Source organism: Callithrix jacchus, chromosome 3 (genome assembly GCF_049354715.1).
Source record: "Callithrix jacchus isolate 240 chromosome 3, calJac240_pri, whole genome shotgun sequence".
Classification (NCBI taxonomy): domain Eukaryota; kingdom Metazoa; phylum Chordata; class Mammalia; order Primates; family Cebidae; genus Callithrix; species Callithrix jacchus.
In genome coordinates, this window is record NC_133504.1 from 178,656,303 (window position 1) to 178,717,250 (window position 60,948).

General features: G+C 39.7%; 1 long non-coding RNA gene across 3 annotated transcripts; it reads right to left on the reverse strand.

The window, feature by feature from the left end:
- Positions 1 to 42,828: 42,828 nt before the first annotated feature.
- Positions 42,829 to 60,609, reverse strand: LOC103792106 (uncharacterized). 3 transcript variants are annotated; one of them, XR_013533190.1, is made up of 5 exons: positions 60,543 to 60,609; positions 47,697 to 47,814; positions 45,358 to 45,538; positions 43,564 to 44,511; positions 42,829 to 43,175 (listed from the first exon to the last, which is right to left on the reverse strand). It is a non-coding gene; the product is annotated as an uncharacterized LOC103792106 (long non-coding RNA). The 3 variants fall into 3 exon arrangements; XR_013533188.1 differs by having other exon boundaries at positions 45,358 to 45,558; XR_013533189.1 differs by having other exon boundaries at positions 45,358 to 45,631.
- Between the last annotated feature and the right edge of the window lie 339 nt (positions 60,610 to 60,948).

Consider the following 60,948-nt stretch of genomic DNA (forward strand, 5'->3'; position numbering starts at 1 on the left):
AATTCTGGACAAGGCCAATGTCCAGAATGATGTTTTCTAGGTTTTCTTCTAGGATTCATATTGTTTGAGGTTTTACATTTAATTATTTAATCCTTCTTGGGTTGATTTTCACATATGTTGAAAGATAAGGGTCTAGTTTCATTCTTCTGCATATTGCTAGCTATCCCAGCACCATTATAGAATCGGGAGCCCTTTCCCCATTGCTTACCTTTGCTGACTTTGTCAAAGAGCAGATGGCTGTAGGTACGCAGCTTTATTTATTCTGTTTGGCCTATGTGTCTGTTTTGTATCAGTACTCTGCTGTTTTGATTCCAGTAGCCGTATAGAATAGTTTGAAGTCAGGTAATGTGATGGCTCTGGCTTTGCTCTTTCTGCTTAGGATTGTTTTGGATATTTGAGTTTTGTTTTTTTAAATTTTGGTTCCATATGAGTTTTAGAATACTTTTTTCCCTATGATGATTGATTTTCAACCTCTTATCTTTTTCTAATAGACTCTAAATTTTCCAGTAAACACAGATATCTATATTCTAAACATTTGGATATATTGCATTTTTCTTACCACTTGCTTGAAAATATTTCAAAATTTTCAGTGGTTTATTCTTTGACTCATGAGTTATTTGAAATTTTATTTATTCACAAATATGAATATTTTCTAGTTATCTTTTTGTTACCAATTTCCAGTTTAATTCTACGATGGTCAGAATACAATCTGTGTGATTGTAATCTTTGCAAATTATTTAGACTTGCTTTTCAAAAAATATTGTTGTGTCCCACTATACATGTTAGTTTGTAAGTTATGTGATTGTTGTGTACAGAGTTCAAAGTAAGTAAATTAGGTTGTCTTAACTGTGTTATCAAATCCTTATATCTGTACTAATTTTTCACTTGTTCTATTGCTTACTGAGAGAGCTGTATTAATCTCCACCATTATGTTTATAAATTTGCATATTTTTCTGTTTAGCTCCATTAATCATTACTGCTTTAGATGTCTTGAGGCCATATTATTTAGGTGCATATACATTTATAAATATAATATCTTCATGATAAAGTGAGCATTTTTATCTGATTACAAAATGACCCTCTAGTAGTGCTTCTTGCCTTGAAGTCTGCTGGATCATACCAATGATTTTTTAAATCTAATTTATTGATATACAATTTTATACAATATAACTCACCCTTTGTATGTGTACAGTTGAATGAGTTTTGACAAATGTGTGTAATCGTGTAAGCACCACTATGAGCAAGATGAATGCTGTTTCCATCCCTTTGTAATACTCATTCCTGCCTCTTCGGTGTCAATGCCGTCTTACTACTGGTCTCAGCTACTCTTTTACTTATTTGCTGCCTTTTAGAAAAAGTGTTATTTCAATCTTCCTCTATACTAGCTTATTATAAACTTCTTACTGTGTTTATAGTTTATGGTGTTATTAATATTCTAATTGGCATGTAAAACATACATAATAAGTTTTACAAAATTGTATAAATTAATGACATTTTATTGGTTACCCTAGAGTTTACAATATGCTGCTTTCCTGACTTATTCAATGTTTTTACGTGTCCCAGTTCATACAAAGATAATAGAATGCTTTGACTCCATTTATCTACTCCTGACATATATGTTATTGTTACTGGTTATTTCACTTATCTTTATATTTCGAATCCTATAAGAATTTTTATTTAACATTGGCAATATTCATGTAGTTTATACATGTTAATTATTTTTCCTTTCATATATCTTTGAGCTTCCATTTGGGACCATTTTTCTTCTCTCAGGTATTCCTTTTTGTCTGCTGGTGACAAATGAGCTCTATTTTTGTCTCTAAGTGTCCATATTTTGCCTTTGTTTTTGAAGAATATTTTCCCTGGGCATAGGGTCTAAGGTAGCAGTAATTTTCTCTAGCATTTTTACAATATCACACTCTGCATTTTTGGCTTCCAGTGTTTCTAGCAGGAGTCAGCTAATGTAACATGTATTTTTAATTCATTATCTTTTGATTATTTTCTCTTTGTTTTTGCTTTTGTTAATCCATTTTATTATGATGTTATGATTGATATTTGTAGTGTTTCTTGAATCTGTGGTTTTAAAAATGTGTTTTCAGTCATTAGGTTTTCAAATATTATTTCTACCACATTAAAAAAAAACTATATCTAGGACTTCCATTACTGGCGTACAGACCTTTCCATTACATTCATATGCCTCATACATTATTTTTGGTACTTTTCCACCCATTGGTGTCTCAGTCTGTATTTCCTTTTGACCTATCTTCTGGGTCACCAGTTTTCTCTTTAGTTGTGTACAATCTGTAATAAGTTTATTCACAAATTTCTTCATTTTAGTTACCGTATTCGTTTAGTTATAGAATTTTTAGTTACTTTTCACAGTATATAGTTTGCCCCAAATTTCATCTTGTCATTTAATTCTCTGAAGATACTAATCATGCCTATTTTAAAATTTGCATCTGATAATTCCATTATTTCTACTCCCTATTGGTTTTTTATTGCTTTTTCTCTTTCTCTTTTTATTTTTTGTCATGTATTATCTTCTCTATGGTTCACTATTTTCAAAGAATCTAAATACTTTGATTTTTAAATTTTGAAGTAATTTTAGATTTACAGATGAGTTGCAAAATAGCATCAAGATTTCCCATATACCCTTCCCCTAATGTTAACATCTTACACTATTATGGTGCATTTATCAAAACTAAATATTTATCAATGATAAAATACTATTGATTAAAACTATAACAATGTGCTCAGGTTTCACCAGTTTTTTCCCACTAGTATTTTTCTCCTCCAGAATTTAATTCTGGGTACCATGTTGCCTTCTCCAATCTGTGACAGATTCTCAGTCTTTTCTTATTTTCTATTACTTTGGTATTTTGAAGCATACTGGCTATATATTTCAGAATTCCCTTCTATTTGGGTTTATCTGATGTTTTCTCATGATTACATGAAGGGTTTTGAATTTTGGCAAGAATATTACAGAACTGGTATGCCATCTTATATCTTCTTATCAGGGGATATCAACATGACTTATTACTGATGATATTAACTTCAGTAATAAGTCATGGTTAAGGTGGCATGTTCTGGGTTTCTCCACTCAAAAGCTATGATTTTTTTCCCTTTCATAGTGGATTCATTAGAAGTGAATCATTAAGTCCAGCCTATACTCAAGGGTTGAGGAATTTGTAGGTATATATTAAAACCATTGCAATACTTAAATAAATATTACAAATAAGAAATCTTGAGGCTATTCAAATAACTTGTTGCTCTTTAAAGTTTCTCCCACTATTTTAGCATTTCTCAGTAGATCATGACAGTAGCAATTATTCCTGTGGTGTGCTCATGATGGTTTTTTTATTTACCATGTTCCTTCATATTTATAATTTGAAATTTTTCTGTTGTAAATATTTGTCAATTCTTCCTCACTTATTTATTTATTTGATTATTTAATTATATTAGCATGAGCTCATGGATTTTTGTTTTATTCTTTGGGTTACAATCCAAGACCATATTTTGTGCTCAAATTATTGCAGCTTTGGCTATTAAAAGCTCCTTTGCATTGGCTTTTGTTTTACATGTTCTCATTGTAATTAAAAAATTAGTGATTCTAACTGATATACAGGTATAGTGTTATCTCATTTTGGGCTTAAATTATGCTTTTCTGAGGACAAATAATGTACATTTTTATATGCTTATTTGCATCTTATTCTTGGCAAAGCATCTTTTTGTATCTCATTTGGTCTACTTTTTAAATTGGGTTGTTTGCTTTATTCTTATTGAGGTGTAAGAGGTCGGGACACAAATCCAGGATCAGACATGTAATTAGCATGATTAGCAAATACTTTCTCTGGGTTAGTGATTTGTCTTTTTTCACTTAACAGTGTCTGCTGAAGAACAAATATTTTTAAGTTTGGTAGTGTTAACTTATCATTTTTTTCTTTTATGGATTATGTTTTTGATATTATATTAAAAAACTTATCAAACCCCAACTCATGCAAATTTTCTCCTATGCAGTGTTTCAGAAGTTTTAATGTTGTACATTTTACCTTTAGGTCTATGATTCATTTTGAGTTAATTGTTGTATAAAGGATAAAGTGTGTGTTGAGATTTATTACTTTATATGAATATTAAGTTGTTCTAGCACCATTTGTTGAAACGAGTATCCTTTCTTCATTGATTTGCTTTTGTCACTTTACCAGAATTCAGTTTAGGACATTTGTGTGGGTCTATTTTTGGGCTCTCTATTCTGCTTTATTGATCTATGCGGTTATCTTTTTACTAACACCTCACCGTCTTTTTTATGATAGCTTTATAATAAGTGTTAAAACTGAATAATATGAGTCCTCCAACTCAGTTCTTTTTGCAAATTGTTTTTGGCTAATCGATTTCTTTTTTTTTTCCATGTAAATTTTGGAGTTAGCTCAAATTTTTTAGATTTATCCTTTTAAAAAAATCCTGAGAATTTTATTGTGATTGCATTCAATTTATAGATCAAATTTGGAAAAATTGACCTCTTAACAATATTGAGTCTTCAAATCTATGAAAACCAGGTAACTTTCCACTTATTTATATCTTCTATGATTTCTTTTATCAGTGCATTGTAGTTTTCATCATACAAGATCCTGCATATATTTTGTTAGGTTTATACCTAATTGCTTTATATTTTTGATGGTATTGCACATAGCACTTATTATCTTATTTCAAATTCCATTTGCTAATTGTTGGTAGAGAGGAATATAATTGATTTTGTACATTGCCATTATTTTGTGCAACCTTCCAAACTAGGAGGTTTTTGTAGATTTGTGGGAAATTTTCTACATAGTCAATCATTCATCTGAAAATATATACTGTTTTATTTCTTCTTTTTGATATGGATTAAATATTTTGTTCTTTGACATGCCTGATTGCACTGGCTGGTACTTCCAGTGTGATATTGAACTATGAATGGAGAGAAAAATTATCCATTTTTTGTTTCTGATCTTATAGGCAAAGTATTCAGTATCTCACTATTCCACAGTCTCTCTCTCCAAATATATGTGTGTGTGTATGTAAATATGTGTGTGTGTGTGTGTGTGTGTGTGTGTGTGTGTGTGTGTGTGTGTATGTAGAGAGAGAGAGAGAGGATTTTTGGTTAAGAAAATTATCTACTTTGCTGAGATTTAAATTTTGTCAAATAATTATTGTGCATTGAGATGATTATATAGCTTTACTCATTTAGTCTGTTACTGTGGCAAGTAACATAATTTTCAAATATTAAAACACCCTTGGCCGGGCGCAGTGGCTCACGCCTGTAATCCCAGCCCTTTGGGAGGCCGAGGTGGGTGGATCACAAGGTCAACAGATCGAGACCATCCTGGTCAACATGGTGAAACTCCGTCTCTATTAAAAATACAAAAAATTAGCTGGGCATGGTGGTGCGTGCCTGTAATCCCAGCTACTCAGGAGGCTGAGGCAGGAGAATTGCCTGAACCCAGGAGGTGGAGGTTGCAGTGAGCCAAGATCGCACCATTGCACTCCGGCCTGGGTAACAAGAGCCGAACTCCGTCTCAAAAAAAAAAAGAAAATAAATAATAATAATAAAATAAAACCCCCTTGTATTTTTGCAGTATACCCAGTTGCTAATGATGTATTATCCATTCCATTTACTGCTGCATTCAATTTATTAATATTCTGCTGCAATTTTTATGACTGTGTTTCGGAAGAATGTATAGTTTTCTTTCCTTTTAATGTTGTCATTGATACTACTTTTTCTTCTCCTTATATAATCTCTGTTTCCTCCACTTTTTTTCCTCCTTGATTGTTTTCTTGGGTGTGCCATTTATATTGGATAATTTTCCAAATATCTGATGATTCTTAGTTGTCCACACACATTTAAGATTTGAGGACTAAAATTCTCTGTGCTTGTGGGTCTTGTTTCCTGTGGACTTCACCAATGGGCTACCTAGTTAAGCATTTTCCTTGAAGAATTTCAAATTTCTGTCTCTTTTGTCTCACTCTTTCTCTCTTTATTTTGAGCTGATCAAATTCCTTTGAAAAAATGTTTCAATCTTTTAGTCTGGAAAGCGCAAGCTTCACTGAGGATCTCAATATTTGGTGTAAACACTTTTATTTTATGCCCCAGTTTTTATTATGGTATTCTGTTTTGCTGGTGTCATAGATTCTCCCTGGTACCTCCTTCAGAGACTCCTCCACTATGAGGAGGAGTTCTTTGACTATTAGATGACAAAGGAAGGGATGTGGGAGTTCTTTAAAATCTTCAATTAGTCCTGTTTTCAGCCCACTTTTCCCTTGCTTCTAGAAGGACATGGCAATGTAAATTCCTGGAGCTTTCTGGCAACTCCTATTTTCCATAATGTAAACTTGGTTCACTCACCTTTTCTTTCTTCACTTTCTTAAGAGTCTTTTGAGCCAGTAATCCAATCTTTTTTCTTTCTATCTTCCGAAATATTATCGTGGTGCCTTATCTTCCCCCTTTCATTCTCTTTGTCCCTGCAGGCTTATGAGCTCCAAAAATGCAGTTATTCTCTTTTTATTAGGATTTCAAAGGGGAACATAGGCTAATACAGGTTTGAGTGCATTCAGCCAACCATTTTTAACCAGGGAATACTATCACACTGTACTAGTCCCCTCTAGTCACACTTAGGTAAGGGTTTTAGTCTCCACATTTAAGTCTAACATAAATTTCATGAGGATACTGGCAGGTAGAAAAACAAATGAGATTATTTACTTTAAAGGAAATGAGACGATTTATTTTGAAGGAAATGGGAAAATGGATAGTTTTCTTTATGTTTTTGTTGATATGTTTTTTCTTCTACTGTAGAATCTCTATTTCCTCCAAGTTTTCCCCTACCTGATTGTTCACTTGGGTGTGTCTTTCATGTTGGATGAAATGAAGTGGTCCTTATATGTGCCTAACAGAAGACTAAAAACCTTTAATAGAGATACATTTGCTTGTTTCTTTTGTTAACAGTCTAATTCTCTATCTTTCCGCCCCCACTTAAAGTTTTCTTGGCATGAAGATCCTAAAGGCATTTTCTTCAGAATTGAACCAGAGGTGATTGGTCTCTGTAGGGGACCACAGCAAACTGCTTCAAGAGAAGCTTCAGAAGCTGCCTCTGTCTTTCTATAACACCTACTCTAACAAGACTGGTATTTCTTAACAAGCCCTGCCTCTGCATCCCTGCCTCCAAAACCCTGCCCCTCTGCTGGCCCCTGTGACATGCTCCCCCAACCTTAATTAATTCTTCCTACTGCATTCAAAAAGACATTGCCACAGGGAAAGGAGACATTTATATAATTATTTTTCTTGTACTGTTGGTGCTTAGCCAATTACCAGGCACTGGACAGGTAACCTATGAATGTCTCTCGAATCTGTTGAATCACAAGTGTCATCAAAAAGACACAAATCAACTCAGCTCAGCCCACTGATGGTCTCTGTTGTGTGATCCTATAAAAATATCACCATTTCCTCACTTCCGAGTTGTCCACATGAGATAATGTGGTTAGAGGAAAGCCTTTTTATTAAAAATGATCAGGGTGAATAGCTGGTTATTTAAGCAAATAAAATCTGTTAATGTAAGGATTCACACACAAAAAAATGTATTTGTCCCTTACTCATTTAATTTAACCTGAAGTATATAAATATAAGTTCATTTGCCAATCTTTCTAGGTAGGGCTAACCCCTTTTCTTTGAACACGGCAAAGTCTACAAAGGAGTAGTGTCAACTTGCCTGCACCACGTGGTGCCCAGATAAAACATTATTTCTGGGTGTATCTCTGAGGGTGTTTCCAGATGAGATCAGCATTTGAATCAGTAGACCCAGTAAAGTAGATCACCCTCTGCAATGTAGGTGGACATCATCCAGTGCTCTGATGTCCTCAATAGAACAGAAAGTAAAGGAAGGAGGAATTTTCCCTTTTCACTTCCTCCTTGCCTGCTTGAGCTAGACATTTCATCTCTTCTTCTCTGGCCCTCCAATGGGAATTTACACCACTGGCTTCCCTGGTTCTCAGGCTTTCAGACTCTGACTGAATTACATTACCAGTTTTCCAGGGTTTTTACCCTGTAGAGTAGCAGATTGCAGGATTTCTCAGCTTCCCTAATTTTATGAGTCAGTTTCTCGTAACTTGTAATAAATCGTATACATAAACATATATATATATATATATAATATATATATATACACACACACACAGATATACATAATACATCTATATACTAATATATATGTATATATGTGTGTGTGCATATATATATATGTATTATTCAATTTCTGCACTGCTATAAGGAAATATCTGAGACTGGTAATTTTTAAAGAAAAAAATGTTTAATTGGGTCACAGTTCCACAGACTGTACAGGAAGTGTGGTGCTATCATCTGTTCACCTTCTGGGAGGCCTCAGGAAACTTACAAGCATGGCAGAAAACAGGCGCATCTTACATGGACAGACCCAGGAGCAAGAGAGGTAGTGGGAAGGTGCTACACAATTTTAAACAACCAGATCTCGCGATAACTCACTCATTCACTCTCAGAAGAACAGCACCAAGGAGATGGCAGTAAACCATTCATGAAGAACCGCCTCCACGATCCAATCACCTCCCACCAGGCCCCACCTCCAACACTCAGGATTACAATTTGACATGAGATTTGCACAGGGACACAAATCCAAACCATATTGATTGATTATGTGTGTGTATGTGTGTGTGTGTGTGTGTGTGTGTGTGTGTGTATTCTCCTATTGGTATATATGGATATATCTATATAGATATATATCCTATTGGCTCAATTTCTCTTGATCACTCTGACAAATACAATAAATCATATCCATAATGCACCATGAATGACTTTCAGTTTTGTCTCTTTAGACGCTGATGCTGGTAAAATAAGTTTAGTGAAGACATGTTAGTTTTTATGTTTCTTTCCACCATTAATTTAAAATATATATTGCCATGCCTAATATAGAAGCAAATAGTTAATTTGATTTCACTTGTTTTCAAGCTTTTCCAAACATTCCACTTAGTTCTTATGGAAAAAAAATCCTCTTTTAGTTCTGTATTGTTGCAATAACAAATTACCACAAATTTAGTGGCTTGAAACAACACACAGTTATTATGTTACCAATCTGTGGGTTAAAAGTCCAACACAATTCTCACTGGGATAAAATGAAGGTTGGGCTAGGTTACGTTCAGGAAGCTCTAGGGGAGAATACATTTCCTTGCTGTCAGCTTTCTTTGGCTTAAAACTGACTTCCTCCATCCTTAAAGCTGGCAAAATCAGGCTGATCCCTTCTCATGCTGCCACCACTCTAGTTCTTTAGCTACCTTCCAGCCTCTTCCACTTTTAAGGGTGCTTGCAATTGCATTGACTCACCAAAATAATTTGAGATAATATTCCTATTCTAAAAGCAAAGAATTAGCAACCTTAATTCTGTCTGCAAACTTAATTTCCCTTTGTTGTGTAATCTAACATATTCACTGTTACCAAGGATGAAGATGTGGTCATCTTTGGGAGACTATTACTCTGCCTGCCAGAGAGCCCATACTTGTTTTACCTTGATGCACATTCTCTTGAGCAAATTGCATGACTGCTAGTGTAAATCATGTTTGGAAGCTGCTGTGAGTGAATGTGTGTGTCCCACTCAAAATTCATGTGTTGGAATCCTAATTCCCAGAGTGGCTGCATTTGGAGATGGAGCCTTTAGTGAATTAATCATTGTTAAATTAAAGGTGGGGCACTAATCCAATAGGGGTTAGTTTCCTTATAAGAAGAAACATCAGAGTCTGTGCTCTCTGTCTGTGCTTACACATACACCAAGTAAAAGCCATGTGAGGACAGTGAAAGGGAGGCTGCCTACACTCCAGGAAGAGGGCCCATACCAGAAACCAGAACCTTGATCTTGCAATTCTTGCCTCCAGAACTATGAGAAGATAACTTTCTGTTATTCAAGCTAGCCAGTTTATGGTATTTTGCATGGAAGCCCAAGCAGACTAAGATAGGAGCAAACACCACTGACCACTGGCCAATGTAAACCTCAAATGATAGGAGTAGAAGTATAGAGAGGAGCTCATGAAGAGGTAACGGTCAGTATACCTTGGCATCTGTTGGTATTTCCTTTTTTTAAAAGAAACCAAGAAAGCTAGTTAAGCCAGTGAGTTGGTGAAGAGAGAGGTTGGTTAAGAAAGCTTCTTTTGTGAATTCATTCTTTATGCTGCCATGGGATTTTCACTGAACTCTTAATTTAAATGTTTGGAACCTGGAATGCACACATAGAACTAAATGATAAGCAAATGCATTGGCAGTGGGGTATGTATGTAAATATGCATTTGTTTTTTCTCTGATGAGGAGTCTATAACGTTCATCTCATCTGAGAAAGATTTTACCTAGAAAAGTTTAATTCTTACTATGGCCTGCCCTCTGTACTGCCGTTTTTACTTGGGTACAGTCCATTTCCAATATTAAATTGTACATCCTTGAGACTTTCATAGCAGGACTATACTTAATATATTTTTGAACCAACCCATTGTGCTTACCACTCTGCCTGGCACATAGTTTATACTCAATAAATATTAACTTATTTTAAAGTTGCACCATTGTGCTTGTGAGTTGAACAATTGTAGAGTTAATGACCTAACCAGGTTGTTCCAGTTTTGGTCACTTTACCCCAAAAAAACTAAATATGTTTATAACCGTATATAGCTCATAGTTTCTTGTGAAGTGGTGACATTTCATGTTCTAAGAGGAAAAAACTCTGATTCATTCTTTAAAACTTGTTTTGGAATTTTTAAGAGGTGTTCCAATGCTCTGTGGTCAGATTGCACTCATGTCTCCAGTTGTATTGCTGTACTCCAGACCCAAAGTTGGCACCAATGCCTTGTTGAAAGTATTATCAGTGGTAAGAGACCTACTACTGAGAATTTTATTAGCACAAATGAGGGTTCCTAAGAGGAACTGAGGGTAAGAAATGTACTGATTACAAGGCTGTTCTGTCTAGAAATTTAAATATGCTGGCCATTTACATTCATTAGATTTGTGATTTAAACCACTGGATTGCTTCCCTGTTAACAGCAATGGAAGAGTTTTTGGATTTTATTCCTCCATTGACCTCTCACTGGAGCTGCAGAACACTTTTCATCAGCTTGAAATCTGTTTGCAATTACTAAATGGCTGGGGGACCTGTGTCTTCTGTGTGTGTTTCAGCAATGCTGAGCAACATACCAACTCCTTGGTCTTGGAAGAGGCTAACACTTCCTTCCTCACAGTGCTGAGAATTCCAGCATCCTCAACCAAGAATTGGATGGAAACTTGGGGTTATTATAGCCAACTTCCCACCCACTGAATGCAGAAATTTGTTCTACCATACTGTGCTTCAATGATTCCTAAATTGCAAATCATAGTAAAAAATAAACTTTACACCACAGCCAAGCACGTGCCTTGTGTATGCAACCTCACACACAAACAATAGCTTTACTTTTATTCTGTCTCCTGATAACTGATAATTATTACATTTATTCTAATTTCTTCCATTTTATTGTATTCTGATCATGTAGGTATGTGTGGCATATAAAAAATATGATATGTGTCAATGACATTAGGTACTCACTAAATTGATTTCATGTTGCACTAATGTGTTGCAAGCTGCAGTTCAGAAACATTGGAGTACAGAATTTCTGGCAGATATTTGGTCATTTCGTTTTCATTTGTGCAATTACAGCCTGGAGAAGTTTCATACTTTATGATCAGCATTCATATATGTAATACTTAAATTTTTTTAAAGTATTCAGTTAACAAATAAAGGTTGACTATATTCAAGGTATACAGCAAATTGGTTAGGTATACATATGGATTGCATGATGTTTTCCACAATCAAATTACTCATGATATACATTGGCTTTCCAGTAATTGTTCATCTTATAAAGTTTGTCCCCTTTGATCAATACATCCCCATTCCTTCCCCCTCAACCCCTGGTAACCGCTGTTCTACTCTGCTTCTGTGAGTTTGAATTTTTTGGATCCTATACTTAAATGAGACCAGGCTGTATTATCTTCATGTGTATGGCTATTTCACTTAGCATAATGTCCTCTATGTTGTTGCAAGTTTTCAAGAAGGAAAACCTGCTATTTGTGTAATAGGTTTTGAAGAACTGTCTTTTAATAGTGCCTGCTTATGTTATGCATTGCTCTACACTCCAGAATAAAGCATTTTCTGCCTTTACGAAATGTTCTCTCTAGCTCAGGCATGAACCTAGGTATGGCCCAAATCTCAAGATGTGGAGAACAGTATGGCCAATAGGACTAGCAGGAAACTACAGTACAATGAGGGTTTGCCATGTTCTATGTAACTTCAGGGTTTTAAGGTGTTGCTATTCTCTGCTGAAACTACTTTTATCTAGTATGAAAATCCCCTAAAAATGTGTGGTCAATATGATTGAATACATTTTACTGGTATTGAAGACATGTTCTGAATTCACATTATTAATTTAGTTATATATTTATTCATTTGTTTATTTTGAGGCGGAGTTTTGTTCTTGTTTCCCAGGCTGGAGTGCAATGGCTCCATCTCGGCTCACCGCAACCTCCGCCTCCTGGGTTCAAGCAATTCTCCTGCCTCAGCCTCCTGAGTAGCTGGGATTACAGGCACGTGCCACCATGCCTGTGAATTTTTTGTATTTTTAGTATAGACGGGGTTTCACCATGTTGACCAGGATGGTCTCAATCTCTTGACCTCGTGATCCACCCGCCTCGGCCTCCCAAAGTGCTGGGATTACAGGCGTGAGCCACCGCGCCCGGCCTCTGCTGTTACTTTTTTGGTCATCAGATCAGCCTTGTGAGTCATCTAAGAAAAATGTCTGAAGCAAATCAACTTTATTCCAATTTAAGTTATTTGGGATCCAAAGCCTTTTGGATTCATGATGCTGTCACAGTACATTTTCTTCTAAGCCAAGGATACCTGTTCTCTTAGTTTTTTTTCATTCTTTCTGTGTAATATTTACCTGGCAACTGGTTACTAAATTGGTTTTTATAGTAACTTGATTGAGATATAATTCATATGCCATACAATTTGTCCATTTGATGTGTACAAGTCAGTGGTTTTAGTATATTCACAGAGCTGTGTGGCCATGATCAAACCAAATTTTAGCATATTTTTGTCACCCTCCAAAGAAACTTTATACCTATTATCAGTCACTCCATGATTCCTCCTAATCCCTCAGCCCTCAGCAAGCACTGATCTACATTCTCTCTCCATGAATTTGCCTGTTCCAAACATTTGGTATAAATGTAATTCTACAATATGTTTCCTTGTGACTGGCTCTTTCACTTAGCATTATGTTTTCAAGGTTCATCTATGTTATAGCATGTATCAGTATTTCATTTATTTTTATCTAAATTGGTATTTAAAATTATTTTTGAAAGTCTGTTTAAAACAATAAGCAGTGCTTCTATCTGGAAATCATACTCTCTAATCCAAGAAAAAATTACTAAATCTATGTTAAATTCTTTTCTTCCTTTTAAAAACCCAGTGCTGTCAGTTGGCCTCTATGATTTTGAAAATCAACATCGAGTACATTTCAGGCAAATATATCTTGACAAACAGTTCGTTGTTCTAAATAATTAGAAGAACTTTTTGTATAAGCTACCTCGTAAACCCTTAAAAATAAGGTACTTTTCTTTGTTCTGAAAAATAATTTTAGCGTAAACCCTCGTATCTTTAGGAATATGTATTTAGGAGAAATCAAAGGAGTTGTGATGTGATCTTTAGTCAACAAGGGGATGGGAAGTGTTATTTCTCGAAAACTTAGCAAAGGCCAAATACTGTGCTTGGCAGTCTGTATATTTTATCTTATTCAGTCTTCACAAAACCCCATGAAGAAGAAAATATGATCTTGATTTTATAAACAAAGAAAGTGAGTGGTGGGATTGAGAAGTGGGTAGGGGTCCCTCCAGTTCCGCTTGTTTGACATTTTTCTGTACATGATGCCTGACCTCCCCCTTTCTATCTGTTTGATTTCACACAGTATTCGTCTCATCCACTGCTGTGAGCTGAAAGTGTCTCCCAAAATTCATATGTTAAAGCTTGGTGGCCAATGTTATAATATTAAGAGGTGGAGCCTTATAGGAGTGATTAAGTCATGAGGGTGCAGTCCTCCTGGGTGGGATAAGGGTCTTTGTAAAAGAGCTTGAGGGAGTGGGTTCATTCTCCTCTTTCTTCCACCATGTGGGGACACAGACTTTGTCCCCATTTTTCCTTTTCACCTCTTGCCACGTGAAAATGCAGCCAGAAGGCCTTCACCTGACACAGCGAAACTGCCAACACCTTAATGTTGGACTTCTCAGCCTCCAGGATTGTGAGGAATTAAATTTCTGTTTTTTATACATTGCCCAGTCTCAGATGTTTTGTGATGGCAGCATAGGATGAACTGAGGCATTCACCATGAAGTTCAGTCAAGAGTTCCTTGTCTCCAGACAATTCTATTGCATGGTGTTCAAGTGTTGTGGCAGAGACCCTAAGGCTTACTAAATATCCCACACGCTCTCCTATGTTTTTCAGTTTTCCTTGCAGTTAGCACAGAGCCATATTACTTGTTCTAGCCAACTGGCTATAAATGGAAGTGTCACTTCCAGTTGGAAATAATAAAGGATGATGTAAACCTACAAATGTTTCTCTCTTGCTAGGAGTGCCTTGTAGTCATGTGCTAAAATGACATGACAAGATGGTGGTATATCCATATATCAGCTCTTTGAAATTATAGGGACCATGTTTGGGACATGCAGTATGAGCAAGAAACAAATGTCTGTAAGTCATGAAATTGCAGTGTTAATTTATTACCACAGCATAACCTATCTACTTTGGTTCACAAATATATTAGGCTTAATTTTCTTTTAGTTTGATTGACTTTTATTGAGAACTTACTATGCAGGTTAATAACATTTCAGTCTTCATAACGGTTGAGACCTTCAAGTGCAGACCCAATAAAAAGCCTTCATCTTCCTTCAACTGAACGTCGAACCAAATAAAAAATAAAAGAGTCAGCAGGCAGGGCCAGTATACCATTTAAAAAATGCTGATAATACTGATATTGCAAAGACAGGAAAGTAGGACTTATAATAAAACCCCAGAATTAGAAAGACTGACACACCCAGCCACAGGGGCATTTTTTGGCATGGAGAAGCAAGTGCTCACTGCAGGAAACACTCTCCTATGAGAAAGCAATGAAGATGGTATTGAACTACATGTACTTAACTTTGTCTTCTGCAACTTTCAATCAGAAAAGTACTTCAATTTGACCTGGGGGGGAGGAGAGAGGATAAAAGCGCTACACCAATAATTCCCTCTGCATGGACAGAAGCATCGAGGAAGACAAAGCACTTTCTCCCTAACAATGGGGTTTCTCTAAACACTTGGTACAATGCCTGGTACAGAGTAATCTCTCAGTAAGTCTTAAATGTTGATACTGACAATGCTGGTGTTTTCTGCAAGATGCTATGGCAGGTGCTGGCACTACATGGCTGAATGACACAGACTACACTCTTGAGATGCTCACATGTTGGTAAGAGAAAGAGATAGGTAATGATAAACCAAGATATAAATAAGTGGCAAGTACTTGACAGGTGGATAAGGCATTAGAGTGATAGAAGAAGGGGCATTTAAGGCTGACCAGATGATTAAATAGGGTCTGAATAGTGTATGTAAGAATTGGTGGGACATGAACTAAGATAGAGAGAAAGCACATTCTATAAAAAGGAAAATACATGAGCACAATGTGTAGAGAAAATGACACTGGTCACATGACATAGAGGGAGTGTTACAGAGAAGCAGGGTCAGAATATATTGAGAGATGAGGTTTGAGAGTGAGTCAGGGGCCAGATCCAAGAAATGTGATGGATTTTAAATGAGGGTATGACATGGTCAAACTTCTTTGATTTACTAAGAACAAGATAAATCTAAGAGGAGATGTTGTATTTGTCCGTTCTCATGATGCTATGAAGAAATACCTGAGACTGGGTAATTTATTCCAAAAAAAGAGGTTTAATTGACTCAGAGTTCTGCAAGGCTGGAGAGGCCTCAGGAAACTTACTATCATGATGGAAGCACCTGCTCACAGGGCAGCAGAAGAGAGAATGAATTCAAGCAGAGGAAAAATCAGATGCTTATAATACCATCAGATCTTTTAAGACACACTCACTAACATGAGAACAGCATGGGTAAATTGTCCCCATGATTCAATTATTTCCACTCAGTCCTACCCTTGACATGTGGGAATTATGGGAATTAGAAGTCAAGGTGAGATTTGTGTGGTCACACAGAGCCAAATGATATCATTCTGCCTCTGATCCCTGCCAAATCTCACGTCCTCACATTTCAAAACATAATCATGCCCTTCCAACAGTCCCCCAAAGTCTAAACTCATTCCTGCATTAACCCAAAAGTCCAAGTCCAAAGTTTCATCTGAGACAAAGCAAGTCCCTTCTGCATGAGCCTGTAAAATCAAAAGCAAGTTATGTGCTTCCTAGATACAATGGGGGTACAGGCACTGGGAAAATACACCCATTACAAATGGGATAAATTGGTCAAAACAAAGAGGCTACAGGCTTCATGAAAGTCTGAAATCCAATAGGGCATTCATTAAACCTTAAAGTTCCAAAAGGATCTACTTTGACTGCATGTCTCACACCAGGTCACATTGATGCAAGAGGCAGGCTCTCATGGCCTTGGCCAGCTCTGACCATGTGGCTTTGCAGGGTACAGCCCCTCTCCTGGCTGCTTTCATGGGTTAGCATTGAGTGTCTGTGGCTTTTCCAGGTGCACAATGCAAGCTGTTGGTTGATCTACCATTCTAGGGTATGGAAGATGGAGGCCCTCTTCTCACAGCTCCACTATACAGCTCAATGGCTTGAGCTGTATCTTGGCCCCTTTTAGCCATGGCTGGAGCTAAAGCAGTTGGGACACAGGGCACCATGTCCTGAGGCTGCATAGAGCATCCCTGAGCCTAGTCTACAAAGCCATTTTCCCTCCTAGGACTCTGGACCTGTGGTAGGAGGGGCTGCTGTGAAGTTCTCTGACATGCCCTGGAAACATTTTCCTCATTGCCTTGGTGATTAACATTTCACTCCTTGGTACTTATGCAAATTTCTACAGCAGGCTTGACTTCCTCCCCAGAAAATAGGTATTTCTTTTCTATCACATCATCAGGCTGTAAATTTTCCAAACTTTTGTGCTCTGTTTCCTTTCAAATTCTTTGCTGCTTAGAAATTTCTTTTGCCGTATGCCCTAAGTTATCTCTCTCAAGTTCAAATTTTCATAGACCTGTAGAGCAGGGGCAAAATGCTACTAGTGTCTTTGCTAACACATAGCAAGAGTCACCTTTGCTTCATTTCCCAAGAAGTTCCTCATCTCCATCTGAGACCACCTGAGTCTGGACATCATTGTTGATATCATGATCAGCATTTTGGTCAAAAATATTCAACAAGTGTCTAGGATGTTCCAAACTTTCCCACATCATCCTATCTTCTGAGCCCTCTAAGTCTCTAGGAAGTTCCAAACTTTCCCAAATTTTCCTGTCTTCTTCTAAGTCCTCCAAACTGTTCCATCCTCTGCCTGTTACCCAGTTCCAAAGTTGCATTCACATTTTCAGGTACTCTTATAACAGCACCCCACTCCTGGTACCAATTTACTGTATTCATCTGTTCTTATGATGCTATGAAGACATACCTGACACTGGGTAATTTACAAATAAAAGACGTTTAATTGACTTACCATTCTGCATGGCTGTGGGGGATGCCTCAGGAAACTTACAATTATGGTAGAAGATACCTTTTCACAGAGCAGCAGGAAAGAGAATGAGTGCAAGCAGGGGAAAATGCCAGAGGTGTATAAAACCATCAGATCTTGTGAGACACACTCATTATCACAGAAATAGTATGAGGGAACTGCTCCCATGATTCAATTGCTTCCACCTGGTCCTGCTCTTGACATGGAGATTACAATTCAAGGTGAGATTTGGGTGGAGACACAGAGCCAAACCATATCAGATGACAAAACAGGAGTTAATATGTAAGTAAGGAAAAGAGGTTAAAATCTTGAGATAAAACTTGGACTTCAAAGTTGTATACATGACATTTAAAGTCATTGGAGTGGATAAGATCACCTGAGGAGAGTAGAGCTTGAGAAGGGAAAGGGGACCTGGGAAATACCCTAGGGCATTTTAAGCCATTGGAAAGAAATTAACAACAACAACAAAACTGCAAAGGCACAGCTGGTTAGATGGAAGTCTGGAGAAAGTGAGAACATGGACACCTGAAGAAAATGGTGAAAATATAGTATCTCTAAAGACGGTAGAGAGAAACAACAATAGAACAAGGGAGGGTCTACTTGACTGAACACTGCTGCGAAATCAAGTGCCAGAAGGATAGAGAAATGGCCAGTGAATCTGGCAACCCAAGTCACTGCTGGCTTTGAGAAGGGTAGTCTCAGAAGTGTTGGGAAAGAAAGCTTGCATTGAAAGAAGTTTTGGAGACCAACAGGAGATAGCAATTGCATGGAGAGGACACACACACACACACACACACACACATATTCACACGTACTACAAAACTTCTTGAGATGAAATAGCAGAAGGGAAGATGTCTGTTAAAGTCCATTTGGTTTCTCTTTCTCAAATGCACCCTTTACAGTGGCCCCAAAACGTGATTGTGGAATCCCAAGTCTCTAACATTGAATTCGAAAAACACTCCTTAAAAAAAAAAAACGTGATATCTCTAAAGATGGTATATAATAACAACAACAAAAGAAGAATAACAAAAAGAAGAAACAACAATAACAAAAGAAGAAAGAGGCCTGGAGCCATGGCTCATGCTCGTAATCTGAGCAGTTTGGGAGATTGAGGTGGGTGAATCACCTGAGGTCAGGAGTTCAAGAGAGACCAGCCTGGCCAACAAGGCGAAACCCTGTCTCTATTAAAAATACAAAAATTAGCCTGTGTGGTGCTGTGCACCTCTACAGATACTTGGGAGGCTTAGACATGAGAATTGCTTGAACTTAGGAGGTAGAGTTTGCACTGAGCCAAGATCGTGCCACTATACTCCAGCCTTGGCAACACAGTAAGACTCTTAAAAAAAAAAAAAAGAGAGGAGAAGAAGAAAAAGGCAATGATGGTGATGATAATAACAGCTAACATTTATTGTGCACTTACAAAATGCCACTATGTAGTCTAAGCATTTAGTGTGTCTTATTTATGTCAATCTTCATAATAAGACTTGGGAGGGAGTTACTGTTATTACTCTTATTTACAAGTACCATTATTGGGGCTTGGGTATGGAAACAAGTAGCTCAAGACCTCATAGCTAATGATGGGCAGAGCTGGGGTTCATGTCCCAATTTATCTAATTCCAGATCCTCTTACTTCTTCTTCATGGGAAAGAAGTGGTGAGAAGGAATGGAATAAAGAGTGCTTTCCTAAAAGTATTCATTTTTCACAAGACTGATAAAAAGGAGACCCCCACAAAGAAAGCAAGCTGAGCCTTGAAAAGCAGCTCTGGCAAATTAACTTCCATCTTCCCAGGCAAGCAACCTCCTTCATTTATTAATTTTTCTTTCCCATAGAACAGAAGAATGTATACCACTCAGCATTACTCTTCCTGACAGCAGAAGATTACATGCTGGACTTGACTGAGTTTCTGTCAAGGAGAATTTATTGCAATTTCAAAGATGGTTCTTAAAAGATGTGGCTATTTTGCATTTTATATGCAAGACTTAAAAATATGTCAGGTTTGATCTTCTACAAAACCATCTTGTATAAACTTCCTGCTTCTCATTCTCTTCTCCGAACTCTCAACTTCTCCTGTCCTTTGCATGTCATTGCTGTTGCCAGATCTCTCCCTGGGCAGCCCAGCTTGCAACTGCCTTGTCCCACATTTTATCGTTCCCTGCTTTTTGTCTGCAAAGTCAAATTCTTGCTGTATTTTAAGCAGAACTTAGAATACTTCCTCTCCAGAAATCCTTGTCAAGTGCCTAACTGGAGACTGCTACATAGATCTAAAGCCATAGGGACCTATCAATCAGTCACTCTGAGTAAATGAAACACAAGATTCCCAGATCATGATACTATAACTATTGAAATAACAAAAGGTCCTGTATGGGGCATAATTATTGCTTGTTAAAAGCTGGTAAATGGGCTAAGTGCTCTGTGTATGTTGCCTGCGACTGCAAAACAATGCCTCATTTACCTTTATGCCCAAATTAGAACAGTTTGAGTCCCACTAACATGATTTCTGGGAAGTAGCCCTTTGCAAGGCATCTGGCTGTATCTCAGAGGTCTGAGGTGCTCCACCCGTAGTTCTTATTACTTTCCCATGATACTTCTCTGCTTCTGATGGCTGGTGGGATGACCACTCTTCTGTAAAGAGGAGTAGCTAATAGTTGTTATTCTTTCTACCAATTTGGCATCAGGGGACCATGGCATTGTTCTTCCTGTTGCTACTCCATCTGCAGCACAGGATAGGACCACATATAACACCTAAACAATAACTGGAATTGGGCTGTGGAACAGGAGTGCATTGAAGCTTCAGGGACAATGGAAAGGCTGAGCGCGGTGGGTAACAACGTATCATTCCTCCCAGCTGGCTCGATCTCATCCTAGGGGCTCTTCTCAGACCACCTCCCTTCCTATCTGATGGTGTGTTGTCAGTGTGCCAGGCCCTTCAGTCAGCTTCCCACTACCACAAACTCTCCAGGCATCTTTACACTTTGTGTTCTGGGTTAAACTGATCCTCACCTAGTGTGGGACTCATGCCCGGTCCTTGTTTCCCTTCTCAGCATCAGCATCTTCCAGGATGAGTGATAGCATGAACCTTAGTTCTCTGTAAGGAACACCACTATCCACACAGCCGTAGCCTGGCCCAATGACCAAAAGGAGACAACCCAACAATTGTCAAACATTGGTACATCACCAACAGATAGAGTTCTTCCAAGGAAAATACACTCATAATGTTGAAGGAAGCTCCTTTCCCCACCTTCATGCCTTCATGCTTCCCATGTGGAGAGAGCTCCACTGAGTGACGCTCTTGGCTCTCACCTCATTCCCTCCCCAGGGGAGTAATGTCTGATAAGTGTGTTTATCAGGCTCATCTGTCTCCTCCCACTGCGTATTTGCTGAAGTGAACACTCAGGAACAAGTCTTCATAGAGAGAACCTGAAGTTATTCAGCCCTGCCAGTGTCTGTGGGGCGGTACATTTGTTTACTTCAGGGGTGAAGTTTTCATAAGAAATATTTTCATTTCTATTTACCTGACTCCTAGGGTTTTCCACCACTTAGTTTCTAAACTCAAAAAGTGGGAAAGGGGAGCATCACTTTAGCTCTCTAAACCTAAATCTCAGTGTTAGAGAACAAAGCCCAAGGTTGATAGAGCTGTGCCCACCTCTGTTCACTTCCCGTTCCCTCTCCTGGGGTCTGATGATATCCATGGACATGTATGTTATGTCCACAGTTCCTCACAGGCATGGGGGTGGACTCAATATAGTCTTGGGCTCGGAAAACATAGTACTTGACTCAAGTAGGCCCTCATGATGCTTCTTTATTACTTAAGCAAAATAAGCCATCTCCATGAATGCACTGAGACTACGTTGGGGGACTTTTCTCTCACATACACCTAGTCATCTCTATTCTCTACTTAGATCCCCTCAATGGCTCCTTATCTTCAGATCAAGGACATATTAGGCCATTTTCCCATTGCCATAAAGAAATATCTGAGACTGGGTAATTTCTAAAGAAAAGAGGTTTAATTGACTCACAGTTCTACAGGCTGTACTGGAAGCATAGTGCTGCATCTGCTCTGCTTCTGGGAAGGCCCCAGGAAACTGCAAATCATGGCAGAAGGTGAAGGGGGAGCAGATACCCCACGTGCCCAGAGCAGGAGCAAGAGAGGGAGGGAGGAGTTGCCACACGCTTTTAAAAGATCAGATCTCACAATAACTCATTTACTATCACAAGGATAGTACCAAGAGCACAGTACTAAGCCACTCATGAAAAAGCTACCACCATGATTCAGTCACCCCCAAGAGGTGTAATCTCCAACACTGGGGATTACAACCCAACATGAGATTTGAGTGGGGACACAGATTCAAACCATTTAAAGGGGTTGTCAAAGTTTGGGCCACGTGGTCTCAGGAGCAACTACTCAACTCTGCTGTGCAGCAGTCAAAAACAATCCCCAAACGAGTGGGTGTGGCTGTGTTCCAATAAAACTTCATTTACAAAACAGGTAACCAGATGTGGCTGACATTTTAGTTTGCCCACCATCATTTTACAGCATTAGGCCCTAGCTCCTCAGCTTAGGATTCAGGGCTCCTTAGTACCTGGCCCCCCATCTACTTCTATAGCTTTACATACTGTCCTTGCCCACTTTATGCCTTTATGTCCCAGCCCCAGTCACCTAAAAAGACTTTCCACCCTCTTCACTTGGCAAAATTCTGTTTGTCCTTTTTTTTTTTTTTTTTTGACAGAGTTTTGTTTTTGTCGCCCAAGCTGGAACGTAATGGTGCAATCTCAGCTCACTACAATCTTTGCCTCCTGGGTTCAAGCGATTCTCCTGCTTTAGCTTCCTAACTAGCTGGGATAACAGGCGTCCACCACCATGGCTAGCTAATTTTTGTATTTTTAGTAGACAGGGTTTCTCCATGTTGGCCAGGCTGGTCGTGAACTCCTGACCTCAGGTGACCCACCTGCCTTAGCCTCCCAAAGTGCTGGGATTACAGGCGTGAGCCAGCACGCCCAGCCCTATTCATCCTTTAGACCTCAACTCTAAGGTGACTCCTTTATCTGGAAGCCTTCTCTGAGCTATGCATGACTGGGTTGGATAATTGTTCTCTTTACTTCTATCTACTTAAGGCATTGATGAGACCTTTTGCATTGAGGAGGCTGCCTTTCCTGGCCATCCAAAGAGCTCCTGAGGCCAGGGACTTTCTGTTATTCTCTAGATCTCCCTGTGGCATAGCTCAATATTCAGCCTGATCAGCTGCTAAGTGTTTACGGAACTAAACTATAAAGCTAGAGTTGTCAAAAGAAAAAAAAAAAGGCAGGTTATTCTGCAGATGCTATAAATGGGAAGTTTAGGAGTAAGAAAAACTGACAGGTGTATAAATCCATGGCAAAGTATAGAAAAAGCCAGGGCTGGGTAAACTGCTCATCGTCACTGGTCATCAGAGAGATGCAAATCAAAACCACATTGAGATACCATCTCACGCCAGTTAGAATGGCGATCATTAAAAAATCTGGAGACAACAGATGCTGGAGAGGATGTGGAGAAAAAGGAACACTTTTACACTGTTGGTGGGAGTGTAAATTAGTTCAACCACTGTGGAAGTCAGTGTGGCGATTCCTCAAGGCCTTAGAAATAGAAATTCCATTTGACCCAGCAATCCCATTACTGGGTATATATCCAAAAGACTATATAAATCATTCTACTATAAGGACGCATGTACACGAATGTTCATTGCAGCACTGTTTACAATAGCAAAGACCTGGACTCAACCAAAATGCCCATTGATAATAGACTGGATTGGAAAAATGTGGCACATATACACCATGGAATATTATGCAGCAATCAGAAATGATGAGTTTGTGTCGTTTGTAGGGACATGGATGAATCTGGAGAACGTCATCCTCAGCAAACTGACACAAGAACAGAAAATGAAACACCGCATATTCTCACTCATAGGCGGGTGATGAAAAATGAGAACACATGGACACAGAAAGGGGAGTACTAAACATTGGGGTCTATTGGGGGGAAAAGGGGAGAGCCAGTGGGAGGGGGAGGTGGGGAGGGATAGCCTGGGGAGAAATGCCAAATGTGGGTGAAGGGGAGAAGGAAAGAAAAGCACACTGCCATGTGTGTACCTACGCAACTGTCTTGCATGCTCTGCTCATGTACCCCAAAACTTAAAATCCAATAAAAATTAAAAAAAAAAAAAAAAAAAAGCCAGGGCTGAGGGCCATAATATCACATGGGAATATGGGTGCACTAAATAATGGAAGCCAGAGGGACAGATTTTAACTTTTTTTACTTTCCCGAGTCTAGTAGCAAAAGGCATAGCTTCCAGGTTCTAGAACTCACAATGCAGTTGACAGGGTGAGACTTTTAGCAAATAAAACAATCAGAGAACCATAAAAACAGCTGATTATCAAATCCTGGGTTATGTGACAGAGCCAGCTTGGGGAAAAAAAATGATCAACACATGTTAGGATGGTTTTTTAAAAAAGCCTCTGGCATGGTGTTAAGAAAACATCAAAAATATCAAGAATTCATGTTTTCTATTTTTTCAAGTAAAATATATTTGTTGTACAAAATACACTCCCAAAATTATACATATCATAAATATACAGCTCAACGAATTTTTGCAAACTAAGCACATTTCTGTAACTAAGACCTGGCTCAGGAAACTGAACATTGCTGGCATCTCAGAAGCCCCTTTCTATTCCCTTCCAGTCACTGCCTCCCCCCAAGAAAACCACTACCCTGACATGTAATAGCAGAGGTGAGTTTTTCCTTTAAATAAAATTATGTAATATGCCCTTTATATGTCTGGTTTATTCTGCTCAACATTGTATTTTGAAATTCATTCAAGTTGTGTTTGGTGGTAGTCTACTCACATTGCTGTTTAGAATTCATTGTGCAAATATGCCACATTTGTTTATTTCTTCTTCTGTTGATGGAAATTTGTGTGGTTTCCAGTTTTTAGCTACTTACAAATAATGCTGCTTTCTTGTACAAGTCTTTTGAGAGATGTGTATATGCATTTCTGTTGAGTAAATACTTAATGAGTAAAGACTACTGCATCATAAATTATAAATATGTTCAGCCTTCACAGATAATATTACACCATTTTCCAAAATGGTGGTACCATTTTTTATCCCACCTGGGGTATAAGCAGGTCCCTGTTGCTTTGCATTGTCATCAGTGCTTGGCCTCATCAATTAGCCGTTTTGGTGTATGTGGAGGGGCATCTGTTTGTAGTTTTAATTTGTATTCCTTGATTACTAATGAGTATCTTTCTACAACCTTATCTATTATTTGCGTATCCCATTTAGTTAAAATATTTTGCCCTTTTTGGTTGAGTTGTCTGCCGTTTTGCTCATTGATATGTAGGAGTTCTGTACTTTTTTCTTTTTGACATGGAGTTTCGCTCTTGTCACCCAGGCTGGAGTGCAGTGGCACAATTTCTGCTCACTGCAGCCTCCACCTCCTGGGTTCAAGTGATTCTCCTGCCTCAGCCTCCTGAGTAGCTGGGATTACCGGCACTTGCCACCACATCTGGCTAGTTTTTTTCTTGTACTTTTAGCAGACACAGGGTTTCACCATGTCGGGCAGGCTGGTCTCAAACTCCTGACCTCAGGTGATCTGCCTGCCTAGGCCTCCCAAAGTGCTGGGATTACAGGCGTGAGCCACCATGCCTGATCTGATAGGTAAGAGTTCTTTATATATGCTGGGAATACGTCCTTTGTCACATATATGCATTGTCATCTGGCTGGCCTTTTCCTTTTCTCATTAGTGTTCTTGATAAAACAAAACAATCTCCCATAATTTATAATTTTTTCTTAGACCCTTGGACTCTTAGATCCTTATTACTTTCTAGTTCATAGATGCATTGAAACAGGAGAAAAAGTATTTCCATTAGGTATACAGAGAGCTTGAAAACTATAATAGAAAAAAGCTTAGAGATCATTTCTCTCAGTTCCCTGGGTTTTTCTTTTAGGAAACTATAAGCCAGAGAGGATGGGTGACTTGCTCCACAGAGGATGGGTCACAGAGCTGGTTAGTAGCAAAGTTGAGATTGAATTGTGGAGCTCAGTGTTCTTTGCCCAGGCACATTCACTATTTCATTAACTTGGAGTAGTGGGAAAAGTCTCCATGGGGAGTGACAGGACAATTGATAATCTGTGTCTGTGTCAGTAAGAGTTTCATCAGCTCTGGAACCAGAAGATGAAAAGAGCAGGTCATTCTGGGCCCAGCTTCCTACCCCCTTAACAGGAGCAGCAGGACATTTAGAAAGCTTTCATATGCATCACGAAGCCTTGCTAGACTGCTCACAGCTTGATAGCTACGTCTCATTCCAAAAATAGCTAGGAGTTATTTATGTTGGCAAAAAGCTTAGGACAATAAAGAGAGATGGTGGATTTAACCCTACCACAGTTTTACTCTAATAAGTAATTGTGCTCTAGCAGAAACCCTGATTACCCAAGTGGTTGGGAAATTACAAAGTCAAAGCAACAATTTATCTCTTCTCTAAGGAGCTGATGAAATTGCCTGTCAAGGCTGTATCCCTGACTGCCAAGGCCAAGTGTATCTGCTGAGGCAGCAGTCTGCCCTTAACAAGCAGCCCTTGACGGCTGCTACCGGAAGAGTGCTATATAGACACTGAACACAATACCCAGGATCTCCCTCGAGCACAGTGATGTTAGCAATGCCCTTCCCCTGTCCGCAGGCTCTGCCCATTACCCTGGCATCCTCTGGGGGACACTTTGACTGCTCCTTGACAACCTGGCAGTTCGAATGGATATTTAGAAAACCTGATCTGATCAGGATTGCACTCCTACTTCATATTAGCATAATTTATTTACAGATAGACAAGATATCAGAAGGATACACACAAATGTGTAGCTTGGGATGGTGGTACTATGACTTCTATTTTTAAATATGAATTTTCCAATTCTATTACATTAAACCATACAAATTTACTGGCTTTGTAAGGTCAAAAGTGGCTGAATATTAGCAAGTTCAAGTGGTTTGATCTCATACAAAAAGCAAGGATTCTTGTGAAATTTTAAATGTACTAAAGGCTTTTAAAATACGATTCCTACATTAAAATCAAAATAATGCTAATATCTACCACTTATTATGTTTGTTTTATTGCTAGACTCTCTGCTAAGCACCTGATATGCTATTTAATCCTCATAAGGTAAGGACTATTATTGGGTCTATTTTACAGATGAGTAAATCGAGACTCAGAGAGCTCAAGTTCCAGTGAATCAGTCCCTCCATTACTCCCCTCCAGAACTGGAGCCCAGAGCCCAAAGCTATTGTCCTTAACCATTATCCAGATCCCCCATATTTCAACTATAATTCCAAGTCTGGAAGTGAAGGCTAACTGCTTGATGATGAGGCCAGAGTTTGTGAGTAGAGCTGGATCTCATTCATCTTGTTGCCACGAAGCCTCCTCATAGCAGATACTCATTCGCTCAGCAAGTACAGTCCTTGGGGCATGATAAACAAAGGGTTAGACACTCTCCCTGTCCTTAGCTTTCCCAGTGTGCACGATGGCTCAGAACTAACCCAGGACCTCCCTAGCTCCCCATTCCCACCTCTGGTCCCATTGCCTTCTCCCCAGGATACATCAAGGCTTACTGCAATCAAAACTAAGGGTGTGTGTTACCCTCGGGCCAGCAGAGGGAGAACCAACACTAGCCTCTTTCCAGGTTTAAAGCAAACTCTTCTTTTTGGAAAATGATTAACTGTTTTAAACTGCCCAGCCCTTTTTTCTCGAACATTTCCCAGGATTGTGTAATGTTTCTGGAGTAGGTAATGTTATGTTAGTAAGAACAGCTCTTATTTATTGAACACCTACTGTGTGCCAGTATTACTGGTAGATAGTTTACATACAACCAGTATATAAAACTAGATCTAGCTGACATCAGAGAGCAAATGTTTTACAAAGGAGCTTCAGTTACAGGTTTCAGAGGTCTGTGACTACCTACAAAATGGCACTTAATTTATATGTATATTGGGGAGTGGTGAGGGCTTGGTGCTGTGGGTCTCTGTGTGTATACAGACTTATGTTTTTATTTTTATTTTTTCCCAAGGAGAGGAGCCTTAGCTTTCATAAGAGTCTCAAAAAGGTAAAAGACCCAATAAGATTTTAGAAACCTCCTTAGGAAGACAGAATTAAGGAAAAGCTCTCTAACTGACACGAGGAAGACCTGAAACCATTCATTCTTCTTAAGCCTCTGGCTTTCCAACCGAATGGGACCGTGTTCAGGCAAACATGAAACAATCGAGAACATTGATCAATGAAGGATGAATTACAGATTCTTAAATCCACGTGATCTAAGCTATGCTGGAATAGAATCAAACATCTTGTGCTGGTGAGACTGCGAAACCAGTTTTGGAACCAGAGACGAACTCCTGTAACACCATGGGGGCAGGGATAGGAGAAGGCCAGAATGGACAGGGTATGCATTTGTTTCAGAAACAGAACAGAGCAGGGAAGAAGGAGAAAGTTCAAGCTTATCCAAGAAGCATAATCCATTCCACTTGGATGGCACTTAACAGTGTACAACTCTTTCATAAGCATATCTTCAAAATAATCCTGTAAGGTCAGCAAGACAGACTATTATCTGCTTTTGATCCACAAAGTAATTAAAGCACAGAGAGGTTAAATCATCTACCCAAAGTCACACAGCTAGTAAGTGGCCATCATCTTCTATAAGCTAGCTAGATAGATTGATAACTAGACTAGTATAAAATTTTTTAGTAAAAAGATGTTTATTGCCAAATTGTCCCTAATTGGGGACAAAAACAAAGTAGCTGATAAATACTATGTTAGTTTCAAATTCAAGCTTTCAAATGTAATCAATTTGAGGGGCATGGCTTAGTGGTTAAGAATTTAGGGTCTAGAGTCAGACTTCCTGGCCCAGGACCAGGGTCAACCCTGACAAGGTGATGTAGCAAGCCACGGAGTGCAAGACAGTTAATGCCCCAGGAGCAACCCTCACTCATGGAGGGACAGCAGCTGTGAATAAACACTCCAGGTTTCTTGCTAATTAGGGATAGAATTCTGAGGTGAGTTCCATGCCGTTTCTCAGAAGGTTCTGTGGAGGTCTGAACCTCCAGTTGCCCACAGAGGTAGCCTTGTCAACATTCTCTGCGGGCTCTCTCTTCTTCCCTGACTCTCTTGCCCACTCTCTCACTGTGCTTTTGGGATGGCATCTTGTATTCGTTTGGGTCTTCTGAGAAGAAATGCCAAAATTACATCAAATGTGTAAGGAACCTATTGGAGGAAATACTGTGATGGGTAAAGGAGAGGGTGAGGGGTAGGCCAGAAGCCTTCAGTCTGTGATGCTAATCTGGCACTTGTGAGGAGGTGGGAAGGAAGGGGGATTGAGCTGGAAGAGTCATGGATTGCACCGCAGCTCTAAGAAAGTTCTGACTAGGCTGATGAGACTCCTTGAGTCTATATCATTCACTTGGGAATCCCGTGTCCCATAGGAAAGGGCTTATATGGTTGCCTGCTGTGGTCAACTGCTGGGCCACAAGCAGCCTGTCCTCACCATTGATGTGGAGGTGGGTCTGGAAAGGCAGAGGCTAGGTCATCAAAAGACCATGCATCCCTCCATGTGAGCTCTGACTGATCGTTTTCATACACACCCTACTCTCTGCATCTGATGCTGGAGACTGCGAACTATGACATAGCTCAATAAATAATTGTTACATGAATAAACGGAAAAAGAATTTAGGGATCAACACCCACAGAAAGTGAATAGCTCCTATGCAGGACATCTCTTGGCAGCCGTGAACTTAATTTTCTTAGGAGATTCTGAGTTGTATTTTTACAAAAAGCCCAGGCTCTCACCGTTATCATTAGGTAGTCTTGCAGAGAAGACCCGGATGAGAGAGAACGTAGCTGTGGGGGACTCTGCTCCCAGTTACCATGAAGACCAAGTAAAAGTCTATGGAAAGCATTTCACAGGCTCCACTGCCAGGAAGTGGCTTTCACAGACCAAGCACATGATATTGCCTTCCCCTTTCTTTCCCAAATTCCTAGAAATGCTTGTAAGCTTAATAAATTATCCTTCCAACTTAAGTATCAGAGTTCTGTGATTATTATAATGCCCCATATTACCTATGCATCCATTTTTATGGGTTTCCGAATAGGATCTCAAGCCTGAGAGATGGCAAGTCCTAGGGGAAGCAGCTGCCTGGTGAAGAAGAGGCTGTGATTTTTTTTTTTTTTTTAATGTTATGGATGTAAGAGGCAAGGGGAGGGAAAGTCATTGGGAAGAACACACCAGCCAAGCAGCCCAACCTGGATATTAACTGTCTCCTGCGAGCCGGGAGCAAAGTTGAACTCAGCGAATAATGTGTGCTGGCCAGTTGGGGAGGTAGCCAGCTGGAACACAGACAATGCATTAAATGACAACCCATCCATGCGTGCCTTACAGGTTTCTATCTGATCAAGGAACAATTGATCTGGCTCATGTTTCAGAAAGTAAAGGAAATATAAAAACACCTTCACTCTGTGCTTTCAAGATGGGATCTTGCCCCCTATGCATTAGGAATAAACTGTCAGGAAATTAAGAATCACAACTACTGACTGAGTGTCTCCTGTGGACTAATGGGCTCTAAGGCAGCTGAGGAAGTTAAGGATCAGAAAGGGTAAGTGATCTAAATAGAGGGTTGTCAGCTTTAGCAAATAAATTAAGGAAAGCCCAGTTAATTTGAGTGTTGGATATACAACGATAACTTTAAGTATCCTCTGCAGTTTTTTTAAATGATGGATAACTTTAGTATATGCACATCCCATGCAATAAACTGAAAGCTAAAAAATTAAAAATACTAACAATATTTTGTTGTCGAGATATCTGGAATATAAATTGAACTGAAAGTCCTGTATCTTATCTTCTGGCATGCTTACTTAAATAAGAACGTGCAGCTAGTTAGTGTTCACATCTAGGCCCAGGTTGTTCTCATGGTAGGGATGTTTTCAGCTACACTGCACGGATTCCAAAATGCAAAAAGTAAATCGGGGCTAGACTATTTTATTTGTTATAATATACATTGCGTATTTTCATATCATATATTATTAAGCCATTTTTAATAAGGGCTTGTATACCAACCTTTATCTCAGAGCCTGTTTCTGGGGCAGCCACCTTAAGATAGCAAATGACCTAGGTTCCCTCATTCAGAACTGTCCCTTGACTTTGGATGGGAAACTAGTGGTCCCTCAAAGCAAATACAATACTGGCTCTTACCTGGCCATGGGAAAAGACAGAAAAACTAACACCTGCCTGCAGGGGTGACACGGAAGTGCTTCTAATAGCAGCATCCAGAGTCCAGCTTTGGGTCCACCCAGAGGAAGTGTCAGCCTGGAAGCAGTTCTGTGACTTAGATTTTTCTTAGCTATGTAGCTTTCTAGTCGCTGATTCTGTCTTCTCTAGAAATCCTGTGTTATCCAATATGCATCTGATCAATTTGTTTCCTATGTAGAATCCTCAGAATTATCTTCTTGCCTGAAGAACCCTAATTTGTCAATACCAGAGTGGTGTGGTTACAGCAGCAGGTCCTTAGGACACTGGAAAAATTGGCATTGTTTGTCTGGTTTACTTAGTGCTATGAGTAGTGGAAATCCAGTTCTAGTTGAGGAACAGCACCCTGACAGCCTAAGACAGAGACTGGCAAAACAATTAATCCAGGTATCATCCATGGTCAGCTGTGAGGTGAAGTACGAGGACCACATGGTGGTCCCTTGCTGTAGAAACTGGTATAAGAAGTTCTAAGATGTTTGAATGGGTGGTCGCTTCTAGTTGAAGTGAACAGCTTAGAGAAAGAAAATATTAAGTACACAGTCTTAAATTCCCAGCTCAATGTAATGACCTGAAATCAAAGAATTTCACTGGCTGGGCTAAAGACTGACTCATTTTGTGGGGCTGCAGAATGAAACAAAACTAAACCCGTACCTGATCTTCTTGATTAATGACTTATGTCAGGTCTCGGTTCTCCTGACCTAGAGATTTTTCGTCACATTTCAAGAAGCATTTCAGTGGGCTGCCCATTGATGTCCACTGTAGAACCCCCATAAGTAAATAGTAAAACATCTCCGCAGTCAAGACCTTCTTGATTGGCATAATAGTACTGACAGAACAGCTTGGCAACTTACCTAAGTTCACACATTACCAAAAAGAGAAGGAGGGTGGCTGTCCCATGTCATTGCCTGTCTTTCCCAACATTCAACCCATTGACATCCAAAGATTTGGATCCTTTGCCATGTGAGGAAAGTTGATGAGCCAGGTGCAGTGGATCAATGTGAGATACGCTTCCTGCCAAGGCTTATGCAGAAAGAGAAATCTGTTTCGTTTACATATTTTAAAAAATACAGGGCACAGAAATATCACAGGTAAATAAATGTTGTTCTGGCAAAGAAAAAAGAGTAACTTCAAATACTGTATACCTCAAAGAATAGTAAATATGCAATTATATATTAATATATGCCACTGCAGCATTTACAAAATTATTTTCGTGAATTCCTCCTGCACTCAACTGGCTCCTCAACCTGTTTCGAAGGCTTTTATTTCTCCCTCGTTTTCATCTCCTTCTCTGTCATATTCCCACACTTCCTCCACAGCTTCTTCTCTTTGCTGCCTTTCCCTCTTCCCATTTATTCCCATTGCTCCTCACGGGTCAATAAGTATTGGCTCTTTCTGGGTGAGATAACTCACATCTACTTTTCTGCTTCTCTCCACAACTGCTTCGTCCCACCAAACTACAAAAGAAGGCTTAAGAGTAGGAAGGAGAGGAGGTTGGAGGAAGGAAAAAAATTTCCTGTGGGCATTGCTAGATTTCCTATATGGGGGATGGGATGAGAAGAAGGAAATGCTCATTTCGGCACCTTCTACACATAGCATTAGCCATGGTTTAATTAGCGTAAATTTTATCATGATACTTAGCCTCACTGAAGCTCATTTGTCTCATCGTTAAAATGTTGATGTCCAAACTTCTGTTGGTGTTGCTTTAAACAATAAATTAGATAATATATGTATGTGATACATCCAGCCTAATACTTGGCCCATGGTCAACAGATAGAAACTATCATGAAAAGTTGAAAATCCAACAAGTCTTTCTAAGACCTTCTAAGCCATACTTCATGGAAGTGTTGGGTAGATATATATTTTATTTTTTTCAACATGTTATCTGAAATTTATTCAAACATTCACAAAAATTGTAAAAAATTTACAGTAAATTCTCAATGTACCTACAACCTAGATTCTATAATTATCATTTTATTATACTTGTCTGATTATATATTTATCCATTCCTCTGTCAATTTATTAATTCAGCTGGTTTTGATACATTTCGAAGTAAGTGGAAGACAGATGCATTTCTCTCCAAACACTTCACCATGCTTGCTGTTTTATTTTTGAAAGATCTATCTGAGAAGGAAATTTCAAAATAACCTTTTATATTTGATAGGACTGCTGGTAGGTCTCATTTTCTTCACATACGTAGGCTGGCCTCTCTCTCACTTTCCCTAACTTTAAAACAGCATTCCTCAAAGTATATCTCATGGAACCCTGATCGAAAGCTATAGAGGGGAAAAAAGCATCTGTTGTCAAAAAGCTCGAAGGACTCTGGATTAAACAAAGTTTTGCAACTTTCTTTATTACAGACTTTTCAGAGGCTCGGTTAGGCTAACATGCATACTATCAAAGGGGATACATTCAACTTATTTGACCATAATACCCCTCTCTCCTTCTGAGAACATGTAGCAGAATGGGTTCCACAGAGTACACTTTGGGCAAGGATGCCTTTGCTTAAGTCCTGACCTGTTTTCTCTCCACCCTGTACCTCACACGTATTATATGGTTTCCAGTTCTTCATTGTATTCAGTGTTTTCTGCAGAGTTCCTCCAAGTCTTTCAGGTCATTTCTGTCTCTGATTATGTTTCTCTCATTTGGGTAGGTCTCTGAAACACGTCTTTGTTCATATGATATCACAATTAACTATGGAGTACTGCTCACATTTAGAAAAGTTAGTATAGATGAAAGAAAAATTAAAACCATATTAAGGAAGATAGTAATTATAAAATTATTTTCTCCAAGGCATAAATAAATTGAAAATTTAGACAGGTTTTTAAAAACAAACAATTATGAAGGACTACATAGGAAGAGTAGGATGTGCTGGGAATATTCCTAAATTGTAAGTTTGGAAATATGGAGGCCAGCTAACCTCTATTAAATCATCTTTGGTATCAAAGGCAAAAGGATATATTGTAAGTTGTTCAATGTCTCTTACCTCCCATTTGAAATCCTTTTTAACCTTGAGGTCTGGCTGGGAGCACTTGGTCCTCCAAGTTGTCCTCCAGGTTGATGGCATGAATTCCTCATTAGCTGTTCAGAGGCGATCATAGGGTAAAGAGTTCTGAAAATTGTGTGAGTCACAAATAAAAAGTGCTATTTTTATTATCATTATCACCAGAGAAGCAGAATAATAGGATCTGAAATGACCTTGACAATGTATTCAGCCTTAATTCTTGTCTTCCAGCAGGACTATGCAAGGAGGCATTGACCTGGTTTTCTGATTTCTCTGGAGAAGAATATTGTTTTCAATTCCCCTACGCAACCTGCTACAGTGTCTCACATTCAGCATCTCATAACCCTCAAAAGTCACAAAGTACTTTCTAAATACTGGCTGTCTTTTAGCACTTCATGAAATGTCTTTGTTACTACAAACTTAAGAGAATGGAAGTGTAACTCACCTTCACAGGCATGTCTGTTTTTTGAGAGGAACAAGAAAGCCTTCTTTACAAAACCACAACAGGGAATTGAGTAAGTAAAGGTCTGAATCTCTAATAATGACTTCTGTCAGAAGGAGCCCAAACAGTGATGAACAGAAAGCATTTTTAAAAAGAAAGCAAAGTTTAAGTGTGTATTATAAACACATGAGTGCAATTCTCCAAAACCTAGAGAAAAGAAGGGGAGTTTCAACACCTCCAGTGGACCCTATGGCATTCAAACCTCACCCTCTCTATTTACCTATCCCCTCTCTAGTAAATTAGACAAACTCCACACATTCTCTCACTTCTCTGAGCCTTGAAACACACCTTTGCATTGACCTGAGATACCTTATCCAGCCTGTACACCTGATGATATGGTTAGGCTTTGTGTCTCCACCCAAATCTCATCTTGAATTATAATCCCCAGGTGCTGAGGGAGGGACTGTATGGAAGGTAATTGGATCATGGATCATGGGAGGTGGTTCCCCGGGTTGTTCTCATGATAATGAGTGAGTTCTCATAAGATCTGATGGTTTTATAAGGGGCTCTTCCTGCTTTGCTCTCTTTTTTCTCTCTCTGTTCTCTCTTCTTCCACCCTGTGTAGAAAGTGCTTGCCTCCCCTTCCAACATGGTTGTAAGGTACTAAGGCCTCCCAAGTCCTGTGGGAACTGAAATTGGAACTTAAAAGGAACTGTGAGTCAATTAAATCTCTTTCCTTTATAAATAACCCCGTCTTGGGTATTTTTTTTTAAATAGCCATGTGAAAACAGGCTAATACAGTAAATTGGTACTGGGAGTGGGGCACTGCTATAAAGATACTTGAAAATGTGGAAGTGACTTTGGAACTAGGTAATAGATAGAGATTGGAACAGTTTGCAGGGCTCAGAAGAAGACTGAAGATATGGGAAAGTTTGGAGCTTCCTAGAGACTGGTTGAATGGTTTTAATCAAAATGCTCATAGTGATGTGGACAATGAAGTTCAGGCTGAGGTGGTCTCAGATGGAGTTGAAAAACTTCTTGGGAACTGGAGCAAAGGTTGCTTTGCTATGCTTTAGCAAAAAGACTGGTGGCATTCTGTTTATGTCCTTGATATCTGTGGAACTTTGAACTTGAGAGAGGTGAGCTGAAATTGGAACTTAAAAGGGAAGAAAGCATAAAAGTTTGGAAAATTTGCATCCCGATGATGCCATATAAAAGACAAACCCATTTTCTAAGGAGAAATTCAAGCCTACTATAGAAATGTGCATAATAACAAGAAGCCAAATGTTAATTACCAAGACAGTGGAAAAAATGTCTCCGGGCATGTCAGAGATCTTCAAGGCAGCCCTTACCATCACAGGCTCAGAGGCCTAGGAGGGTACAATGGTTTCAAGGGCTGCCTACCTCTGGACTTCTTGCTGCATAGCACTTGCCATATTATTTTATTACTGTATATATACTTGTTTTCTTCTCACTGTGAGACCGTATTGGCCCCTCTTTCTTGTTCTCAGTCCCAGACATAGGAGTATTGGCTTGATGAATTCTGAACTCTTTGTGTAGAGATTTTGACAAAAAAAATCTTGTGAACAAAGCATAAACCTCTCAATCCTGAAGCCAGGGGGGTCTCATAAGTGGTTGGTAAATTTATGTATGTATGAATGATTTCATGAATCTGTCAAGAATCATGTTTAATTAGAATTATTAGGACCTAAAAGCAATGAATTATAAAGAGGACCTTTTGAAATTGAGGGAGGAGACCCTTAATCACCCTTAAGCATCTAAGACCACCTCCCCCTTGACTTCCACACTGCATTTCAATAGGAGAAGTAAAGGCTGGCAGACCAGGTGCCACCTTTAATCACCCTCCTGTAGATAGCAGGCATGGTATGGAGGAATCTTTCCAGAAGGCATTGTTTTTACTTAAACATGACCAATCCCCCACCTAAGTCATGTACCCCACCCTACTCCATGGCCCAAGACCCTTTCACATATAAATGCTAGAGCTGTAAGCCCAAGACCCTTACACATTTACATTGTAGAGTTTTAAGCCCAAGACCCTTTCATGTGTAATTTCTAGAGTTGTAAGCCTTTAAAAGGGCAGGGACTTTCTCTGTGAGCTCGAGCTTGGCTGTTAGGCAACTGTGCTGCCTTGCTCCCAGCTGAATAAATCACCCCTTCCTTCCCAGTTCAGTGATCATGAGGTTTGTTTTGCTGCCTTTCCTGATTCAAAGTAAGTCCATTGAGAAAAGAACATGATAGTAGATTACACAGCAGAATATTATAACATTCTATATTGTAATACTCATATTGAAATGATGTTTAGTTTCTAATCTCCTCAAATCTCACTTTTTTTCAGATACCTTCTTGAGATAATCTCAACTGATTACATTCTTTTCATACAATATTTATGAATGAGGTTAATATCGTGTTATTTAGTACTTGCATATATGTGGCCTATTTTATCCTCTTATGCCATTTCATGAAATCTCTACTATTTGATTGCATATTTGGTTATAAGCAACTTACTGACATGAATTCTCATGCCAGGATAAACTTGTTTTTGTCTCTATCCTTTACAGTTATATGACCTTGAATAAGTCCCCTAAGTTAACTAAACTTCAATTTTCTGTTCTGTAAAGGTTTGGAAAAAGGATTCCTATAGTGTATGGTTGTTTTAATAACTAAATAATAACATAAGCAAGTGATGGGTAGAATATGATAAATAAATAAATACTGGCTTTATTTTTTTCCCTTTTTCTTTCTCTCTACAGAAACATGATGTAGTGTCAGTGACTATTCCTTAAAACAGTAGGCACATTGGATTGAAATCCCTGTAGGGAAATTTAACATAAATTAGGGTAGAATGCTAAGTATTTTCCCTAACCAAGAAGGATCTGACACCAAACTGATTTATCTTTAAAAGGACATGAGAATTCAGAGTTGTCATCATCTCTTTCTGCTTGACCTTTCTGTACATTTGGGATATCTTGTAGTATGAGAATTATAGTGTTCAGAAGAAACCAGATTTGGCACTAACAAACTGAACAGCTGGGTGGCTTTTTTACTTCTAGCTACAGTGATAAAAAGGACACTTAAAACTTGAGATCATTGTGGGCACTATAAAAATAATAAAAGAGACTCAAACAAACTTTATAGAAATAGAGACTCAGAAAGTGCCTTTCCTAGTTTTTAAGTTAGAAAAAGAACCCAGTAAGTAAGGCTGTGAAAAGTCCCTAAATTGATAGCTTCATTTAAGCTTTGACTTTGCTGGATTTTTTTTTCTAAGTGACCTGATTTGAAAGCACACCATTTCCCCAGTGTGGCTTTCTCTGTCACACCATCAAACACCAACCTTGCCACTTCCATATGTACTTCTGGAAGAAAAAAGACCCTCAACATACGTCCCCTGAGCAAGGCTGAAATGGAACAGGATTGAAAAGCTCATCAAATCATTTTCCTCCCAACTTGGATTGGAGCCCAGAAACTTGCCAGTGTGGGCCGTTTCTGAATGCTGTTTCTCCACACTCTCAGCCCACCTCTGCTCTCTATCTAGCACAGACTAGGGAGCCAGCTCTCAGACATGAAAACTCCCTGTGTTCTGAGCTCCAGCGGTTATCGTCACACTCTGAGGGCATGGCATGCCATTCATTTTCAAGATTTCTCAGCCAGCAGGCGTTGGTGACAAGCATTAGCCAAACTTGTAAACAATACTCAAAGTTATTAACTTGGCATTAGCATCTTTCGTGATGGAGCTTTATCCTACCATTTTATTTGTTTGTGTATCCCTTTTCCACCACACTAAACAGCTCACTGTGCCAGGCTTTTTCTGGTTTCCTACGAGTTCCAACAGTGCATGCAACCAACCCATCCTCCCTGTCCAAAATTCCCATCTTCCTCCCCCAAATCACTCCTCTTTATACCACAGCATGACTTATTTCTTCTTTGGATTCCTAAGTTCTTTCATATTTACCTTTCTTTAGAACCTTTTTTTAAAAAATTTCAATTTCATATTATGCTATTTCTGTCCATATCTCAGAACCCAGCTGTGCTTAATGCTTCTTAAGGACCCAAACTATCGGAACTCATGTTCCTATCTTTTATCACAAACATAGTGCCTAGCCCGCAGTAAGCATCTGTAGTTCTGCTGTTAGCAAGCTTTGCATTAAGGACATATTTGCTGCTTCAGCACATAAATCCCCAAGTTTACAAGGGTTCAAATAAGAAAGAAGTTTATTTCTCATTACAGACAGTCTACAACAAGTAGTATCGACCAGGAGGTGGCCATCCTCCTCTGGCAGTGACTCAGGAACTCAGGCTCTATTTATCTGGTGCTTGCAGACTTTTTATTCATGGCTTCCAGGTTCACCCTGGGATTCATCTCCATTCTAGCCAGCTGGAAAGGGAGAGAGCATGGAGGAACATGTGTGGGAACTGGCATGGATGCCTTCTGCTTACACTCCACTGGTGAGAATTCAGTTATATGGCCAAACCCAACTGGGAAATGCAATCTAACTGTAAGCCCAGACAGACAGTGAACTGGGTTTGGTGCCTGTGTCACTGTCTGTATTATGAGTGCTATGATCCAGAGGAGGTCATTCAATAGTTAGGAGTTTTAGTTCTGTCATCTATATCATGAAGGAAATAAATTTTTTTGAAAGGTCATTGTAAAGATTACATTGTATGATAATTATAATTTTTTTTTCTTTTTTTGAGATGGAGTTTTACTGTTGTTGCCTAGGCGGGAGTGCAATGGCGCAATCTTGGCTCACCTCAACCTCTGCACCCCCCGCCCCAGCCCCCCTCATGTCAAGGCTTCAAGGGATTCTCCTACCTTAGCCTCCCGAGTAGCTGGAATTACAGGCGCCCGCCACCACACCTGGCTAATATTTTGTATTTTTAGTAGACATGGGTTTCACCATGTTGGCCAGGCTGGTCTCAAACTCCAGACCCCAGGTGATCCACCTGCCTCACCTCCCAAAGTGCTGGGATTACAGACGTGAGCCAGTGAACCCAGCCAACAATTATAAAATCTTTTTGTTTTCATCCGAAAAATGAACAAGATAGACTAAGTGGGTCTTAGATAGACTAGGTTACTTTCACTGCTAACTAAAGACACACTTGAGTTTGTTCACAAGACTGTCCTAACAAGTCAGGAAAAGGGAACTATTGTATATTAGGGGGAAAATACATATAAAGAATATATTCTCTGTTAATTTACTGGATCAGAAAATTTGATTGGCTATGGCACCTCAATTCTCATGTGATTTGATTAACAGAAGTTCTGTCAAGCCCTGTGGGTGAGACTTGGGCCATTTAGTTAAGCTGCTAGAGCCCTTCAGGCCTGGGAGAGAAAAAAAAATAAAACCATGCATGTGGACATCTGTGATGCACTACATCTGGGCCTCAGTTTCCTCCTCATGTAAAATGATAGGTTGGATATGATGTCCTCCAAAGCCCCTGTCAGCGCTAGTATCTTATGAATTGAAGTGACAGAGTAAAACCACTCACTCCGCGTGACAATGTGCACACCAAGAAGAAACAGTTGCACTCTTGGCCAGGACCACTCGTCAAATGACTGTTTTTTGTAATGAAATAAACTGTAAATCCAAGGTAAGAAGAGAGAATTAGTGGAGGTCCAAAGTATGTGACATCTTTTTTTTTTTTTTTTTTTTTTTTTTTTTTTTTGACGGAGTTTCACTCTTGTTACCCAGGCTGGAGTGCAATGGCGCGATCTTGGCTCACCGCAACCTCTGTCTCCTGGGTTCAGGCAATTCTCCTGCCTCAGCCTCCTGAGTAGCTGGGATTACAGGCACGCACTACCGTAAATTTTAGATTCAGGTTATGATTATTCTTAGATAAAATAAAATGAGGTAGCTGTAGTCATGCTATTATCCAACAGCATAGATGCAAATACTTATGGTCAAGATAGGTATTTGATTTGTTTGGGTCTAAACCAGTGAGAAAATGAATTTCTCCTTATAACACTGATAATAGTGATAATAATTATTATTTATCAAGGATGTCCCCTTATTTTTACTTAATACACAAAATGTCATTTAATCTGTTTTTTTTTTTTTAATTTCACTTTAAGTTCCAGGATACAAACGCAGAATGTGCAAGTTTGTTACATAGGTATATGTGTGCCAAGGTGGTTGGCTGCACCTATCAACCCATCCTCTAGGTTTTAAGCTCCACATAAATTAGCTATTTGTCCTAAGCCTCTCCCTCTCCTCGTCCCCCTACCCCCTGAATTCAATCTTTATAATAATATTGGAAGATAGGTATTTTTTGCTGTTTTACAGATGGGGAAACTGAGGCTTGGGGTCCACAAGGTCATCCAGTCAGTAAAGAGCAAATCTAGAATTCAACTTCATATCTCTGGCTCCCGAGGCAGAATCTTGGCCATTACAGAAGGTTTTGCCTTGTGTGTGACTGTATGTTCTGCCTAGAGGGCACCATGTATGTTCTGCCTAGGCTTCAAAACTCACCCTCCCTCCAAACTTTGGTCACTTATGCACTGTCTGTATGGGCAACTCACTTGAAATTTATCATATAATGATCTGAATTGCATCGATAACACCATTTTAGAGGAGGCATTCCATAAATATTAGTTGATTGACACAAATCTTGCCCTAGCTATGTATTATTAATCAATGTAGGTTAATTGATATAACAAACAATCCTTAAATCTCAGTGGCATAAAACAATAAAGTTTTATTGTTGGGTCATGTTGTAGCCCAGTGTAGGTCAGTGAGGAGGTATGCTGAGGAGGTGAAATTAGGTTGGGGGTGTTTTAGTCTACCCAGTCATTTGAAATCAGTGTTCTTCCAGCATAGACTTTGCCTTCTCCAGGAGCCCCAGAGTCTTCCACTGTATCCCCTGAATTCAGCCAGGTGATTAAGGAAAAGCAAGAGTGTAGAGAAGGCCTACCCGCTTTTAACCACCTTGGCTGGAGGTGACAGTCATTGCTACTTACATTCCACCGATAAGCACTCACCATGTGACCTCCACGCAAGTAGGCTGGGAAATCAAGGAAGGAAAAGGAGAACATGAATACAGATGAACAAAGCACTTGAATTTCTTATGTTCAGTTTCCTCATCTATAAAATGGAAATGATAGAGCAGCTGTGAAAACAGTACACACAGAAATCGCTTAGTAAATGTGGATTCCGATTCTCAGTTTGTCATGTGCAGTGAGAAACTTTCATTAATGTCAAATCACATTGAAAGGACTAATCAAAGGCTCTTTAGGAGGATCAAAGTTTGACTGGAAAGAAGGATGAAAAAAACAAAGAAGAAGAGGTAAAATGAAACAAAAACAGGGAGAAGATATAGCTATCAGAGTGTTGGTGGCACCAGCCATTTCCACGATGTCTCCCTTAATACCTAACTTTAGGTAAGGTTTCAGAGTGACAAGGACTCATTATTCAAAATTCCAATGATGAATCACAAAAAAAGGTGGAGCCAGAAATCATGTCGGTGCTTGTGTCTTCTACAGGTAAGTAAACGAGCAACCAAGCTGGAAATATGCATCATACCTACAGGAGGACTGTTATTATTAGTCCTGTGGTTCTTTTTTTCCATACAGACAGTAGCACGTAGATTGCAATTAATCCTCGCCTTCACCAAAAGCAGCTCTGACCTAGTTTCCCACATGAATCACTCCCTTTGAAGGCAGACCCCACCCACTGCAGAAATTTAGAACCTGCTCCCCGTGCCCCCTACCCTCTTTCACCACACTTTATCTCTCTGGCATAATGGCCTATTTTGATTCCCTGCACAGACCAGATCCCTGTGCCTCTGTGGAGTTGCATATGCTGTCCCCTGTGCTTATAAAGTTCTTCAATATCTTCTGTCTCTCCTGCTTTTTCAGCAAAAAGGTCCTTTGTTTCATGAAGCCATCCCAGTCAGTGTGAGTGTGCACCATTTGTGTCCTCCTGGAAACTTGTTTTTAGCTCTTTTATTGCCTTCCTCAGAATGTTCTGGCTACTTTCCTCGTATAGTACGGATTTCCTTAGGATAGGAAATGCAGCTTTATGTCCACATCCATGTTGTAGAGCATGTGGACATATTCAACACATTTACCAAACAACAACTGTCATTTATGTAGCTTTTAAAGGCACAACCTTATTTAATATCTGCAATAACCCAGTAATGTAGAAACTATAACTATATTTATATATAACCTACTGTATTATAAAACTTATAAAAATCTGTTTTATGAAATATATATTCATATGTGTATATTTTATATATAATTGTAACTATAGTAAAAATGAGAAAACTGAGAGAATTTGACAGCTGTCCACTTAGAAGTATAAAAGTTGAGATTTGAAGCTATATGTGTTAAATCTGAGGCCCAGCTTTTAACCCTGACATATACAAGATACATGAATACCAGGAACAATTTAATTACAGTTCCCTCCAAGAGAGCTGTATCATCCAGTGATTCCTTAATACCTTCCATAGCGTTAGTATGAGGACGGACACTGTGATGGAATGTAGTTCCGAGGAAAGCTGTTTCCTGTCTGGGCTCCAGGCCCCAAGCTTCCAGAACTTCCTACTTGGGTCATCATGGTTAGGTTGGTGATGGCGAGGCTACTATGGGTGGGGTACAACTTTCTTGAAGCCAATGAAGGAACATCAAAACACCTGAAACTAAACCCACAGGGATGAGGATCTCTGATGAAATGGGAGGACCCCCCTCATCTTCATCACATCTTTTCTGTTAGGAGCTGAATTGTGTCTCCTGCAGTTCACATGTTAAAGAAGCTGTCACCTCCTTGATGGCTAATCTCAGCTGCGGAAAGCCGCCTTGCCCAAGGTCATGTTTTTTCTGGGGTAGCCCATACCCAGTGGTCAATGAGGGGCCACAAAGCCCAGGCATCTTAGCCTGACAGTGATGACTCTGAAGAGCTGCTGTCTCTCAGAAGCTTCCGGAAGCATCAGCCAAGGCTGTTGCTGGCCCTCTCTGGAGGTTCCAGGTATTTCTCTGCCTCCTCCTGCTTTCATTCCCCTCCTCCTACAGTGTCAACATCCTCCTTACCAAACATCTTGCAGTTGATCCATTCTCATGTAGCTCTTGTAAAAGCTTCAAAATTCTGGGCTACTCCAGCTGAAATAAACTTTCTTCTTGTCCTATCCTTTCTTCTTGCCTTAATGTATACCGGCTGAGGTTCCAGCAGCCACCTTGTAACCATAACGCCACTGCAAGGATGGAAACATGCTAAGGTTGTAGTACAGAAAAGGAAAGACACAGGATCCCTGTGACAGCTATAAGCCACTATATTAGTTATCTCTGCCCTGCCCACCTCTGGATTCTTGACGCATAATAAAACAAAACGTCTGATACATTTAAACCACTGGATTTTGGCTGTGGGTTTCTGTTACCTACAACCAAATACAATGGCCACTGATACAAAACATTAAGCAAATGCTAATATAAATGATATCTTTATTTTGATTGAAATATCTGTCATCAAGTAGATTTAAATTATTACTGGAGAATGTAGAATCAGATATGAATAGGGGTAAGGCTAAATTTTCCATGGGGTAGAAATATCCCTTGACACTGGAGGGGGCTGAATACTTTCCAGTTTATTTCTGACTTACTCTCACTGAAATAAGTCATTCTTGACTACGTAGAGCAAAGAGGTGGGGAGCAGGTGGATGAGGGGTAGATAGAGGCAGATTGGCACATTGGCAGATTGTTGAGAAGTGGATGGCTTTAGCTTGCCTCCAGATTCACTCTTCAGCTTTCCTCACCCTGTTCTCTCGCCTGAGAAGCCAATCTGCATGAACTACACCAAGGGGAAAGCAGGCATGAGACGCGGTAGAAAGAGAAGAAGGTCGTTGGGGTATTTGTTCCTCCTTGTGGTGTGGTATTTGTGCTGGCTCTGCCCCTCTAACTTAGGTTGCTGTTTCTCTCAAGTAACCTCTTTACGTGACTCTTTTCTTCTGGTTTCCAATAGCCAAGAAGTTGTTAATCTGAGATCTGTAGATAAAGTTTAGGAGGTGTGTGAACTTCAACAGAGAAATTAAAAATTCATCTTTATAATCACTAATCTCCAACCAGAATTGACCATTTCCTTCAATCCAAGCTAGGCAACACATCCTAATGGTATCAGCAATGCCTGTGACTGCTGTTATGAGTATTTTCATATTGCATCACAGCGTGGGCAGGCGTATCAGAGTGTCTTTTATGCTCAGCACTGCTTTGAAGTTGCAGTCATTATTAGATCTACCATCAAGCCTTGTTAGATAGTGTGTTAATAAAGAAACTCTCATGTTAATGTACTACACACTTAGCATATTTTAGTCACTGGAATTTAGTATCATTGTATTCTTTTTCTAAGTATTTTATTAAATTCATTTAAAGACATTAACTTGAGACAGGGTCATTGGAGTTCATCAGAGTGACCAAAGGTTAGGCGCCTGCAAAGTAACCATTTCTGCCCTTGTTCCATCAGCCTAGTGGTGGCAACTGCTCCACTCTCCACTAGCCTTAAGGATAGGAATTTTGCCTTGTGATTCCTGTACACTCTCCATATCATTGTAAGTAGCCCCTTTTTAAGGTGTCCTAATTTCAGTATGCTGTCTATGTTCTACTAGGGTGCTGACTGACATACCCTGAAAAGGATTTTGACTTCGTGGTCAAGAGTGACAGTGGGACCTTGGGAAGGTCACCTGATTCATCTAAGTGTCTGTTTTTCTTGTCTGTAAAATGAAGGTAATACCCAACCCACTGATATCAAAACATCCAGATTATTGTCAGTCAGAACAAATCAATGTAATACATTTGAATACTGGCACAATAAAAATATTGCATAAGCCATGTCACCTGCATCTCAGTATTCTCTTCCTTCCTTCCATCTGTTGGACTTGGGCAGCAGGTTGGCAGGACCAAATGGACTGTGATGGCCTGAACAGAGAGGCCATTCCAGGGGACCATCGGCACGTGTGTTGTTTCTATAGTGAAGGCTTCACGGCTGAGGCAGGGGTATTGCTTTTCATCTCTTCCTCTGTAATTCTCAAATCAAGTCTCGATAAAATATATTCTCATTTAAGAACCCAGAACAATATTTCTAAAGCAGGAATAATATATAGATGGTCTTCTAAAGAAAATTTTTTTAAAATATGATGATTTATTAGTGTTCAATATTTTAATTATTATTATTTAAATGCATACAAATAAATTGGATATATGCTTATAGCTCTTGTACAGCTATATATCAAAAACAAATCTGAAATTATTAAATACAGGAGATGGTATTAAGGTGATAAACTGAGCACATGCTAAAATTTTCTTTTCCTGCCCCAAATACATAAAATAAACTTATCCACAACAATGTTGAAAAATAAGAACTACTCTAAATAGACCAGAAATTATAAAGAATTCCTGAGAGGCTTGAAGCAGATGGGATGTGTATAATTGATGAAGCCTCAGCCCTAAACACACTCAGGGGGTGACTGCTTGCAGTTGGGAGTAGCTTCAAATACTCTGCACAACTTCTAAGGATTGGCTACTGGGGCGGGAGAGATCCTTAGGGGGCTCTTGATAGTCAAGGTGATGTCTACAGTATCACAGTAGAATAAACCAGATGGCTTGCTTCTCTCTTCTTCCTGCCATTAGCACCCAATTGTAAGGGCTATAGCAGAAGGGTCCTCCCTAGGCAGGAGCACTAAGTGGAGGCATTGGCCGTGAGAGGCACAATAACCCCGAGTGGCCGCTGATAGTCAACAAAAACAAGGAGCCTTGGTGACCAGAAGCCTAGCAACTGACCCTCCCAGTAAGAAAAACATCTCACCTTGGTTTTATCATCACAGGAAACAGGCAATATCGATCAGCTCTCAAAAAGACAAACAAAGACTCAGAAATACAAAGATCAACAGAAAACATCAGACACATCAGATATTTAAGAAAGTCAGTCTAATAAAGGAAGACAGCAAACTAAAAAAAAACCCAGTTCTGAGAACTAAGGAAATCAAATTAATACAGCAATTATAGAGAGATGAGAGAGTACATTGCATCCAAATAAAAATAATTGACTAGAGATCTTGGACATAGGATGCTTTGTTGAAATAAAAGGAAAAATCAGTAGTTGTACTGAATGTACAAATCAAAATTTTTAAGAGGGGTTCTAGAAGAAAAGAACACAGAACATAGAAAGAAATAGTAAAAAAAAATAATAGGAGAAACATATTCAGCTTGAGGAAGACATGAGTTTCAGATTTAAAAAGACTGTTAAGTTCTGGACAGAAAGAATGTGAAATATTCCAGATTTAGACATATTTAAAACGTTTTAGACCACTAAACAATAAGGGAAATTCAAAAACTTTTCAGACAAGGAGAAAGAAATCTTGTTTATAAAGGAATATAAATTATATTGGTATAAATCTCCTCATTCACAACACTGGATGCAAGAGGAAAATATAACATTATGATCAGATTTCTATACCCAGCAAAACTATTGTCCACTTAAAATGGAAGTACAAAATAGACACTTTTCACCGACTTGGATAGTTTATCATCTTTGAATTATAACAGAAAAAGTTACTAGAAATTGTACTTGGCAAAACAAACAAAAACAAATCCAAGAGGAAGATGTGAGGTAAAAGGAGAAAAGAGAAAACAAAAACCAGTAAAACATACTACTAACAATAACAACATTTTAAATATTAGAATATTCAATAACTATGATAAATCTCAGATTATCTCACATGGTAGCTGAATGCAAACCAAAGAGAAACAGGAATTTAAAATGTGGTTAGGTCTTGTTCTGTTTGAGAGTAACTACAGTTAGGAACGAACTCCAGATATTGACTAAAAAAAAAAAAAAGCTAAATATAAATGCATGTGTTGTGAATCATACACAAAGGACTTGCCTGAACACTGTGCCAAGAGACTTGACCACACTTCAGCCAGCCTCCCACCTGCACTAGGTTGTGTCCCTAAAGTTGACCTCAGGCTTCCACTAGATTATGTCCCTAAGGTGACTTCAGCCCCAGGCTGAGTCCTTGCTCAAGAAAAGACAATGCTGGCTGGGCATGGTGGCTCACACCTATAATCCCAGCAATTTGGGAGGCTGAGGTGAGCGGATTACTTGAGGTCAGGAGTTTGAGACCAGCCTAACCAACATAGTGAAACCCCATCTTTGCTTTAAAAAATACAAAAATTACCTGGGCGTCGTGGCACATGCCTGTAGTCCCAGCTATTCGGGAGTCTGAGGCAGGAGAATTTCTTGAACCCATGAGGTAGAGGTTGCAATGATCTGAGATCACACCACTGCACTCCAGCCTGGAAGACAGAGTGAGACTGTCTCAAGCAAAAAAGACAGGAGAGGGGAGGGGAGGGGAGACAAGGCAATGCTGCCAGATCTCAGAAAATACATTGTTCCAGCCCATATCACCAAACCATTTCAGTATTCCAGCCCACATCACCAAAACCATTCTTTATTTACCTCCTTCTGTAATTTTTTTTCTGCAATTTCTCCGTAGCTCCCGTAGTTTCTTTTGGTTTCTGTTTTCCCACTTCCTGACAGATGACTTTTATTCCCTCTTTGCCCTCCCTTTACAACCTTATTTCCCTGTATTGGTGGGAATTGGGCTCAGTTTATACTGGTCTCTCTCTCTCCTACTGAAGAAACCAGAGTAAAATCTGTCTTGCTGCCTTTAGCAAGTATCTGGTGCTGTTTTCCATTGCCAGTGTTAAAAACATTTAGATAAGAATGGAGTAATCAAGTAAAACTATAACTTCTGAGCCTGAGAACATTGAGTTTAGATAGTATAGAAACAGAGATGGTCTCTTTGAGGAGGAGGCATTTAAATCAAAAACTGAAGGGCAAAAATGAGGCAGACTTCCCCAAAGCTGGGGAGAATGTCCTAGGTAGAGGTTACAGCAAGTGCGGAGGCCCTGAGCTGGAAAAGACAGTTTGAGCAACAAAGAGAAGACAAATATGAAAAATGTGAAAAGTAACCAAGACAGAGAGTGGTTTTAGGTGAGGTTTGGGAGGCAGGCAGGGGCACTTGGAGATCGCCAAGCTGCTTGATTTTTTGGCTATCCATATTTCTGCTTAGAGCGTTACAATAATTCCGAATGATTTATAACTCCTGTGTCCTTGTCTAGCTTTCTCCCCAGGCAGGGAGCTTAAAGAAGGCAAGGACTGTGTCATATCATTGGTATGTCCCCAGCATCACACACATAGCCAGCTCTTTGTAACTCCTCAGTAAATGAAGAGTTGTTGATTCCTGTGTATTTTTTGGGTCTCTTACCCACAACTCTACAATTCTGACAGATTTGAGACTGAATAGGAAGGAGAAGCAGGTATCTTCTTATGTTTCCTCAAAGAGCTGTTAGGCTGTATGGAAAGGAAGACTGCAGACACATGACCCAAATATAGTCCAGCTTCCAGGAGGAAGGCATTTCTCCCCAGTACTGAATTGTAGCTTCTCTGACTCCTCCAACCCCTCCCCACTCATCTTCCACCCATCCCAGCATACAGGAAGCTTAGACCTGAGAAGCTGAAAACCAGACTCCTGAGTTGAAAATATGAACACCACATGAGCCACAGAACTTACTGGGAGACCTGTCTCCACACAGCCCCTCACTCCATGGGCTCCGCCCTTGTCAGATTTGAAGACTGGCTCATGGAGTTCTACAGCTTCTCAGCAGGACACAGTTGGGTGCCATGGGGCATGGAGGTAGATAATCAGCAGATGTGGGCCTGCCCTTCCACCCAAGAGAGGATCTCAAAGGACTCCCTGTTCCCTTAGATCAAACAGAGTGAACTAACAACCAGCTCAGTGGGGTCATGCTTTCTTGGAAGGAAGAAGTGCTAGGAGTGGTGACTTGCTAGTTTACTCCAGAAGCGAGCGCTCAGGTGGTACTGCTGACATGAATCACCTGACAGAGCTGGAGAAACAGCCCCACTCCCATTATGGAGGACAGGAACCTACTCTTTGGAAACTGAGGTCTTTCTGTCTCATATCCTGGAAATACTCAGAGGGGTTGTGACTGACATAGCTCTGGATTCTGTAGGAGAGTCTTCTCATCATTGCAGCAGAGAAAAGTCTTCTGTTCACAGAGGAAACCTAGCGTAGGAGACCGGGAGATCCTTTAGTGTAATTCTCTCCACATTAAGGCTTTTCTGATTCACCCAAGCAGACTTGATCCTTTTCCTCTTTTGACCCCACTCTACCATGATCAACTTATTAAGGGGCTTCTAATCTTGTAATTAAATGCTTATCTGTCTCCTCCAGTCCATAGACTTCCTTCATGGGCTGGCTTCATATTCTTCTCTTTAACCCCCATCTTCTGTAAATGTTTGCTGATTAAATCAGGTGGAATGGGCAGGGCAATGGTTCCCAGTCTAGAGACTGCTGATCCTCCAGACATTTACCATAGCAGTAACTAGGATACATAAGCTATTTTTAATGTTAAACAATTTTAATGAATATTGCACATCTACTCTCAAGAGCTTAGCTCTAGCTGCATGAAATGCCCCTTTTCTTGGTGGTTATTTTATCAACTCTGTGCTAATACAGCTGTCAAATAAGATATCATTGGCTACAAGTAGATCAATAATGAAATTATTACTTAGTCAATAGGATGTTCTTTGTAAGCAGACAAAATCATTGGCAGCCTGATGTCTTTGAAGGGAAATAAAAACAATAAAAAGAAAGAGATAACCAGAGCTTTGGGGGACATTGTCTCACAAAACCTATCACTGATTAAGGGTTAGAGCTGATAGAAATAGTTGGCTTTGCTGACTATCTAAAACAAAGCCAGGCAGAGAACACTTCTGGGTTCAGAGAACAAAGGAGGCTCCTTGATTTCAAAACTTACCACACCCTCCCAAAAGGAAAACACAGAATAACAAGGAGAGAGAGCAGACAAAACCACACATGACCATGTCTTTTGTGTTACTAGGAGAGAGAAACATCACAGCCTCTAACTTACCTTAAGTAGAGAAAAAGGCGAATTCCAACAGAGCCCCTGCCTTTGGTGAGAGATTAGCAAACGGTAAATTTGAGAGACTCTATAAAATGTGCAAACAAAATAAATGCAGAAACAAAAGTCCAACATTAAATTCCAAAGTACAGAATGTAGCCCGTGACCTGGAGATTCACAGTAATGGACACAGGGCAGGGAGGGAAGAGAGGTTCCGCAGAGAGGGAAGAGCTGGTGCCCCTGGGAGACAAACCAGTGAAGAACATAAGCAGGGGAGATAAATGACTCTCTAAGAGAAATATACCCTCCTTCACCCCATCCCACCCCAACCTAGGGCCCAAATCATCCATAAAAGAAACTGCCTAGAAGAGGGAAGAACCAGAAGCAAGGGAAGCTCTTAAATTAGGAACGCTGTTTATGAAAGGAATGAGAATCAAGAAAATCAAGCCACATATTTATGAGATTGTCATTAAAAAACAGAAAATGAGAATCAAAACATATCTGTTAACAGAAATTCTCTCCAGGAAATTTAACCAAAAATCAGAAGAAAACTCTAAAACAAGTAAAAAGGAACACTCTGAAGTGAATCAATTTACAGATATGAAAAAACACATTGAATCCGAAATATCAAAACTAGGAACAGAATATACCGCCGAAAAAGCACACACAACAACTACCTAGAAAGAACCCCAAAAAGTAGGTTTTAAAAATAATTTTTAATAAAGACAGGGTCTTGCTATGTTACTTAGGCTGAACTCAAAGTCTTGGGCTCACGTGACTCTGCTGCTCATCCTCCTAAGGAGCTGTGACTGCAGGTGCATGCCGTCCAGTTACCCTCATCTGATCACTATGTGCCCCATGAATATGTACAATTACCACGTCTATTTAAAAAAATTAAAAGAATGTAAACAATTTTTAAAACCCAGAAAATAATAAAATCAGTGAAAATGGATTGGGAAAGAAATACGACAAAGGATAGAATCTTTTCTTTCCAAATATAAGTGGAAAGAGTGTTGACAAAAATAGATCAGTCAAAATAATTATGAAAAACAAAGTAAAAAAGGTCAGAGAGAAGCTGGTTGAAATGAAATAGAATTGGAGAAGGTTGTCCAGCATACCCATGATTGGCATCCCCAAAGAAGAAAACCGAAATAATAGAATAGAATATTTTAAAAAGTGAAATTCCAGAAAAGTTCCATAACTAAAAGAAAAACTGAATTTACACATAGACAGGGCCCAGAGGGTACTAGGAAAAATTGGAGTAATGGATTCTGGGACATGGACTAGTAAAATCAATAGATATTAAAGAAAAAGAAAAAAATCCTCAGGCCCTTCAGGCACAAAGACAGAATAACTTAGAAAGGCAAGATAATTAGTTTGTCATCAGACTTCTTTAAAACAACATGAAAAGCAAGGCAATAGCAGGGTTGCATTCTCTGTTAGGGAATGAGCTTCAATCATCCTAAAGATGTCTGGGAAAGCTTTGGCAAAAGTACTAATAAAAAATAATATGTAGACATTACATGTCTGACGAATAAGAAAGAATGCAACTTTAAAAATGAAGGGAGACTTCCACTTCTGCAAAGATGAAGAGGACACATTTTCCTATATTTCTACCACTATGTGAAGCTAAAAAGCTGAACAGTATATGTAAAATGGACATAAGACTTGGAAAGATGAAGAGAAGAAAGTAGAATGTCTAGAGACTGACAAAAGGCCCCGAGTTGGAAAAGTGCACCAAAACATGCCAGCACTAGAGATGAATCAAAACAGAATTCTCAAAAGCGTTCAAGAGACTTCCAGGAAGGCAAAGAAATAATAATAAAACTGGAAAACAGAAGAAAGGAACAGAGAAAGAAAAAACAACATGGCAGATTTGAGCTTTATTATAGTAACTGAAGGCAACACCTTCAAAATGACGAACTATAGATGGAGGACAAATTATTGATGGCCAGTGTTTTGGGGAGTAGAGGTGGCAATAAAGAGGTAGCCCAGGGGAGATCTCTGTGGTAATGGAATAAGTCTGTGTTTTGATCACAGTGGTGGTTACACAAATCTGCCACTGTGATAAGACAACATAGAACTATATAAACTATATATTGGTGAAATATGAAGGGATTTAGCATATCTATTTTTTAAGCATGCAGCATTTCAAATTGGTTTATAAAGCAAAATCCAACTCAATATCGTATACCAGAGACTCTCTTTAAATGAGTGAATCAAAAGAAGTATAAATGAAGGGATGGACAAAAATTACCAAGCAAATGGAAATCATCAAGTAAAGCCAGGCATCTGCACTCTGCAAATTATTTAAGAACAAGGCTCTGCAGCAGGATGCCTGGGTTTCAATCCCTGCCCACTCCCATCTCCTCATATTTCTCCTTCATTTAGTCTGTTCTAATCAATCTGTCCCTCTTGCTGGTACTCAGAAATGCCAAACACCCTCCATGTCCACACTCTCTTCCTGGATCAGTCCTTCTCCAGGTACCCACATAATTTGCTTCACCGTGTTCTTTATATTTCTTCCCTTAAAGCTCCTTAACAGAGAAGAGATACCTAACCCCTATATAAAATAGTAATCCCTACCACCGAAATACAAAATAGCAACCTGCACAGCACTTACCATCACTTGATACATGACATGCGTTAGTCAACTTGGACTGCCATAAGAAAATATCACAAACAGTGGCTTAACCAACAGACATTCATCTCTCACAGTTCTGAAAATTGGAAGGTTGGAAATTCCAGATCAAGGTCCAATAGAGTTTGGTTCCTGGTGAGGGCTCTCTTTCTGACTTGTACACGGCCACCTTCTCGCAGCAGTCCTCACGTGACATCTCCTCTGAGTTCATGTTTTGAGTTCCTGTTTTTATAAAGACCTTAATTCTATCAGATGAGGGTTCTACCCTTGTGATCTCATTTACATTAATTGCCTCATAAAGGCCTTATCCAAATACAGTCACTTCTGAGGGTTGTACCTTCCATATAAGAATTTGGGGGCAAGTTCTCCATGGCATGACTTACTTGCTTATTAGCTGCTAATGTGGACTCTATGAAGGCAAAACCTACCTGTTTTGTTCACTACTGTATCCTACTGTCTCAAATATGGCCTGACATAATTAGAGCTCGAGAAAAATTGGGATGAATCGTGAATTAATGAATAAAAGAAAAAAAGCTAGAATGTCTTTCATGTGTCTTTGCCCTCATGAATCTTCCCTTTTCTCATCCATAAAAAGGGAATAATAAAAATACCTGTCTCACAGTTTTGCTTTAAAAATTCACGGAGACAATTCATGCCAAGTGCTCCCTATTATACCTGGCATAGATTAAGAGCACAGTTTAGATTAGTTATTGCTGTTTTATTGTTGTCACCAATATTATGATTATGTTGAGGCTAATGTACTGCTGTGTTTCCCGTTCCAAAGCTGATCAAAATGGAGGAGACAGGAGAGAGCTGGCCCAGCACAGTTTAGAGGGATGGTGGTCGTTGTTTCAGCAGATGTCATAGATAGGTGCTCTTATTTTTAGTTCATACTTTGACATGAAATTGGAGATTTGTACTGGGCTTGAGAACAAACAAGCCCATGCCCTTGGTTTTATAGTCTATGTAGGTAGTTACTATCCTGTTCTATCATCCTCTTTCAAGTTTTATGGTATCACTGTGATCTGACTTCTACACGTCACCATTTCCATGGGATGTTGGGAAGCCTTATTTGCAATTGTGGAAGAGGGAACATGCCTCTTTGCACAGCTCCCAGTCCAAATTTACCCCAGCTTGGAAGGCCTTGGAAGTTCTGGGTTCATCACACTACAGGGTCTACAGTCAGGCAACCTCAGCGAACACGGACCCGTCAGAGGAAGATAACTAAGCAGATAAGCTTATCCAACCCTTAGACTCCACCAGCACTTTCTTTGGTCTCTTCTAGCTTTATCTGAGGAAACAGAAGGCATTGCCATGCCTTCCCCTCTCCCCAGTCTCTCCTCTAATCCTTACCAACCCACACAACCAACCACAGAATTCTTGGTCAAAATTGAGCCCTGAGTCAGTCTTGACTCTTTCTTTGAGATTTTTTTTCTTGGGGAGCAACTAATCATTGCTGAGAAGCAGATAAGATTTGGCTCGTGCACATCATCCATCATTCTTGCCGAACTTGGGGAGTCAAAGGGTAGAGGTTCTCACCAGCACCAGCTGACAAAATACCTTCATAGAACATTCAGACCCATGGTGTCTGTTTCAGTCATCAAATCCAAAGGGCATTGTCTACTTCTCTGTACAGAAAGCAACTGCCCATACACAGACTCCCACACCAATGTCTGACCTGTCCACAGGCAGACCCGTGATGTGCTTGGCGTTAGATCCCAAGGCTTTTTTGACAGCCACCCAGATGGTTTCTGCCTTTGGGAACAGAAATACTGATAAGGAAATGTTATCTTCAGATGACAATCACCTTGAGGAAGAACAAGCCTTGAAGAGCACTATAAAATATAAAACCAAACAAAACAAACCATATCTGAAAAATCAAATTACTACCGCTATTGCTCCAGACTGCCAGAAGATGGGGCCGCATCTATTTTTTTAATATTCTTTTGCAAACTCCAGATATTGTAGGAGAAAATCTGAGTTGGTGAGTTTATACCACAGCAAATGGTTTTATTTCAGCTTTATTTTTGCAGCTTCCTTACTTCGTTTTTCCCTCCCTCCCTCCCTCCCTCCCTCCCTCCCTCTCTCTCTCTCTCTTTCTTTTACCACTGTGTGTTATTTGGAAACCATTTGAGAACTCTTGCTCCCCTTTTTCTTTTTTAAATATACATGACAACTCCTCGAGCTTGGCTTTGCAAATGAATAAAATACAAGCCATAGCTCTTTCAGTAGGTGCCACTTCCTTCAGTTTTGTACCCAGAAAAACAGAAGTTTAAAAACGTCTGCCATACCTATTTGGTGGAGCCTTATTTTAAGCCTTTGAAAGCTTTGGAAGAAAGATGGAAGGCCTGCCAACAAAGAGTGCTTATCTACCCTCAATGACTCAGCTTGGGAGACCCCATTATCACAGCACTCCCACATCAGGAGGTCAAACTACAAAAGGTACTAACGGAAGCCTTTTGTGAGTGTGTTGGGGAAGAAAGATGACTCTTGAAGGATGAGCAGGAGGAGGCGGGAAATTACAAAAAGTAGGAGAGAAATGCTCTCTCTTTTATTAAGTATTATACCTTACCATACGCATCCTCTGAAATGCTCTATTGTATGTGTGTGTGTGTTTCCTTTAGTAAAAGCCTAATTTCCCCCCTTAACTCAGTTCCTCTGTGCCAGTTTAAAAACAAAACCAAACAACAAACCCTCCTTCCTCTACCGCCTGCCACACACAGGATTCATTGGAATTAAGTGCAGTGATCATTTCTATGGCAATATGAAGAGTTTCAAAACTAGGCTCACAACTTCTTAGTGAAATTACTCGGTGGCTCCTGGAAAAATCAGATTTACAGAGCAGCTTATGCTGAATCCTAGCCTGGTTCCCAATCAAGCTATATGCACAGAGAATCCCTGTCGGCAGAGAAGAAAATCTTCTGATGGGTTCATTAGGTGGTTGGACCAGCCCTGTCAGACATCTTGGGGACACCAGATACACGGAATTTACAGATTTTATTGTATCATTCAATTCCTGATTAAGGTTCACAGGCAAATGGTCTGGCTGTGGCTAAATCTTGCTTGTCTTGGAACCACCCTCAGGCAAATACCCTGCTCTCTCTGAATGTAAATTGGCAGTTCCCTCACTTTTTTTTTTTTAATTTAAGAGACTCTGTTGTGACTCTGTGTCAGTATAAAGTCTTAGATTTTTGTAGTTATATACAAGGTATTCACTAGCTTGAGACACTGCCTTGTGTGTCTGGTTCTACAGGCTAGCTTAGAGAAGGTGTTTTCGGGTTCAATTCAACACCATGAGTTCTGAGCCATATTGTGATTTGCTGAAGAGGTCAGCAATATTGTCAGAAATGTGAACCTCTTGGAAGATCAGGGCTAGTTAAATCCCTGCCAGCCCTATTTTCTTCTAGACTTCAAGCAATCCAGTCAAAGATAAGAGCATTCACCAGTCATGGCCACTATAGCTATTCAAGCTATAGATGAGATTAAAGTTGACCACGTGGCTGACTCACCTTCATCAAACACTTCTGTAAGCGCAAATGCCTTGTTTTATCATTCACATCATCTTCTTCTCACAAAGCAGGCAAAGGAGGCTATGTTCTAGCTCCTAACCTTTCTTCCTAGACAACTAAAAATGGCAGGCAGTAGAGCAGTTTAGGCTCACCAACTTCAACTCACATCTCAACCTTATTAATCACTTACTGATCACGTGCCTTTACTGCAAGCCCTTGTCCTGACATATAAAACGGTGATTATCAGAGTTCCTACACAGTGCTTGGTACACAGTGAGCATTCAGTATGTGTTAGGCCCGTTCTCCTTCATCTTCAACAACAGATTTAAAAAATTGAAAAACTGCAATAGACTTCAGAAACCATACATTCCAGTAACTTTGAGATCTTTTAAAGTCATGGAGAATGTTGTGTAGAAATAAAATTGTGGGCAGGAACACAAACTTGTGAATTAGATCCATGAGGAGCATTTCTGAAGAAGGTAGGAAGAGCTGAAAGATGAGGGATCCTACCTGCTTGACCCTCCTTCTTCCTTCCTCTTTCCCCAGAACACTCCTGAAAATCAGGTCTCTAGAACCTTAGAATTCCAAGGTTTATACTCAGACAACTACTCATCCAATCCTGACCCACCATGTTAAATAATGAGCTGAAAGATGAAATGAGACTCAAGTATGGCCATGTAGCTACAGGAAGACCTCGCTGGACTTGAAAAGTCTTTATTGCATACCCTTGAACTAGGTACTTGAGAAAAGGAGATCAATAACTCTTCACCTACTTTTGGTTCTGAAGCCAAAATCAGGGTTTATGCTCTTACCAACAAGCAAAATACTTTGATTCAGACTTTTCTAAAACATCAGAAACATTTGGGCATAGTTGATCTAAGATCCACCGAATGTATAATCTAGTAGCTGAGACTAGACTTCTTCATATAAAGATGAGTAGGGCATCCCCAGCTTAGAATCAAACGTGTGGTCCAAATGGTAGTATAGGATTCAGAAAGTGGTAATAATCTGGAAATATTGGCCACATAGGGGATGCTTTGTACATAAGGGAGCCCTTGATGGCAAGTTAGAACTCAGCGGGAGAGAGGGATAAAGACCATTTACAACAGAGGGAACTCTGTGAGCAAGCATGTGCAAAACAGAATACATGTGGGGAGATAACCACAGAGAGATGGTGGATGGGAGGGGGACTAGATTGCAGCTCTGGACAGAGCGGCCTGTGGAGGCTTGCATTGTGAATTTTAGCTGCAGATCGACTGTAAGAACAAACCAGCAATCCCGAGAGGACCCACAGACCCTCCGAAGGAAGTAAACTACTCCTGCAGGACCTGGGAGACACCCCAAATACTGTGAGTGCCCCAACTGGGGAAGTGGAAAAGAGAGACCCTCCTCTCCTGAACCTACACTCCCACTGGAGAAGCTGAAAGTCTGTTTGCGGGAGAAGTTTCCAACTTTACCTGCAGCTGAGTCAAGTTAGAGAATGAAGTGAAATACAGGGGTAGAGGAAGCAGCAGAAAGGCCCTGGGAGCTCGCTGGGACCCCAAGCAGCGCATTCCTGCCAGGCACCGCAGGGATCCATCGGGAGGGTGGCCAGAGAAGCAGGGGGTAGATCTATACAGAAAGAAGGAATTATCTAGGTGACTTCTGTAACAATTTGAATAGGGCCAGAAGCCGCCTGGCCAGAACTCAGAGGAGGGTGCTAATAAGGAATGAAGACTTCACAGGGAGGGGAAGAACTAAAGCCCTTTTCTCTCGGAGCTGGGAGGTAGAAAGCCTCAGGCAAGTTTTTAAGCTTGTTCCGCACTCCACCTGGAAACAGACTGTGGGCTGTTGTGGAGGGCACAGTGGGAGTTTGCGTGGGAGCTGGGTGAGGCCTGTGACTGCTGGGTTTTCCCCACTTTGCTGACAACCTGCATGACTCAGCAGAGGCAGCCATAATCTTTCTAGGTAAAACTCCAGTGACCTGGTAATCTCACCCCCATTCCCACAGCAGCTGCAGCAAGACCCACCCAAGGAATGTCTGAGCTCAGACACCTGATGGTCCTTCCCTATCCACTCTGGTAGTGGAAGACAAAGGTCATACAATCTGGGGAGTTCTAGGGCCTCGCCACTGCCTGTCCATCACTACTATAGCTGATGCTTTCTGGAAAGCACCACCTCCTGGCAGGAGGCCAACCAGCACAAAAATAGAGCAAGAGAATCCCTAACACACTCACATAAACTTAAAGCAAAGTGGTGGAAAAAGTTCTTTCATGCAAATGGACATCAAAAATGAGTAGGAGTAGCTATTCTTATATCAGACGAAACAATCTTTAAAGCCACAGGGGTGAAAAGAGACAAAGAGGGACATTATGTAATGGTAAAAGGCCTTGTCCAACAGGAAAATATCACAATCCTAAACATATGCACCTAACACTGGACTACCAAATTTATAGAACAATTACTAACAAACCTAAGAAATGAGATAGACAGCAACACAGTAATACTGGGGGACTTCAATACTCCACTGACAGCACCAGGCAGGTCACCAAGACAGAAAGTCAACAGAGAAACAGTGGATTTAAGCTATACCTTGGAACAAATGAACTTAACAGATACATACAAAACATCTCATCCAACAACTGCAGAATACACATTCTATTTAACCCCACATACAACTTTCTCCAAGATAGACCATATAATAGGCCATAAAATGAGCCTCAGTAAACTTAAGAAAATTGAAATTATATCAAGCACTCTCTTCAGGGTGCTATCAATTCCACCACCCCAGTTCTGTGATTTTAGTGAAGTTATTTAATCATCTGATGGTTGCAAGGGTGAACTAAGATGAAGCATCTAAAGTGCATAGCAGTGGATGATGCTCAGGAAGTGCATGCTCCCTGTCTATCTCTATTTCTATCTCTGTTTATTACTCTTGGAAGCAAGAATCGAATCATTCAGATTCAACAGGGAATAAAGATAAAGATACTTAAGTCATTTCAGAGGTGATAATTGAAGACATTAGTTATTTTCAAAGGAAAATAGAGTGATGATGAGAATGACAGAGCTGTTTACTATTGCCAATGGTCACAGGGGGCAATAGTGTCTCTGCAGTTGGCAGAGACAACACTCTGGACCGGTCTACATGGTTTGTTACTGAGGCACTTGGGCTACATATTTGAACGGGGAATTTGGGCACATGAGAACTGGGGAGTCTGGTCCATTCTACATCAAGTGCAAGATAAGGTCAGCAGTCACGTCAATCCTCTTTTTCTGAGCTCATTCTCTGATCCTGAGCCTCCTTTGAGGTCTTATCATTAAAATAGTGATAAAAGGCAAGGTAGAACACACTCAATAGGAGAACTGGCCCCAAATACCCAACCCTACAATGGAAGCCAATGCCCATTTAATTATAACTGCATTTTGAAATTAGAGAGAGAGAGAGAAAAAAAAAAAAAAAAGGAAAGGAGAGGAAGGAGAGTGAGGGAGGAAAACAGGGAGAGAGTAAAGGAGTGAAAGGAGAATAGTATCATTTTATTAAGTCAAGATTCTAAAACAAAAGTTTTGTTTTATAAGAGCTCTACTGTAGCCCAATAGCAAGAACTCTGCTATTGCCAAATGATGTCCCAGGCGTGAGCAATTCCGAAGCCCCATCCTGGCAGGGTGACATGGTGATGGTGGCCACTAGGAGAAGTGGATCATGCCACCAATAGAATCCATAAACTACAGAGGAGAGGAAGCCTGCAGTCTGAAGATATTGAGGAGAAAGTCTAATATACGACAGAATCATATGGCCAACAGAAGCAAGTGGAGACACCTGGCAGGCTTGTTGAGGAGAAGGTGAAAGAGGACTAGAGAGCACCCTGAAGCCAAAGGGAACACAGAACAAAAACATTTGCTGAAGAAGGACCATTGTTCCAAAGTGTCCTTTCATCTCCGACTCTTACCTGAATTGGGCCTCATTTAAGAGCAAAGATGCATTTCTAAAGTCCTTTGGGCCCCAGGTGGTGCTCTGAGGACCACCACTTTGAATCCATGTGTGGTTGACCTCAATAAAAAGCTGATTATTTGGTCATAAGTGGTGTACATAAAGGTGGCTGGAGACCAGATTGGAATTCCCAGATACTTTCTCAAGTTACCACCAACTGTCCTCTGGTTCAGGCTCCAGCAGGGCCACGGATCATCCATCACCACAACTAAATGCCAGTTATTAATTCATGATATTCAGCATTTTTGTAGTATCGGAAAATTTATTTGCTATAAAAATGACAAGAATTATGATAAAAGAACAACAAAATATAACTCTTACCATTTGTGAATGCTTTAGAATCAAAAGATTAAGAAGTCCTTTAT